Genomic DNA, 59,681 nt, shown 5'->3' on the forward strand with positions numbered 1-59,681 from the left:
AGTTTCGACGGTACTCGTTGTTGATGATGATGGGCTGAGTTGACCTTTACAATGATCAGGTATGTGAACAACTCACAGTCTGAGCCACTGTTCCTGAAAAAAAACACAACAACAATGGGAGGTGGGTGGGTGGGTGAGTGTTTGGGGGGGGGGGAAGAGACGACCAAATACTGTATATATAAAACTGAATTCACAGACTGAATGGGGGAAGAAAAGAAAATAAATAACACGGCAAATTGTGTCGTCCAGATCGCTGAGTGTCATCTCTCGCCCCGCTCATCGCCGAGTCGGAGTGCGTGTGCCTCCTCCTCCTCCTGCTGCTGCTGCGTCTGCACCGCTCGCCTCGGCCCCCCTAATGAGCATCCAGCCCGAGACATCGCGCCCCGAGAAGCAACTTCTAATGAGCGAGACGTCGCAGCTGTGTCGTCACCTGGCTATCACGCACACGCGCGCACGTGCACACACACAAAGACAAAGATCCCCCGTGTGGCCTTAACAGACCGTCGGGGCAAGTGCTGTTTGCGAGCACTTCATGAAGGCTGGCACGGCACACGAGTGGGTGGGTGGCCAGCACCAGACCCCGAACGCCTTTGTCTCCCCAGCGGCGATGATTACGAAACGCACCAGGTACTCAGTTGAGGCCGAGGCGACCTAGGGGAGGCCCAGGACCGGCTGAGACAATCGTCACCGGTGTTGGTGGCCGTGAGCGGGAATCGAACTCGGGTCGCCGGGATTGTAGCGCCTAACCGCTGCACCACCGCTCCCCGCGTGCACGCACGCACGCGCACGGCCGTCACGGGATGTTTAAAGCAGCGGTAGGTGAATGTTTGGGGTTGGCGGCTGTAGTTGTGAGTGTGATTCATTACTAGGGGCTATGTTGTAGGCAGCAGCGGTAACAACGATACGTTTGGAGCTTTGCCCGCAACATCACAAACGTCTCGGAGTTGAGATGTACAGAGTCGGGCTGAACGATTAATCGCTTTCAAATCGAAATCGCAATTTGAAACAACCAACGTGATTAGCAAATCGCAAAGGCTGTGATTTTTAGCGATTTGAAAAGTCCTATAGCTTTCTTATTGGAATTGTTTTATTTTTTATAATTATAACTTTATTTATTTAACTTAACAATTGTTCTATGTTTGATTGTATTATTTCAATTAAAACATTTTAATAAATGCATGTTGAAAGCAATTCATATCTTTTAAGTTCTCATCCTTGCATTAGAGTATATAGAGCAGTTCATATTTTGATGGTATCACGTGGTAATGCTCCATCACAAATGTTTTGAATCTATTACACAGTGAATATTCAACTGAAGCTTAACTTAAAAAAATATATAATCGCAAATGAAATCTCAATATCTGTCAGAAAAATCGCAATTAGATATTTTCCCCAAATCCTTCAGCCCTAGTACAGAGGGGGAATCGCCTCGGGGAAGAGCAGGGAAGGAGAAAGAGAGAGCCACTCATCCACTCACTCATCCACCCTTCTATTCACTTACACACCCACTCACCAATCCACTTACACACCCACTCACCCACTCACTCACTCACCCACCCTTCTATTCACTTACACACCCACTCACCAATCCACTTACACACCCACTCACCCACTCACTCACTCACCCACCCTTCTATTCACTTACACACCCACTCACCAATCCACTTACACACCCACTCACGTGCTCATTCACACACTCATTCTCCTACCCACCTACTCAACCACATACTTACTCGCTCACCCACTCGCTTAATCGCTCACTCACCCACCCACCTACTCACCCACCCCTCTCCTTCATGCACCCACTCAACCACTCACTCACCCACCTACTCACCGACCCTCTCCTTCATGCACCCACTCAACCACTCACTCACCCACCCATTTATTCACCTACACACCCACTCACCCACACACTTACACACCCACTCACCTGCTCACTCACACACTCACTCCCCCAACCACCGACTCACCTACATACTTACTCGCTTAACTGCTCACACACCCACCTACTCACCGACCCTCTCCATGCACCCACTCAACCACTCACTCACCCACCCATCTATTCACCTACACACCCACTCACCCACACACTTACACACCCACTCACCTGCTCAATCACACACTCACTCCCCCAACCACTTACATACTCGCTTAACTGCTCACTCACCCACCTACTCACCGACCCCCCCGCCCCCCCTCGTTCATTCACCCACTCAACCACTCACTCACCCGCTCACTCGCAGACTCGCACCCGGGTGTCAACACGGCCGAAGGCTGCTCGCCTCCTGAGAAGTGGCAAGGTCGGGCAACGGGCATTGACGCTCCATCGATCTTTTGCGGTGGAATTTGGAACAAGATCGAGGATGATGAATGTGCCGTTTGATATCGTCTGGGGGAGGTTGCGTTCACCTGGGCCACTAATAAGGCTGTCATCGCTACCCTTAAGCCCCCCCCCCACCCTCGCCGTCCACCCAATGTTATTCCAATTGCATGATCGGCGTGATGGCATGAGACGAATAGAACCTTGTAACCCGTGGGCTGCACCGGCGCGCGGAAGAGAGCACAGAGGCACGGATATATTGCGCGGGGAAAGAGAAGGGAACGGAAGAGGGAGAGAAACATAATAAGAAGAAGGGGAAGTAATGGAGGAACGGGAGCACGGGGTCAGGGGAGACGAGGAGAGGGAGGAGGTAGAGGCTGCGTCAGGGCCTCGACGCTGCTGCTGCTGCTGCACGGAGCGGCGTCTGTTCTCACAGAGGGCGGGGCGAGGGGCTCGGAGTGGGGGTGGCCAATCACAGAAGTCACGTGGTTCGCGGGAGGCTGGAGCTGGTTTAGATAAAGAGACGTTTTTATTGAGAGCAATCGCCGACGAGTGAGTCACTGCTGTGTTAGAGGATGGCGCGCAGAAGCGGAAATCACAGAGCTAGCACCGAGAACCCTTCTTCAAATGGCCCCTGTAAAGGCATGGGATAGCTATATATATAAAAGGGAAATGTGTGAATGTGTGTGTCTGTTTGAAATGTTTAGCATACTTCCCAACATGCAACAAACTTGAAATTTGGCATGTGGGTAGCTTCCAGACTGCACACAATGCAAAACGTATAAAAATCGACTTTTTTATTTGGGGGGGGGGGGGCGCAATAATGGATATATTTTGCACGGCAACTGAGCGGTGACGTCACATCTGTGATGTCACCCGCATGCGGCAGCGTCACGCAGTCTGCCTGCCGACGTCACTCATCCCCCCCCCCACCCTCCGCGTAGGCCGTGTATTAATCCAAGACAAGAATCTAAGTGATATTTGTTTTTTTACCCTTTTATCTGGCAACAAAACTGACACCTTTTTTTACAAGGAGTCATGTTTGCATAGACCACAATACCTGCAGTCATAATGCAAACAAAAAACATAATTCTGATAACGTATGCACTGTCCTTGAAGTTGATTGGTCCACACCCGAGACAGCTTTCCTTAGAGCCTAGTCTCACATGGTGTTGGACCAGATGACGCCAAAAGGCGCACAACTCAAAGACAATGCACCATCAGAGTATGAGAGCTCGGGGTAAGAATTTACACCATTGGAACCTCAGTTTCCAGTAAAAAAGAATCCAAGTCTCGGGCGAAGCCGGGTAGTAAAGCTCGTTATATATAAAACGGCCACACACACACACGCGCAAAACCCCACGAAGAGCTGTTAAGCATTCAACCAATTCGCACCGTCAGCCTCGTGTGCTATTGTGTAACGGCATCTTAAACAGTTTCGGGGCGAAGTAAAAATAACAACCCTCGATAAATACAATAATTTCGGATCACTTAGCGAGTTTTTATGCCGTCTCCAGAATCCATCGGAAGCTGCCAAAGCAATCCCGACGCTCCATTACTGCGGAGTGCGATTTGTGCGTTTTGTTGGCAGGCGTTGTTGGCGATGCAATTTTCGAGATACGGGGTGGACAAATGTGCAGTGCTTTGTGGCCTTAAGTTCGTGCCGGGGGAGACGAAACACACGCGGGCCGGTGGGTTGCCCTTGGCAATCTGAAGTCGATATCGAAGAGCAACATTAGCCATCGTGTTATATTACTGTTGTATTGCTATTCTTAGGGGCCGTCCATAAATGACGTCACGCACCTAGGGGGGGGGGGGTGTGGGGTCAGACATTTGTGACGATGTGTGACAAGTGGGGGGGGGGGGTCAAAAATCGTCCAAAATCGCGTGACGTCATTTATGGACGGCCCCTTATAGGTTTGCTCAGCCCTGAGCCATCGCAGCAACAGCCGCCGCGCGCCGCCAAGTGGCAGCGACGTCATCGCGGGGGCTGTGTGCCAGGCTCGGTGCACCTTGAGGCCATCGCTTACAGCGGGGAAGGCTCGCTGGCAGGGAGGTCGTGGGGGCAGAGCCACGGGCCATGCGTCGATTGAGATGACTGGCAGAGGCACCAACAGTGCCAACTTGCTGCGTTTTTTTCGGTAAAGTCACGTAGGTTAAAAAAGAAAACAAATTAATTAAATCACGACGTTTTGGAGGAAACAACACAAGCTTCCGCCTCCAAAACGTCGTGATCTAATTTATTTGTTTTCTTTTTTTTACCTACGTGACTTTACCGAAAAGAACCGATGAGTATGAACCCTTGCAGTCACGAAAGCTTCCAATCTAGAATTGCTGCGTTTTACATGCCCGGCGCCGTGCCATTTGCATGAACTCAAGGTGCCGTACCCTGGCTCGCCAGGAGATGGCAGTACAGCAAGTGGCCTAATCGCCATCGGCTTCCATCTGTACGGGGATAGAGCGTTGCCCCCTCGCGCAATGCGTGGGTTTTCTCTGGGTGCTCCGGTCTCCTCCTCACACGTGGTGTAATAAACACGACGAGTTGATATTCAGAACGCCACTGGAACTATGCACTTTTACGTCTAGATTGAAAACTAATTTCTCTAGAACTGCTTTTTTTGCGTGTGTTTAGTTTGTTATTCTTCCCCGGCAGCTCAGATTAGCGCGGTTGGCTACGTACCGCGCGAAAGAAGTTCAATATACATGCATGCGTTAATCGGCTGAAAAGACACCTTGAAATAAAAACGCAATGCAGAAGCAGCAGAGCCCTGCTGGAAATAGGAATTCTAGAACGGAGCCTGGCTGGCTCTCTCGCGTGTCGCAACAAACGTGATCAATGACTTGATGTGAAATTTCGATTTAAAGCTTCCGTGACTGCAGGGATTCATCTTCTTGGTTCTTTCGGTAAAGTCACGTAGAATGGAAATAATAAAATAATAAAAATAAAACATTATAAAATAATTCTCACGAGTAACTGTTTGTCACTCATTTCGGGTAGGGTACGGGTATGGAACGAGTACCCGTACCCGGCCGAGTACGGGTACGGCCGGGTACGGGTACGGGTACCCGTTTGCGACCCTGGTGCGGCCGGTTACGGGTACGGGTAAGGAATCAAAACCCGTTTGCGACCTCTGGCACGCGAGCAGCCACGTGGACGCGAGCCACCTCCTCCCGGGGCTCGTGAAGTGAGTGAGGATTGCACACGTGGAGTGGACGGCTCGGAGGGGCGACAGGATAGCGGCGTATCCACGCTCGGAATCGTGGGCACGGGACGGAAACGAAATATGAAAAACATAAAAAATATATATTTTTAGCAGGTTAAGGCCAACTGAGGTGGAAAGCTAATTTGTCTTGTTTTAACAAGTAAGGCCCACCGAGCTAAATCGCTATTTTATATTTTGCCAACTCAGGCCCACTGGGCTATATGTCTATTTTTAATTTTACCAGGTAAAGCCCACTGAACTGTCGTAATTTTTTCATTATTAATACCAGATAAGGCCCACCGAGCGATATCGCTCTTTTTCAGGAGCGACCAAACCATAGCCACCACGGCATAGCAAGCGGCAGGCCGGCCCTGCAGCCGGTTCACGCGAAAGATAAACACGTCCGCGCTGGGTCTGTGTGATTGCGTGCGCACTCCAGACACTCGCCCTCGGGCGAGAGCGTGAGACTGGGGTGTCCAGGAGCATGAGAGGAGATCACGGCAAAGGGCGTCTCAAGCCGTAACCCTCTCCTGGCAATCACAACCACGCGTCGCGCGCCTCCTCCTGGAGCAGCAGCAAAGACATTATCAGCTCGTGGGTGCAGCTCCTGGATTCAGCTCGTGGGTTTGACTGGTGGGGTTAGCTAGTGGCTTGAGCTGCCGGATTTTCTCCGGGTTTTCTGGGTCTTTTGCCGCACATAAAAGCCATTATCGATGATTAAATTAATTGGCGATCCACCGAATCTTTATTTGCTGTGGCTGCTTTGGCAGTGGTGCACAAGCACAGTCAACAACAACAACCCTCAACGGTTCGTCAATTGCAACACTCTGTGTGGCCTTAAACAGGCGATGTTTGGGGTATTTTAAGACGCGTGTCACGAGAACACTTTCATCTAGAATCTGATTATAACAAAGGGCTGTGACAAAAAAAAATCTCTCTTTGTTCTAATCATCAAGCTCATCACCGCCAACTGCGACTTTTTTGTCCTAAAGCTTCATGAATATTGATGCTCATTGGTGATCGGGGCCGCGGAGACAGTTGCGGTGTGTGGGGGGGGGGCTCTTGAAGCCACAAGACTCCTGGGTTTGGGAGAAGGATTTGATGATTTTATTTCTGTGTCCACGATCTCGACCCTCTCTCATCCTCCTCATCTTCCTACTTCTACCACCCTCGCTCACATCTCGTCCTTTCGTCGTTCTCGAGAGCAAACAAAAAAAACGAACGCGAGCCGTGTGCGTGGGAGGGGAGGAAGGGAGAGAGGAGCGGTGGCGCAGCGGTTGACGCTGCCGTCTTGTCTCCCACTCAGCGTGCGTTCTCTCATCCACGTGTTCCTCTACGCACGCATATAAAGGCAAAGGTCCCCCGTATAGCCTCAACAGACTGTCGGGGCAAGTGCTGTTAGCGAGGAGCAGCACCTATGAAGGCCGGCACGGCACACGACGGGGTGGCTGGACAACACCACGCCCGACCGCCTTTGTCTCCCCAGTGGCGATGTTTACTACGCGCGGCGCCAGGTGCACAGTTGAGTCTGCGTGGACCTAGGGGAGGCCCAAAACCGGTTCGGATAATCGTCACCGGTGTTGGCCGTGTGCGGGGATCGAACTCGGGTCGCCGGGTTCGTAGCGCAGCGCACTAATCACTACGCTACCGCTCCCCACACACAAACAACTTCGCACAACAACAACAACAACAACCGCCACTCGCCACCCAGTGGCGGTGACGTCACCACGACGCTTGTGCCAGGCTAAGTGCACTTTAAGACCACGTGACGTGTCTATGTACACCTATTTACACACACACATTGCATATAAACCCTGCCTCGACGGATATTGTAAACACATTCCTGCGGAGGGAGCTGGTAGGAACGTTGGGTTGCTCGGTGAATGGCCAGTGTCAACGGCGGCGTGGTGTATTCCGCAAATATGCCCGACTGTGAGGGCGGGCACAAGCCGGCGTGAGTAGGTGAAACGTTGAGTTTAATAAGGGCACCACGGGGTGACCAGCCCCTCCCCACCCAGCCCCACCCCACCAAGCCCCTCCCACTCCCCACCCTCCCCACCCAGCCCCACCCTCCCCTCCCCACCCAGCCCCTCCCCACCCAGCCCCTCCCCACCCAGCCCCTCCCTCCCCACCCAGCCCCTCCCTGCACGACGGACGGACGGACACAATAATCCCCTGTGGGCTGGTGTAACCAGGAGGTTCCAACCAGTAACACACTCAATGTAAGACATTGAGGTATTATTAAGGCGAGGTGACGAAATCTGAACTCCGTATCGATTTACTCAATTACGCGGAACAGAGCTTGCAGGGTGGGGGGAATCAGCAACGTATCTCCAAGGATAAATATAAATTTGTTGTTGTATTGGAAATGCATTTTCTCATTCCGTTATGAAATGAAATGTAAAGAGGGAGACGGGAACGGGTTGGAAGTTGCTGCTGGAAAGCTTTCCATCGTCATCGTTCCGAAATTGTTTACTGCTGCTGCTGCAGTGTGATGCTTGGACCATGACTCCCACTGTTGATGATGATGGTGGTGATGATGGTGATTAAGAGGTGTCAGAGGAGGAAATCGGGCAGCCAGGAGACGAGAAACCTCGCCGTGTCTACGAGTGGCGTAACACTCACAATTCCGCACAGATGGATTGACTAATTACAGTCCTGACAAGTTGTTGTTGGGGGGGGGGGGGGGTTGCAACAAGAAGGCAATGATTGTTTTGGTATTTTAAATTTTCGGGTATACATTTTTTTTGGGAGAGTTGATTTATTTACTTGAAGAAAATCGGTGTAAGCCAATCCGTTTCAAAGCCAATGCATACGTTCAACATATGTAATGACAGGGTGACTCCTGTCGGCCTGGGGTGGTAATTGCGGCTATGGTTGAATTACGTAATGCCAGGGGGGGCGTGTCTGGGGTGAAGGTGAAAGGCGGAGTCAGTCGAGAAGCTCCGTGAACCGACTCGAAGGTTCTGGAAGGGGGCGTGGCCAGAGGTGGAGCTTGGCCTCACCGGAGCAGATATCAGGGCACAGTAGGGGGCACAGGTGGTACATCAGCCAGTCATCTCGGTCATCTCAGTCAGCCGACCCGTGGCACCTGGGTCTGCCCCGTAACCTCCTGCCAGCGGGCGTTCGACACTTCACGTGGCCTCAAGGTGCACATGGCCTGGCACAAGCGTCGATGTGACGTCACCGCCACTTAGTGGCGAATGGCGGTGGTTGTTGTTGTTTTGTGTGCACGACATGGACTGATGCGGTACGGGAGGATGTGGAGCAGAGTGCGGGGAGTAGTGACGCAACGGTTAGCGCACTGTGCTGCGAACCCGGCGACCCCAGTTCGATTCCTGCCAATTTTATTTTTGGGCATGGGAGGGGGAAGCGACGATTGCAGTGTTTTAGTGCCTGGCTTGAACACATCACGCAAATCAATCTTACACTCGCCAAGAATCAATATTGTACCGCCGATTGCTACGCGGCCGTTACGGCCCTCATTAATATCAATTATAATTAATTACACTTCTCACCCCAAGACCCCCCCACCGCCCCGCCCCACTCTCGCCAAATTAATACCACCACCCCCACCACCATCATCACCCACATCTCCCCCCCACCACCCCCCCACCACCCCCCCACTCCCACCACCCAATCACCACCACCCCCCCACCACCACCCCCCCCACCACCACCTCCGCACCCCCCCCCCCACCCACCACCCCCCCCCACCACCACCCCCACAACCCCCCTACCACCCCCCACCCCCCCACACCCCCACCACCCAATCATCGCCATCCCCCCACCACCACCCCCCACCACCATCTCCACCCCACCACCACCCCCCCCCCCCACCATCCCCCCACCACCACCCCCCCCCCCCCCCCCCCCACCCCCCCACACCCAACACCATCACCCCCCACCACCACTCCCCGCCCCCCCACAATCACCATCCTCCCACCACTATCCCCCCACCACACCTGCCCCCACCACCCCCCCCCCCCCACCTCAATTTCTCCTATTGTTGCTCTTCGGGAACGGCGGCTCATCCGTCGAGCGAGCCGCTGCCAATCAGATCCAATGAGCTGCTCATGTGGAGATCGGAATAGCCTCATCATCACATCCCTCTGGGGGCCGCTAAAATAGTTATCGCTATGTGGGGAAGTCATATGGTTTGACTCGCCCCCCACCCCCCGGCATAGGAATGTGGAATTGCCACCACCGGCTCCGGGTTGTTAAACGCGAGATGGGCACCAATAATCGTTGTGTGTGGAGGTGATGTGTGGACAGATGAAGGTCAAGACAGAGATGGTTTGTTTTAAGATTTAGCACTCGCTGATTAAATTCAGTCTCTTTTCAACGGCGGTCATTCGCCACCGTGTAGCTCTTAAATCGCTGCTGCGACTAGTTACTGCTCACTCATATACTCACCCACACAGTCACTCACACACACACTCACCCACACACTCACTCGCACACTCACTCACATACTTACACGCTCACTCACACACTTACACGCTCACTCACACACTCACACACTCACCCACCCACTCACTCACACACTTACACACTCACCCACATACTCACACACTCACCCACACACTCACCCACACTCACACACTTACATGCACACTCACTCACACACTCACCCACTCACTCACACACTCACGCAGACACTCACACACATACTGACACACTCACCCACACACTCACCCACTCGCCCACCCACCCACTCGCTCACACACTCACACACTCACCCACACACTCACCCATACACTCACCCACACACTCATTCACCCACACACTCACTCACTTACACACTCACCCACACACTCACTCACCCACACACTCACTCACTTACACACTCACCCACACACTCACACACTCACCCACACACTCACCCATACACTCACCCATACACTCACTCACACACTCACTCACCCACACACTCACTCACTTACACACTCACCCACACACTCACTCACTCACACACTCACACACTCACCCACACACTCACTCACCCACACACTTCCACACTCACTTACACACTTACCCACACACTCACTCACTCACACACTCACTCTCACTCACACACTCACTCACTCGCCCACCCACTCGCTCACACACTCACACACTCTTACACTCACTCACTGACACACTCACACACCCACACACTCACTCACCCACTCACTCACACACTGACCCACACACTCACCCACACACCCAGTCACTCTCACACTCACTCACTCTCACTCACTCACTCACTCGCCCACCCACTCGCTCACACACTCACACACTCACACACTCACCCACCCACTCACTCACTCACACACCCACTCACTCACACACTCACACACTCACCCACACATTCATACACTCACTCACACACTCCCTCCCTGACTCACCCACTACATGAGATCCAACCAAATATAGCACAATCACATAAATTCTAACCAAATTATATTCATATTTCCGCGCGATAAAAAAAAACTCAACAGTCGTTTTAAAGTCAAATAAAACAAATGTTTTAATCTTCCACGCATTGCAGTAGACGCATGACCCATCGCTAACGCCCAGAATCCCGGGCCCGGGTCGTCATTCGCACGGAGATCGCCGAGACAAATTCACGTTTTGATGGAAACCCTCGCAAGGCAAAGCGCGGAGCGGCGGCAGTGAATGAGATGTGGGAGGAGTTGTGGGTTTTTTTTACTTTCTCTGGCGTTCACCCCCCTCCCTTCCCCTCCCCCCAGAGAGGGAGGAGAGAAGGGGGGGGGGCACTCATTAATTGGCGAGATATCTCCCCCAACCACCCACCCACCCCTCCACTCATCCGCGCCGTTGCAAGCTGGGATGATTTATCGCAGGCGGTGGGCAAACGAGCAGCCCGGCAATTCCTCGGTGGCAAAGATTTGCGGGCGGTGGCTGAACCCCCACACCCCCCCCAACCCCCCAGACGAGGCCACCTCAACACGAACTTCGCTTCGTATCAACGGCGATCGTGGGGGGGGAGGGGTGGCCCCAATGGGTGACCCCTGGGGTCACCGCCGGGCACATTCTCCCGTTCGCGGGCAGCCGCCGCCGCCGCCTTGGGACCCCTCCAGGGCCCACGTGGGAAGCGTTGCGCAGTTGCACCGCCGGCGCAACTTTCGAGATCAGAATCCGAATATTTTATTTTGGTACTTGCGGGAGGAATCCGATTGAGCTACGAGAGGTCTTCGTTTCACCGATGTCAAGTAAGGGGGTGGGTGGGTGGTTGGGTGGCGGTAAGAACGTAACAACAACAAGCAGTGCAACAACGCGCGGATTTTAAGGGATGTGGAGAGTCGAGTTGGTGGGGAGGGTGGTGGTGGGGGGGGGCATTGGGGGGGGGGGCGTGGGGGGCGGTGTCGAGGACGAGTTCAAGTCGAGGTGGCGATCGTTCGGCGTCAATCGATGAGATTTTATTGTTTAGAAGTTTTGGAGAAGGCGTAAGGTCAAGGGCAGAGCACCGCGTGGCCTCCACGTGGGAAGGAGCCTCTCTCTCTCTCGCGCGCCCGGATGCCTGCGGGAGTGAGCGTCTGATTGATTGCGTCTGTGAGTGTATGTGGGAGCGGTGGTGCAGCGGTTAGCGTGCTGCGCTACGATTCCCGCTCACGGCCAACACCGGTGACGATTATTTGAACCGGTGCTGGGCCTCCCCTAGGTCGACTCGGCCTCAAATGAGTACCTGGTGTGGCGTGTAAACATCGCCACTGGGGAGACAAAGGCGGACGGGCGTGGTGCTGGCCACCCACCCCCTCGTGTGATGTACCGGCCTTCATAGGTGCTCGCTAACATTACTTGCCCCAACAGTCTGTGAAGGCTATACGGGGGATCTTTGTTTTTTTGTGTTTTAGGTGTCGGCAATCATAGGTGCTCACTAACAGCACTTGCCCCAACAGTCTGTGAAGGCTATACGGGGGATCCTTGTTTTTGTGTGTCTTAGGTGTCGACCTTCATAGGTGCTCACTAACAGCACTTGCCCCAACAGTCTGTTAAGGCTATACGGGGGGAAATTTGTCTTTGTTGAGGAGCGGTGGTGCAGCGGTTAGCGCGCCGCGCTACGACCAGAAGTAAAATTTTCCGCTCACGGCCACCAACACTGCTGGCGAATTATCTGAACCGATTCTCCCAAACGTCGACGCAGCCTCAAACGAGTACCTGGTGCGATCTGAAAACATCGCCACTGGGGAGACAAAGGCGGCCGGGCGTGGTGTTGACAACCCACCCCGTCGCGTGCCGTGCCGGCCTTCATAGGTGCTACTCGCTAACAGCACTTGCCCCAACAGTCTGTGACAGGCTATCCGGGAGATCTTTGTCTTTTTGTCTTTGTGCAACCCGCTAACAGCACTTGCCCCAACAGCCCGTGTCAGGCTGTGATGGGTGCTGAGGGTCACCTTTGTCTGTGTGCGTGCGTCCAGGCTGTGACGCGTCGGCTCGTGCCTGGCGACGTATTCCGCGGGGCAATTGCCATCGCACCCAATACCGCAGCGCGCTGATTGCAAAGTGCCTTGGAAAGGTTTTGTCTTTTTTTGTGTTTGTGGGTGGGGTGGTGTGGGTGGGGGGGATTTCATCAGAAGGTGAAGCGGACACGTCAATTAACATCGGCAACGAGCAGCGGACGAGACCTGCTGAGATTCGCGCTCGCAGACCGCGGCGACCTCGTGGCGCGACATTTTTTAATTAAAGCGGAGGTGCTGCTCGACCCAGAGAGCCTGCGTTCGACTCCAGGCTCCCGGCAGCTGTCCCGACAATCACCAACGATCGTACAGACGACGCCGACGACAACAATAACAACAATCGCTGCACTCAATTTATTTTTGAGAATCTAAAATATCGGTGCGGCTTGTCACGTGACGATCATTCCTCCCCGCGGCGGACTGAAGCTAGCTCTGTGACATCCTCTTCCGCGGGGCAGGTTCTCTGACACGAGTCGGGGTCTCGCTGCTCACACGGCGAGAGCTCCGAATGGATTCCCTCGTCTCGTGGTGAAAATCGGGAGAGGGGGGGGAAGAATGTAACTTAAACACAAACCTGAAAATAGTTGATAGTGCCTTTTGGCGTCCTCTGGTCGAGCACCAATTGGGTCGAGGCTCAAAAGAAAGCCGTCCCTTGGTGTGGACCAATGAGTTTCAAGAACAATGCATATATTATGATAGTGTGGTTTTTTTTCGATTTAAAGCTTTCGTGACTGCAGGGATTCATCTTCTTGGTTCTTTCGGTAAAGTCACGTAGAAATAAAACATAAAACATAATAATCAGGTGATAACGGCTGCTTGCGTTGTAGCCGAAACGTCATGAAGACGGCTGCTTGCGTTGTAGCCGAAACGTCGTGAGAATTATTTTATTATGTTTTATTTTTATTATTTTATTACTTCCCTTCTACGTGACTTTACCGAAAGAACCAAGAAGAAGAAAAAAGTGTGTTTTTTGCTTGCATTTTGACTGCAAGTATTGTGGTTAATGAAGACATGAATCCTTGCAAAAAGGTTTACGTTTTGTTGCCAGAAAAAAGGGGAAAAATCCTATTATTATATTTTGGTACTGGCAAAGGAGGTCTAGTGATGCTCTAGAGGAGTTGTACACCCCTAGCTACCACTGCTATTCAGTGGCCTGAAATCAAATGTTTCGCTCGGGATGACCGCTGAAAAGTATGGTCTAGAGTTTTGATTATAGTGTGCTGATCTTAAAGGTGCATTGAAAATTTTTGATACTCCGACTGATGCTCCTGCTGTTATGGAGTGACTCATGCAGCCAGCTATGGCTGCAAAGTTTGGTCGTACATGTTATGTATATCGTTTATTGTTAAATTTAAATCACAGTTCCTATGATCACTGTTAAATTGTTTTTATAGCTTCATTTTTGTGATTTCGAAAAGTTTTTGGTTTAGCCATATTTGTTTGTTTGTTGTAGTACAGAATTAGACTGATAACTTTTATCTAAATTGTCTTGTGGTTAATATTGTTTGACTTGCATCCCACTGGGTTTTTGCACACAGCGTTGATATACGGTGCTTTTTCTGGAAGACTTTGCTGTTTTTAACTGGATTTTTCTGTTTGCGCTTAGTCACTTTAAGATGTTTTCTTGATCATGTTTTTCTTTGTCGCGGTTGCACCCGATTCAAGAGCCGAATGGCTCACAGGGCTATATACCAAATGAATGAAAACTGAAACTGAAAACTGTCGTCTCGCTCGACATCGCGCTGCGTGATCTCCTCTGTTAGCTGTTTCGGTCAGCGCCTCCGCTGCTAGAAGGCTCTAGTGGTGTGCCATAGGCTAGCCAGTACGGAGTGTGTGTGCAGGAGAGATCGTGTGCGTTCATAAAAGAAGGCGCCTCCGCAATTATCGTCGTCCAAGGGCGTGCACTACATATACATACAGTATATATACGCTGGCATTAAATAATTCGGGCGATTGAGACTTACATTCATCTTAGCTTAGAGTTTTGAAAGATAATTGATCCTTTTGTTCCTGAGAGTCGATATCCTATTGGGACCCCAATGAGAGTCGAAATCTTACTGGGACCCCAATGAGAGTCAAAATCCTATTGGGACCCCCATGAGAGTCGAGATCCCATTAGGACCCCAATGAGAGTCGAAATCCTATTGGGACCCCAATGAGAGTCGAAATCATATTGGGACCCCCATGAGAGTCGAGATCCCATTAGGACCCCCTCTCCCCACGTGTGTATTCTGGAGGGATGCTCATTAAAGGAATGCAGTCACAGGAATTTCAAAGTCGACTTTCGCACCTTCTCAGCAATATTCTTCACACACGAACGTTTCAATTCACTAATTGCCAACACTCGAACCGGTAATTTGCAAACACAGCGGGAGCGGCGGCGCGAGTGGTTAGCGCACTCTGCCACGGGCCCCGGCGACACGGGTTTGATCCCCGCCCCACCTGCAGTGCGGTGAGCGTGTGAGTGTGTGAGTGTGTGTATGCGTGTTGAACTTCTTTTGCACCGTACATATCCAACAGTGCTAATCGGAGGTGCGGGGTGAGCGAGTGAGCGTGTTGTTGTGACCTGCAGTGTGGTGAGTGAGTGGATGAGTGAGTGGTGGGTGAGTGAGTGAGTGAGTGTGTTGTTGTGACCTGCAGTGTGGTGAGTGAGTGAGTGGGTGAGTGAGTGGGTGAGTTAGTGTGTGAGTGTGTGAGTGAGTGAGTGAGTGGGTGAGTGAGTGAGTGAATGTGTGAGTGGGTGGGTGAGTGTGTGAGTGAGTGTGTTGTTGTGACCTGCAGTGTGGTGAGTGAGTGAGTGGGTGAGTGAGTGTGTTGCTGTGACCTGCAGTGTGGTAAGTGAGTGGGTGAGTGTGTGAGTGAGTGTGTTGTTGTGACCTGCAGTGTGGTGAGTGTGTGAGTGAGTGAGTGGATGGGTTAGTGGGTGAGTGAGTGAGTGAGTGGGTGAGTGAGTGTGTTGTTGTGACCTGCAGTGTGGTGAGTGAGTGGCTGAATGAGTGGGTGGGTGAGCGGGTGAGTGAGTGTGTTGTTGTGACCTGCAGTGTGGTGAGTGTGTGAGTGAGTGAGTGGATGGGTTAGTGGGTGAGTGAGTGAGTGAGTGGGTGAGTGAGTGTGTTGTTGTGACCTGCAGTGTGGTGAGTGAGTGGCTGAATGAGTGGGTGGGTGAGCGGGTGAGTGAGTGTGTTGTTGTGACCTGCAGTGTGGTGAGTGAGTGGGTGAGTGAGTAGGTGGGTGAGCGGGTGAGTGAGTGTGTTGTTGTAACCTGCAGTGTGGTGAGCGAGTGGGTGAGTGAGCGGGTGAGTGAGTGTGTTGTTGTGACCTGCAGTGTGATGAGTGTGTGAGTGAGTGAGTGAGTGGATGGGTTAGTGGGTGAGTGAGTGAGTGGGTGAGTGAGTGTGTTGTTGTGACCTGCAGTGTGATGAGTGTGTGAGTGAGTGAGTGGATGGGTTAGTGGGTGAGTGAGTGAGTGGGTGAGTGAGTGTGTTGTTGTGACCTGCAGTTTGGTGAGCAAGCGGATGAGTGAGTGAGTGTGTTGTTATAACCTGCAGTGTCGTGAGTGTGTGAGTGAGTGAGTGGATGGGTTAGTGGGTGAGTGAGTGAGTGGGTGAGTGTGTTGTTATGACCTGCAGTGTCGTGAGTGTGTGAGTGGATGAATGAGAATATCAGTGAGTGGGTGAGCAAGCGGGTGAGTGGGTGAGTGAGTGTGTTGTTGTGACCTGCAGTGTGAGTGAGTGTGTGAGTGAGTGTGTGAGTGTGTGAGTGAGTGAGTGGGTGAGTGAGTGAGTAAGTGAGTGTGTGAGTGGGTGGGTGAGTGTGTGAGTGTGTGAGTGAGTGAGTGAGTGAGTGGGTGAGTGAGTGAGTGAGTGTGTGAGTGGGTGGGTGAGTGTGTGAGTGAGTGTGTTGTTGTGACCTGCAGTGTGGTAAGTGAGTGGGTGAGTGTGTGAGTGAGTGTGTTGTTGTGACCTGCAGTGTGGTGAGTGAGTGGCTGAATGAGTGGGTGGGTGAGCGGGTGAGTGAGTGTGTTGTTGTGACCTGCAGTGTGGTGAGTGAGTGGGTGAGTGAGTGGTGGGTGAGCGGGTGAGTGAGTGTGTTGTTGTGACCTGCAGTGTGGTGAGTGAGTGGGTGAGTGAGTAGGTGGGTGAGCGGGTGAGTGAGTGTGTTGTTGTAACCTGCAGTGTGGTGAGCGAGTGGGTGAGTGAGCGGGTGAGTGAGTGAGTGTGTTGTTGTGACCTGCAGTGTGATGAGTGTGTGAGTGAGTGAGTGGATGGGTTAGTGGGTGAGTGAGTGAGTGGGTGAGTGAGTGTGTTGTTGTGACCTGCAGTTTGGTGAGCAAGCGGATGAGTGAGTGAGTGTGTTGTTATGACCTGCAGTGTCGTGAGTGTGTGAGTGGATGAATGAGAATATCAGTGAGTGGGTGAGCAAGCGGGTGAGTGGGTGAGTGAGTGTGTTGTTGTGACCTGCAGTGTGAGTGAGTGTGTGAGTGAGTGTGTGAGTGTGTGAGTGAGTGAGTGAGTGGGTGAGTGAGTGAGTGAGTAAGTGAGTGTGTGAGTGGGTGGGTGAGTGTGTGAGTGTGTGAGTGAGTGAGTGAGTGGGTGAGTGAGTGAGTGAGTGTGTGAGTGGGTGGGTGAGTGTGTGAGTGAGTGTGTTGTTGTGACCTGCAGTGTGGTGAGTGAGTGAGTGGGTGAGTGAGTGGGTGTGTGAGTGTGTGAGTGTGTGTGTGAGTGAGTGAGTGGGTGAGTGTGTGAGTGAGTGAGTGGGTGAGTGTGAGTGAGTGAATGGGTGAGTGAGTGGGTTAGTGAGTGAGTGTGTGAGTGTGTGAGTGTGTGTGTGACTGAGTGAGTGAGTGGGTGAGTGTGTGAGTGGGTGAGTGAGTGGGTTAGTGTGTGAGTGTGTGTGTGAGTGAGTGTGTGAGTGTGTGAGTGAGTGAATGGGTGAGTGAGTGGGTTAGTGAGTGAGTGTGTGAGTGAGTGTGTGAGTGAGTGGGTTAGTGTGTGAGTGTGTGTGTGAGTGAGTGTGTGAGTGGGTGAGTGTGAGTGAGTGAGTGTGTGTGAGTGAGTGGGTGAGTGAGCCTTTTGTTGTGATCTCCGGTGTTGCGGTTGAAACGAAAGAGTCGCAGTGTCTAGTTGACCGAGTTGACACACGTCCTGAGATGGCTGCGCAAACCCCTCCTAGATCACGGCACGCATCTGCCGTGGAGACATCGCTCGCCAGCGCGAGCGGCGTGACTGGGTCGCTAGCGCCGATAGGGACAAATGAGGACTCGCTGCGCATGGGAAATTACGAGTTGAATTTCATTCACTTCGCGTCACCTTCAAACATTCTCGCAAAGAGTGCAGCTTAATCTAGAACCCACCAGCCCCGCACCCCCCACTCCTTCCCACTCCCACAGGTGCAATTAGAGACGCGCCGTGAATTTGTAGCGGATTTAATTGGAAATGAATCTCAAGGCGTCGATGAAACGGTGTGAATTAAAGCTGGAGGTGAAACATTGCTTCGTGCGGAGGAGCGATTCACGGCAACGCTCGGCATCAGCCGCCAAGGCTGAATATAACGAACAACATGTCTTCTATGTATGTGAGAGAGATACGTGCGTGTGTGTGTATGTGAGATGCGTACGTGTGTGTGAGAGATACGTACGTGTGTTTATGTGAAAGATAGTTCATGTGTGTACGCGAGAGATACGTACTGGTGTGTATGTGAGATATACGCACACGTGTGTATGTGAGAAAGATACGTACGTGTGTGTATGTGAGAGATACTTGCACGTGTGTGTATGCGAGAGATACGTCCGTGGGTGTACGTGGGAGATACGTTCATGTGTGTATGTGAAAGATACGCACACGTGTGTGTATGTGAGAGATACGTACGTTTGTGTGTATGTGGGAGATACGTAAGTGTGTGTATGTGAGAGATACGTCCATGTGTGTATGTGAGAGATACGTTAATGTGTGTATGTGAGAGATACGTACGTTTGTGTGTATGTAAAAGATACGTAAGTGTGTGTATGTGAGAGATACGTCCATGTGTGTATGTGAGAGATACGTTCATGTGTGTATGTAAAAGATACGCACACGTGTGTATGTGAGAGATAGTACACGTGTGTGTATGCGAGAGATACGTGCATGTGTGTGTATGTGAGAGATTCATACATGTGTGTGTGTGTGAGAGATAGGCACTGTTGTTAATGTGAGAGACTTTCTATTGACCGATGAACGAGACTGGTGACCGCTGTGGAGACGGGGCGAGTCGGTGAGTTGCTGCTGCAGCACTGGACCGTGAGGGATGGCGATGGCACGGGAAAAGGTCTTCATCCAGCTGTGGATAGACAATGGCTGCTGCTGCTGATGATGATGATAGATGCGTCAAGTTAGAGGCACAGCCCTGCAACTGCCCGAATTCGGGATTTCGAGCGGCAGGAAATTGAGCGATGAAATCCACAGTTCGTATGACAAGAGCTGGGAAGATTGCTGCTGTTGTTGTTGTTGTTGCGACGGTTCGGGTGGGGGGCCTTCATCCAGCAGTGGTGATTTCATGGCAAGTCTCAAGCTGGTTTTGTTTAACCAGGTGAAAATTTCAGTAGATCAGGACGAGTTCCCATTTGCAAGAGTTACTTCATTTAGTGGGCGAGTGAGTGGGTGAGTGAGTGAATGAGTGGAACAGTAGGTGAGTGAGTGGGTGAGTGAATGAGTGGGTGGGTGAGTGGATGAGTGGATGGGTGGGTGAGTGAGTGAGTGAGTGGATGGGTGGGTGAGTGAGTGAGTGGCTGGGTGGGTGAGTGGGTGAGTGGGTGGGTGACTGGGTGAGTGTGTGAGTGGATGCGTGGATGAGTGAGTCGGTGGGTGAGTGAGTGAGTGGGTGAGTGGGTGGGTGACTGGGTGAGTGAGTGAGTGAGTTTGTGAGTGAGTGGGTGAGTTGCTAAAACACAGCAAGTTAGCATAGTAGGGGGCACAGGTGGTGCATCGGCCAGTCATCTCAGTCAGTCAACCCATGGCACCTGGGTCTGTCCCGTGACCTCCTGCCAGCGGGCGCTCGACACTTCACGTGGCCTTAAAGTGCACTTAGCCTGGCACAGAGGCGCCGTGGTGACGTCACCGCCACTTGGCGAATGGCGGTCGATGACTCCAGTCAAGTGAAGTTTTTTAGATTTTTTTTTTTAAGCTTCATTTGAAGCTTACGTGACTTTACCGAAAGAACCAAAGAGTATGAAGTGTATTTCCTTTCAGAAAGATGAGAACTGCGGGAGACCTGGATGAAGTCAGTCTTGTGTGCAAGAGCCGACTCGCCTGGCTCACCGACACGAGCAAAGCAAAGCACAATGAAGCGAGAGAGAATAATGGCTGCTACTGCTGCTGCTGCTACTACTGCTGCTGCTGCTGCTGCTACTGCTGCTACTGCTGCTACTGCTGCTGCTGCTGCTACTGCTGCTGCTGCTGCTACTACTGCTGCTACTGCTGCTACTGCTGCTACTGCTGCTACTGCTGCTGCTGCTGCTGCTGCTGCTACTACTGCTGCTACTGCTGCTACTGCTGCTGCTGCTACTGCTGCTGCTACTACTGCTGCTACTGCTGCTACTGCTGCTACTGCTGCTACTGCTGCTACTGCTGCTGCTGCTACTGCTGCTGCTGCTACTGCTGCTACTGCTGCTGCTGCTACTGCTGCTACTGCTACTACTGCTGCTACTGCTGCTACTGCTGCTACTGCTGCTACTGCTGCTACTGCTGCTGCTGCTACTGCTGCTGCTACTGCTGCTGCTGCTACTGCTGCTGCTGCTACTGCTGCTACTGCTACTGCTGCTACTGCTGCTGCTGCTACTGCTGCTGCTACTGCTGCTGCTGCTACTGCTGCTTCTGCTGCTGCTGCTGATACTGCTGCTGCTACTGCTGCTTCTGCTGCTGCTGCTGCTGCTGCTACTGCTGCTTCTGCTGCTGCTGCTGCTGCTGCTGCTACTGCTGCTTCTGCTGCTGCTGCTGCTGCTACTGCTGCTACTGCTGCTGCTGCTGCTGCTACTGCTGCTACTGCTGCTGCTACTGCTGACGACAACGGAGGCGGCGGTAAGTAGCTCGTGGTGGCGAACCCGGGACAATGTCACGCGGAGGTGGTTGAAGTTGCCTCGACAGGGGACGCCGTGTACCCGGAGTGGTTCCTAGCGCGAGGGTTACCGCAGTGCAGAGGAGTGAGTCTGCGCGCTGCCGGAGGAGCTGTCCATGGTAGGCGCCTCACTCCCTCCCTGACACTGCCCGCCGATCTGCTCACTCGTTCGTCAAAAAAACCCGTCTCGCGCGCGTGTTGAGCGGACGGCATTGCAGTGCGTGTGTGTGTGTGTCCGTCTGTCGACAGCCGCTGTTGTTGTTGTTGTTATTCTCCTCACTACGCCTTGAGGGAAAGCTCTTGACTCGTTGTCAAGAAAGGGATTTCGAACACACGACGTTTACAATTGTGCGATTGTACATTTGCAATTGACAATTGTAAATTTACAATTGTACATTTACAAATGTACAATTACAAATGTACAATTGTCAATTGTAAATGCACAATTGTACAATTGTAAATGTACAATTGTAAAATGTGGGTTTGAAAACATGTACAATTGTAAATGCCGTGGGTTGACTCTCCAACACACCGGTGTGCTGTACTAGCAACGAATTGGCACGTTCTGTTTACGTGACAAATCTCACTAATAATTGGCTGTGGCGGGTTTAATGACCCAATTATATTTACGCGATCTAACCCAAAAACCTTTCATTATGGATAATATTGGTCGCGAAAGCCTACTACAACGTGTTAAACAGGGCAGGCAGTGCTGCCAGTAATTCACTGCAAGGGGGGGTGGTGGGGTGACAATGCTGCGATGTGTAATCCTAATTGACTAATTTGCTGCTGCTGCTACAGAGTCAACATCACTAGCAACATCGAACAATAGCAACAGATAGCAGGGGCAGCAGCGGTGATTGCAGCGGCAAGAGCAGAATTAGCAACAGCAATTTCAGCAGACAGCAGCAGCAACAACAGCAGAGTAGACGCAGCAGCAGCTATAGCAGCAGCAGTTACAGCAGCAACAACAGCAACAGCAGAGTAGACGCAGCAGCAGCAGTGGCAGCAGCAGCTACAGCAGCAGTTACAGCAGCAGTAGCAACAACAATATGAGCAGACATCAGCAACAACAGCAGCAGCAGCAGTGGCGGCAGCAGCAGCAGCTACAGCAGCAGCAGCAATAGCAGCAGCAATAGCAGCAGAGTAGACGCAGCAGCAGTAGCTGCAGCAGCAACAGCAAGAGCAGCAGTAGCAGAAGCAGCATCAGTGACAGCAGCAGCATTAGCAGCAGCAGCAACAGCAAGAGCAGCAGTAGCAGAAGCAGCATCAGTGACAGCAGCAGCATTAGCAGCAGCAGCAAAAGCAGAGTAGACGCAGCAGCAATAGCAGCAGCAGCAACAGCAAGAGCAGTAGTAGCAGTAGCAGCAGCAGTGACAGCAGCAGCATTAGCAGCAGCAGCAACAGCAGAGTAGACGCAGCAGCAATAGCAGCAGCAGCAACAGCAAGAGTAGCAGTAGCAGCAGCAGCAGTGACAGCAGCAGCAGTTACAGCAGCAGCAGTAGCAACGGCAATATCAGCAACAGCAGCAGAGTAGACGTAGCAGCAGTGGCGGCAGCAGCGGCAGCAGCAGCAGCTACAAATAAAAGCAAGGTCATTTCAGACGTTGCGATGTACCTCCCTGACGCACCGCACCTGGCACGAGGAGCGTGGGTAGACCCACCTCTATGAATACGCTGCGTGTGTGCGACCCAGCAAGAGGTTGGAGACAAACAGCAGCAGGGGGTTAAACCCACTGCAACCGTTGTCAACGCGCGGTGGCTACACGCCGTAGCAAACACGAGTCGAGGTGGTGTCGTGTTAGAATAATCGTGACTTTTCTTCTTGTTGTTGATGTCTTGTAATCCCGGAGAGTCCAAGTGAGTCGCTTGAGTCGTTTTCAGGAGGGTCTTGCTGCTTGTTGCTTGCTGCTGATGCTGTATTCGGTTCTGATTTTGTGCGTTTCGGCTAATTCACGAGGGCTGTTTCATTGTACGCGTGGGATGACACGGGAGCACCCGGGGAATATCCCACGAGGGGGGTAACAGCACTCGACTCCCCCGTACAGATGGAAACAGATGGCGATTTAGTCAACTTGCTCTACCGCTTCCTCCTGGCGGCGAGCCACGGAACGGCACCTCGAGTTAAACGGCAATAAAAACTAGTTTCGATCAAATAGAAATTGAAAGTCAATACATTTGTAAATCAACCCGACTCAAAATAGGAAAAAAATATAAACACCTTACCAGCATCTTCTTGGTTCTTTCGGAAAAGTCACGTAGAAGGGTGGACGGCTGCTTGCGTTGTGGCCGAAACGTCGTGAGAATTAAATTTTGATTTAAAGCTTTCGTGACTGCAGGGATTCATCTTCTTGGTTATTTCGGTAAAGTCACATAGAAGGGAAATAATAAAATAAATAAAAATAAAAAAACACATAATTAAACAATATAACAATATAATAAAATAATATTATATTTATGTTTGGTTTATTTTATTTTATTATTTCCCTTCTACGTGACTTTACCGAAAGAACCAAGAAGTCGTGAGAATAATTTTATTATGTTGTATTTTTTTTATTTTATTATTTCCCTTCTACGTGACTTTACCGAAAGAACCAAGAAGATGAATCCCTGCAGTCACGAAAGCTTTAAATTGAAACCTTACCAGCAATAGGCGACGGTTCGGGCAATGACCCTTCAGAATAGCAGGAGGGCCAATTCCCCCCAAACTCAACTCCCATCGCCGTGGCTTCTGGGAACACGTGTGCAGTTGACCCCGGCGAGAGGGAGAGAGCCCCCCATGTGGTATCGATTGTCCAATTTCAATGTGCAATGTTATTGAGGGACTGTGTGGAGTCCATCCCCGCACCTCCAATTGGTTACGTACGGTGCAAAAGAAGTTCGAAATGCAATCAATCGTCGATTTTCCGGCAGCGGGGGGGGGGGGGGGCTGTCGGGTAATTAATCGCTAATGATCATTATTTAAAATAGCAACGTTATGTTTTTAGGTGCTGTGTGTCCAAACGTTTTTGTCTGTGTTTAAATATGTTCGCTACCGTGAAATTTCCGTAAATAAACGAACAGATGCCGCGTTTCGCTATAGCGAAGTTACCACTCCCAATTCTCGACGACTCCGCATGGGGCGGTGATCGGGAGCTGTGTCGAATTGGACTTTGAAATAAAGCGGAGCTACTTTGTGTTGGCATGCACACGTTGACAGCCTATGGATCGGCCCGGGACCATCCGGATAATCGATTATCGATTGTACACACCGTACATTTTCGTCTACAGCCTTTATTGGCAAGTTTTCGGGGTGCGTCTGATAATCCGGTGAATTCGGTAAAAGTTCTCATTTAGTTTTTGATGTTGTAAATCCGACTGGCTGGCCTACTCTTAATCAAAGACGCCCTGGGATAGAACCCAGCTGTCTGGAGGCCTCTCTCGATCGCCGCTTGAAGGTAAGGGGCCGTCCATAAATGACGTCACGCGATTTTGGACGATTTCTGCCCCCCCCCCACTTCATCACACGGCGTCACAAAAAGTCAGACCCCCCCTCAAATATGACGTCACAAAGCTCTGCCCCTCCCCCCCCCAAAAAAATAAAACATGCTTCAAATCGCTTTAAACTATTGTCATTGTAGTGCGTATTTAATGTGCCGCTGCACTCTGATGTTGCAGAAGAAAACATTTATTAAAAAGTCTATTTAATTAGGCAGAACGTGTTGTCTATATTTATTTAAAGTTGCGCATTTTGATGTGACGTCACATTTCTCAACCCCCCCCCCCCTCGTGACACATCGTCACAAATGTCTGACACCCCCCCCCCCAGGTGCGTGACGTCATTTACGGACAGCCCCTAAGGTAATGAAATGAACGGGACGATTCCCGTCGCCTGTGTGAGATGTCACGGAGGTCGGAGGAGGCCGAGCTGGTACCGAGGTGACGTGACGCCACCTCGCGGCAGCAGAGGGAACCTCCAACCCACGGTGTCAAAATAAAAACATTTACAAAGGTCTCCCCCCTCTCCCTCCGTGTAGTCTTAACAGACTGTTGGGGCAAGTGCTGTTAGCGAGGAGCAAGCACCTACGAAGGCCGGCACTGTGGCACACGTACACACACGTACACACACACGCGTACACACACACGTGCACACACACGCGTACACACACAAACGTACACACACACACGTACACACACGTACACACACACACACGTACACACACGTACACACACACACGTACACACACACACCTACACACACACGTACACACACGTACACACACACACCTACACACACACTTACAACAACCGCCATTCGCCACTAAGTGGCGGTGACGTCACCACGACGCTTGTACCAGGCCATGTGCACCTTGAAGTGTCGAACGCCCGCTGGCAGGAGGTCACGGGGCAGACCCAGGTGCCACGGGTCGACTGACTGAGATGACCGAGATGACTGGCTGATGCACCACCTGTTCCCCTTACTGTACCAACTTGCTGTGCTTTAGCCACCCGGCGCTCCGCTAGTTGTTGTGAGCGTCGCTCCTCCGCCCTCCGTTGTTGTTGGAGGGCGACTGCCTCCAACTGCCCAGTAGCGTCCTTCACGAGCCTCCTCCACAGAGGCCGATCTTGACACCGCTGGTACCAGTCATCGGCAAGTCAACTCAGCTCCACGTCCTCCTGTACCACATCACTCCATCTCTTCTCTAGCCCGTGCCGCGTCCGTCTAGCCCCCTCGATCCGGCCGAACAAAAGGTGTTTAGGCATGCGGTACACACACACACGTACAAAAACACACGTACACACACACGCACGTACACACACACATGTACACACACACGTACAAAGACAAACATCCCCCACATAGCCCGAACAGACTGTTGGGGCACGTGCTGTTAGCGAGCACCTATGAAGGCGAGAACAACACACGAGAGGGGGGGGGGGTGCCCAGCACCACGCCGGGCCGCCTTTGTCTCCTGAGCAGCGATGTTTACCACACACTGCACCCCGTACTCATTTGAGGCCGAGTCTACCTAAGGGAGGCCCAGAACCGGTTCAGATAACCGTCCCTGGTATTGGTCGCTAAATTGTCACCAAAACCACCATCCATCTAAACTGGTCTTCTGCACATTTCCTCGAATGACTGTTTTATAAAAAACTTTTTTGGCTTTTAACATTGTAAAAATCCACGTGGCAGCCCAAGTCACCACAACCATCATCGCTTCCTTGTACGTGTGTTGAACTTCTTTCGCACCGTACGTAGCCAACCGTGCTAATCGGAGGTGCGGGGGAAGGACAACACACTAAACACGAAAATCCGTTTTAAAGAAATTAGTTTATCAGATGATGATTTGAAAGTGCACAGCTCCAGTGGCTTCCTAATATCGAAAGCAAGAGCGTTCCAGACGGCCCGCAGAAGCGCATCCGAAAGCGCGCGATGCGGTGACCGGCTTTGTTCGATTCATCGCCTATTGCACAGCTGAAAACCCAACCCCCAACAACAACCAAAGAGACAAAAATTTAATTTTGTTTAAATTGCTGGACGCACTTTTATTTTACTGTGCAAGTTTATTTTCGCCCTTCTATCTGGCAACAAAACTGACACCTTTTTACAAGGAGTCATGTTTGCATAGACCGCAATACCGCAATACCTGCAGTCTCATATGGGTTGGACCAGATGCGCCTTTTGGCGTCATCTGGTCCAACCCATATGAGACTAGGCTCTAAGGAAAGCTGTCTCGGGTGTGGACCAATCAACTTTAAGGACAGTGCATACATTATCAGAGTTATGTTCTTTTGTTTGTATTATGACTGCAGGTATTGCGGTCTATGCAAACATGACTCCTTGTAAAAAGGTGTTAGTTTTGTTGCCAGATAGAAGGGTAAAGAACCAATTATCATATTTTTACTGGCAAATGAGGTTCCCATAGTTTATTTTCGCCGTTGCACTGTATGGCTCTCCGCCGCGATGTCTTCAGTTCCTGAAGAAGCTCCCAGCGCGTGGCGGCGAAACGTCGAACACACCACGGTACAAGCCGAAATCACGTGGGACGTATTATTTTATTTTGTTTGCAACACACAAGACACCGGGCATCGCTATCACCGTTGTTAGAATACATTCAGATGCGACACAATTACGATGGACGACAAAGAGCAATTCGATTCCAGTGCATTAATGATGCGGAGCATATCGTGACCCGCTGTTGTCTGCGCTCATTGAAATTGGAGGAATAATCAAGGCGGCAACGGCCTCTCTCTCTCTCTCTCCTGAAGCCCTCTCGTCGCAGATGGAAGAACTCGACATTGGCATTCGATTCCTGAACACATTGCTGCTGCTGCTGCTTCTGCGACTGCCATCATGCACGCGAAGAGAGCGGTGCTCCGCTGTTACCTGTCGGGATCGTTTCAATCGGCGGAAATAAAAGAAGTGGGGTGGGTGACACTTGACGACTTGGCAAACAAGTTTCTAAAACGACAACATTTCAGGTTTCCCACGAATTTAAAATCCGAGTGTGCACGCAGGAGTGCAACCCTAGGGCGTTATTCGAGAACGGCCCTGCAGAAGTGGAGATCACAGAGCTACCTCCGAGATGCCTTATCTTCTTCTCTTTCTTAAAGTCTCCTCTGTTCCACAGGCACAGTCGCGGGCAGCACTATCCCCCCGCTCCCCGTCCACTTGCGAGAGAGATTTTTGTCGCGTGACGGTTAAACTGATGTAATTTTTTTTTTCTCAGAGCTGACATTTCACCAAATGCAGTTGCGCAAGCGAATGTTACATTCTGGGATTTTCAGCGGCTCGTGGTGACCGAGCTGCCACCATAATCTCGCGACACCAGGCAGGCAGCCAGCAACAAACAGCACTACTGGAAGCGGAAACAGCACGTGGCTTCATTTTTCTTTTTTAAACACACATTTCCACGTCTTAAACATTGGTACGTAACAGTTGAACAGCAAACAGGGCAGGCTGAGCACTCACTCCCAGGCCCCAAAGGCCCCAACATAACCAAGCTATTTAAAAAATAGATATTTAATTTTGCCAGATTTAAGCCCACTGAGCGATATAGCTTCTGGCTATCACAAAGATAGCTCAACAAAGTGGCTCATCATCGTGTGGACATTTATAGCAACCAAATACTCTATAAACGCATGTTGATTTTAAACGTGGAGGGGCAAACCGGAGGACCCGGAGAAAAATCCACGCGACCACGGTGAGAGAGAGACACGCAAACTCCAAATAATTCAGGCGTCAGGGTCGGGATCGAACCCACGACCTCCTGTATACCAGGCGAGATAGTTAACATCTCCTAGCCACCGTGGCGCCCACTGTTATTTGCACCGCACCACCAGACGGCGACACAACCAATCGATTCGGTTTACCAGCAAAACCGGAGCGTTGTTGAAAGGCGAACAACATTTCGACAATTTTTATTTACACATATAAACTAAGACGCTTCGCTGGAGATGACAGCCAGCATCACCGGTGCTAGCGGAAGCTGCCTGAGCTTCTGCTAGGCTTAACCTCCAACCAAATCGTTAATGATAATTTGATTTTTACCCTTTTATCTGGCAACAAAACTGACACCTTTTTTTATAAGGAGTCATGTTTGCATTGACCACAATACCTGCGGTCGGAATGCAAACAAAAAACACAACTCTCATCATTTATGCACGGTCCTTGAAATTGATTGGTCCACACCCGAGACAGCTTTCCTTAGAGCCTAGTCTCACATGGTGTTGGACCAGATGACGCCAAAAGGCGCACAACTCAAAGAAAATGCACCATCAGAGAATGAGAGCTCGGGGTAAGCATTTACACAATTGGAACCTCATTTGCCAGTAGCAAAATATGATAATTGTTTTTTTACCCTTTTATCTGGCAACAAAACTGACACCTTTTTTACAAGGAGTCATGTTTGCATTGACCACAATACCTGCGGTCGGAATGCAAACAAAAAACACAACTCTGATAATGTATGCACTGTCCTTGAAATTGATTGCGCCTTTTGGCGTCATCTGGTCCAACACCATGTGAGACTAGGCTCTAAGGAAAGCTGTCTCAGGGGTGGACCAATCAACTTCAAGGACAGTGCATACAATATCAGAGTTAAATTTCGATTTAAAGCTTTCGTGACTGCAGGGATTCATCTTCTTGGTTCTTTCGGTAAAGTCACGTAGAAGGGAAATAAGAAAATAATAAACATAAAACATAATAAAATAATATAATATTATGTTTTTTTATTTCCCTTCTACGTGACTTTACCGAAAGAACCAAGAAGATTATCAGAGTTGTGTTTTTTGTTTGCATTCCGACCGTGGGTATTGTGGTCAATGCAAACATAACTCCTTGTAAAAAAAGGTGTCAGTTTTGTTGCCAGATAAAAGGGTAAAAAAGCAATTATCATATTTTGCTACTGGCAAAGGAGGTTACCAATGGTGCAAATCGTTAATGTTTTAGCTTTTGGCCTTCATCCAACACCCGCCCGACTCGCCGATGAACCGCACCAAGCGACGCTCTTCGTCCCACGTGGCAACTTGATCCGGCTGGCTCTGCCGCGAGGTGGTGGAGGGTTATCGTGAAACACGGAGACACTGCGACCCGATAAGAAACTCATTACGAATTGCAGGATTGGTGGCGAATCTCTCAGTTACACAGCAGCTTGTATTATTTATCTCGTAACAATGCATAGTTATCTGACGCATGCTTTTTTTTTTTACAACTATTCTCATTGCTATATACGTGTGCATGTAAATATCTGCATTTTTTTTCTACAATTGCCTGTGCATCGGTGCAAGTGTGCGCGCGTGCATGTGTGACACAGTATCTTCGTGTGCTGAGGAGCGGTGGCGCAGCGATTAGCGCGCTGCGCTACGAACCCGGCCAACGTCGGTGATGAATATCTGAAACGGTCCCGGGCCTCCGCTAGGGCGACTCAGCCTCAAATGAGCAAGCACCATAAATGGGAAGACAAAGGCGGTGGGGCGTGATTGTCGCCAAACCAGCCGCTCGATCGCCGTGCTGGCATTAATAGGTGCTCGCTAACAACACTTAACCCCCAATACTCTATAAGGCTACGGGGGCTCTATTTTTAATGCATCTACGCACACACATATACACACACACACATTGTTTAAGACCTGGCTGGTATTCATTTCATTGCATCGGTCATCATCCCTCCAGGGCGGTTAAAATCGGTACCGCTTTGCGGGTAAGCTAACCGTGGTTGTATTTTCGGTGGACTGGCCCCAGTCATAGGAATGTGGAATTTTCACAAGAGCCACCAATGGGGATGAAAGCCACCCCCCCCCCACCTTCCAGCCAGGTCCATAATTGCTGGCGAGGACGCCCCAAAGCGGAGATGATCAGCTCGAGATGGATTGCGGCGTCGCGAAAACATGACGGATGCAGACGGCGTGGATAGGCCTTCATCCAGCAGTGGACTGACCATGGCCGATGATGACGATGATATGTAAATGACGAGTGGTACGTGTGTGTACGTATTTGCAGGACGGTAATGCCCTGCGCTTTGACAAACACAACCTTCTAAGAAGACGCGTCCCTTATACATTCTTGTTCTGTCAGCAACCTGCAGTTCACGTTCCTCAATGCTATCCGTGTCCCTGTGCCTCCGATGGGACGCACAGGGACACGGACAGAAAAAAAGACCAAGCGGCAGCTGAAAAGTGTGCAAAGCAGTGAGGCGCACGCTCTGGATTCACAGCGAGAGACGGAGAGAAGCGGGGGGGTGGCTTTCATCCCCATTGGTGGCCGTTGTGAATGCGCACAGTGTACGTGTGCTCAACTTCTTTCGCAACTTCGATTTAAAGCTTTCGTGACAGCAGGGATTCATCTTCTTGGTTCTTTCGGTAAAGTCACGTAGAATGGAAATAATAAAATAATAAAAATAAAACATAATAAAATAATTCTCACGACGTTTCGGCCACAACGCAAGCAGCCGTCCTCAGGTGAAGAACAGGTCTGTCGGAAAGACAGTGTCTGAGACATTATTTCCCTTCTACGTGACTTTACCGAAAGAACCAAGAAGAATCTTTCGCACCGTACGTGACCAACCGGGTTAATCGGACGCGTGGGGCTAAGGACAACAAACATCGCATGGGCCGGTGGAAAAAGTAAGCGGGCTTGGGCAGGACGCGTCAACTGCGATGGGATGGCGGCGGACGTGCGAGACGGGAGGAAAAACAGCGCCACTCGGTCGGAGGGCGACCGCAGCGGAGGGTCGGACGATGAAACCGGCGCGCACACGCGAGGGAGAAAAACGGGTGGCGGAAATATCGACACCACGGGAGATTGTGTGACGACGGCACGGGGAGGAGAGCCTTCATCTCTAGCGGCGGATAGACCACGGCTGATGACGACGACGATGATGATGATGATGTCGGGAAGACTATATGCACTAAGTAGGCGAAGAACGGCCGGTGTCTGTTTCCGCTTCCGCTTCTTCCATCTCCCGCTGGGACGTCCTGCAGGAAAGATCAAGCCCGTGTGAGAACACACAAAAGCACTCCCGCGTTTCCCGCTCGTCGTTCGGCGCGACGTCCGACGTTTCGCTCCACGCGATGGGGACCTTCTTCAGGAACAGAATATTAAATTCAAGGAGAAGTTCCCGGCTTGGGGCAGCGGGGGGGGGGGGGATCTACCCCCCTTCGTTCCGTCTCTTTCATGTGGTCCAGTTGCGCCGGAATGGATGTTGTCTCTTGATTTGAAGTTTTCGTGACTGCAGGAATCCATACTCTTTGGTTCTTTCGGTAAAGTCACGTAGGTGGAAAAATAAATACTAAATCACGCCGTTTCGATCTGAACTGAACACTTCTACTGCTGTATCTTTCTGCCTAATGACGATTGCTTGCGATCGAAACGTCGTGATTTATTCTTTATTGCTCTACCTACGTGACTTTACCGAAAGAACCCAAGAGTATGGATTCCTGCAGCCACGAAAACTTCAAATCAGGAGACATCGCCCATTACGGCGCAGCTGGACCACATGAAAGAGAACCAGAGAGTACGTTGCATCCTGTTGTCAGAATCTCCCGGTGTGATTTGCCTGGACCGCATGTTGCAGTAACAAAAACAGAGAAGAAGCAGAAATGTTTTCGTGCTCGAGGAATCCGATGAGCTGTAAAGCTCTTCTTCACAGATGCCCAGTAAGGGGCGGGTAAGAACGTTACAACAAACATTGGGAGTCAAGTCTTAAGGTCAATGAGCAGCAGCAGCAGGAGGAGGAGGAGGAATGGGGAATGTGAGAAAGAGGATGGCGAAAGAGCGGAGGAACGGGAGCACAGGGCCAGGAGAGACGAGGAGAGAGAGGAAAGGCTGCGTCAGGGACTCGCTGCTGCTGCACGGAGCGGCGTCTGTTCTCACAGAGGGCGGGGCGAGGAAGAGGGGCTCGGAGTGGGGGTGGCCACTCACAGAAGTCACGTGGTTCGCGGGAGGCTGGAGCTGGTTTAGATAGACGTTTTTATTGAGAGCAATCACCGACGAGTGAGTCACTGCTGTGTTAGAGGATGGCGCGCAGAAGCGGAAATCACAGAGCTAGCACCGAGAACCCTTCTTCAAATGGCCCCTGTAATGGCATGGGATAGCTATATATATAAAAGGGAAATTTGTGAATGTGTGTGTCTGTTTGAAATGTTTAGCATACTTCCCAACATGCAACAAACTTGAAATTTGGCATGTGGGTAGCTTCCAGTCTGCACACAATGCAAAACGTATAAAATCGACTTTTGTATTTTGGGGGGGGGGGGGGGGGGCGCAATAATGGATATATTTTGCACGGCAAGTGAGCGGTGACGTGAGGGGCTCAGAGTGGGGGTGGCCACTCACTGAAGTCACGCGAGTTACGGGAGGCCTCAGCTGGTTTCACATGGAGATACAGAAATGTGTCCATGAGAGCGGCGGAGGGATTCGGGGTGGCCACACAGGGAGTCACACGATGCACGGGAAGGCTTGAGCTGGCAGGTGGCGGAGAAAACATCGGGGACATCGTGCGGAACAACGCGCGGAACAACGCGCGCTCGCACAGCCAGAGACCGCGCCTGCAGCACCACGCGGCGCAGGAAACCGACGGCGCGCTTGCGGATCTTGGCCCCGGCGTGGGAACACGAGGGTGGATCGTGCGTCAGCTGCCGCCAATGTTGTTTGTTGACGGGCGTAGCGGCACGGTCGAGGGTGAAGGAGCAGGCCCTGCGGCTGCCTGCGTGTGCCACTGCCGGCGGAAGCGGCCGCCGCTAGAGGGAGCTCTCGAGAGCCTCTCTCTAATTCTAGATTTGAAGCTTTCAGCCGCATCACCTCTACATAACAAAAGGTTCAGTCCCATTTACACGCACCTTTACATCATCCGCATCTAGTTTACACAACAAAGGCTCATTCCTAACAGCGTGCTTCACCCGCACCGAACCTCACAAAAATAATATTCAGGGCCTACCTTGGCTCCTCCCACCCTCAACCAGTATATATACAAGGACTGTTTTCTTGGAATTTCTCTCACATGATACAGCTATCGTGCTGTGACGGTTCCACCTGAAGACGGAAGCTTGTGTTGCCTCCGAAACGTCGTGATTTTTATTTTATTTAACTTTTATTAATTTTAATTTTTTACCTACGTGACTTTACCGAAAAAACCTAAGAATATGAAGCCTCTCTCTACACAGGGTATTTGGCCTACTCTTCCACGCTGGCCAGACGACTCGGAAGAGTTGGCAACACCCACGCTTTAACCCCGCCGCACGCGGCCTGCCGCTTGGCTCGCTGTCGCAGACCCATTCACACCGCCGGGTGGACAGAGGCGGAGGAAAGGTGGAGGGGGGGTGGATTTAAAGATAAGCCTCGTCGCTTCAACCGCCGCCCCGGGAGATGGAATCGAACCGGCGACCTCTGGATTGCAAGTCCAGTGGTGCTGACCGGTACACCTTGGGCAAAGTCTGCATTTAAAGGCCCCGAGTGAAACTCTGCAGCGGCAGCAGCAGCAGCAGCAGCGGCGTCGGGGGTCAGAGTGCGCGCGGCTGCTGTTACCATTGTTATTAGATCTTTTAAACAAATCCCCGTCTCTCTGGGGCGCCGCGCCGTTAAATTCTTTCCCCAACTCGAAAAACAAATCTGCCGTCTCCGTCTCCGCTGGGCGTCGCCGCCGCCGCCGTCGCCCCCATCGCGCCAGCTCCACATGGGGTTCCATCGCAGGAAGAACGGGGCGGAGCGGCGGCGCAGCGGTTAGCGCAGCGCGATACAAGCACGGCGGCTCGAAAAGAATTCGAGTTCCGAACCACGGCCAACATCGGGGGGGAGGCGAGCGATGTTGTGAACCGAGCCCTGGCGCGCCCCCAACCATTCACCGAGCCGTGCTGGCCAGCGTGGTGAAGTATGGTCTATCGACCCTGTTGAAGTCGTAAAATAAATAAGCGTACAGCACGCCTCCCTGCTCACATCTGGGCCCTGCGTGTTACAAAAAATATATAAAAGTAGTTTTTTAGACATCCCATCGGCCACGCGGCCTTCTGGCGGTGATTTCTGTTTTTTGGGTTTAACAGAAGCAAACTCTCGACCGGCGTCAACATCCAGCATCTCAGCAGCAGCAGCAGAGTGAGGCTCGCTTGAACTAATGCTGGTGACCTGCCAGATGTTTACTAGGCAAGGGACTCGCTCTCTGTTAGATATGGGTCCTGGTTCAGCGCAAAACTCTACAATGCACGACACTAATAGCCACGATCGTCGCTGTGGAGAGGATAAGTAACAAAATTAATGGGATGCAGACAATGTAATATACATAGCAGCCTTCACATCAATCGGGGTTCTGAGTGCTTTACAAATAAGTAATATTTTTAAAACTGTTTTTAAAACACGCTTTTATGAAATGTACTAGTAATGGAAAAACTCCACGACTCCAGGAAGTGGCCCCGAAGCTTGCCATAACGTAAGGGACCGTGGCCAATTACAGCCAACGTCAGTTGACCGTGGACAATTAGACCCAAGCCGAAACATAACATAAAAAAAAGAATGTTTGAAAATATATATTTTTTTATGATGGAATATAGTCTTGTCATCAGTATGACATAAATATACCAAGTTTGCAGTCGGGAAGGGGGTTAAAATTGAGTTACAAGATTTGGTGGATACAATGACATCAACAACGACAACAACAACAGACAGAGTGAGTTAAATAAAAGTGTGTAAAAATAAAATTCAACGCCAACGCCCAACACGTGGGATACGCGACACGCAAGGCGGTCTGCGTAAAATTCATCAGCAAAGCCACGTGCCCCCTTGGGCCTGACCACCTCTGAGCCACACCAAACTGAACCTCAAATTCTGCTTCGTGGTAAGCCATCGCACATCACCGGCAAGCGAGTCACTGCACGCCTCGCACTCCACTCCCCCACTTACCTCCAGTCGTGCGGAGTGTGGTCAGGCACGGCGGTCTACTTGCTGTTCCTCTGCCTGACGGCCTCCGTGCCGGCATGGCTATTCTCTGCTGCGCCCTTCCTGTTACCGTGACAGACAAAACGAGCGGCACGGTGACACATCCGATACTTGGCCCGGGTGGCGGCGGTGGTGGTTGTGCCTGGGCACGTGGCCTGCAAACCCAGCACTACGGAGGTAGCGAGGGTTGGCGGATCACGCGGGTGTCGAGTAGGACCCGTACTCTGGCTCGGCGGGAGAAGGCATTACCAGCAGAGTGTGGATGCCATCGATCTCCCTCGCCTGGTGTGCAGGAGGTCGTGGGTTCGATCCAAACCCTGACGCCTGCTGCTGTATATTTGGAGTTTGCGTGTCTCTCTCTCTCCCCGTGGTCGCGTGGATTTTATCTCCGGGTCCTCCGGGTTTTCCCTCCACATTTAGAAACACGCGTTTAGTTATTTAGATTATTTTGGTGCTATAACTGTCCAAATGATGGGGCCACTTCGTTGAGCTATCATTTGTGACCAGGTCGCTTCTGAAAAACAAGTTGATACCTCGGTGGGCTTTGCCTGGTAGGACGGGGATGGTTTAATGTTTGTGTGTGTTTGGGTGATTTGTTTACCTTTCTAGTACTTCGCATTCCTATCGTGTTTTTGTACCGTTTGTTTTCGTAACGCTCTTACCCCGTGCCCCTGCTGGACATCCGTGAACAAGAGCTTCACAGCTCATCGGATTCCTCCAGTAGTCTTTCCCAGGGTGCTCCGCTTCTCATCTCGGCCCCTGCGTTCACAATCTCTATTGTTCCTCACTATGCCCCCCCACTCCCTCTCTGTACTCAGTCACGTTTCCGCTCCCCTCCGTTGGAATAAACTCCCGACTCCACGTCAACACAGCCAACTTCAATCGTCCGTTTTTGTTCCTCCCTTGAGACTCATCTTTTTTCAATAGCGTGTCCCTTCTACCACTTCCTGCCCGCATCCTTCAAACCTTAACCAACCCCCTCCCCACCCCTTCCTAACCTCGCCAGCCCTCCCTCTCCCTACTATCACCCTTCAACACATTCCTGCAGAGGGAGCTGGTAGGAACGTTGGGTTGGCTCGGTCAATGGCCAGGGTCAACGGCGGCGTGGTGTATTCCGCAAATATGCCCGACTGTGAGGGCGGGCACAAGCCGGCGTGAGGTTAAACGTTGAGTTTTATAAGGGCACCACGGGGTGACCAGCCCCTCCCCACCCAGCCCCACCCCTCCCACCCCCCATCCAGCCCCACCCTCCCCACCCAGCCCCTCCCCACCCTCCCCTCTCCACCCAGCCCCACCCCTCCCATTTTTGGATGCACGACGGACGGACACAATAATCCCCTGTGGGCTGGTGGAACCAGGAGATTCCTACCAATATCATCCTTCCTCTTCCTAACTTCACCCCCTCTCTCTTTCCCTACCACCACCCTCCCTTGCCATCCCTTCCCCGCCCCAACACTCAAACCCCCATCCCTTTTCCCCATCGGCCAATAACGAGCGGGCAATTTGCAATTCTTGTAAAGCGCCTTCGACAAAAAAACGCTACGTAAAATCCTGGGCAAGATAAAAACCCTCGTCATTGATTTGGCCGAAAAACATCGCCATATGTCGGGAACCACAGAGCTTGGGCAACGGTTGGCGCCGGCTCACCGCCCCGCTGCTACCGCTGCCTTACCACTCATCTCCGTCACCCCCTCGCACCCCTCAGCCGTCTCTCTCTCGCTCTTCGAGGGCAATTGAGCGGACGCCGTGCGGTGGCGGCGCAGTGCTACGAGTTGACGTTTGCTTGTTTGTTTGTTGTTGTTGTTGTTACGTGAACACAGCATAGGTGTACGAGGTACGCGACATTATCAGCACTGGGGGGGGGGGGGGGGGAGACAAAGGCGGCCGGGCGTGGTGCTATGACCACACCACCCTCTTCGTGCGTCGTGCCAGCCTTCATAGCTGCTCGCCGACAGCACTTGCTCTGATGGTTATGTGTAGGCTACACGGGGCACCTTTGGTTTCTTTGTGTGTGTGAGTGTGTGTGTGCGCACGCACGCGGACTTACAGTGCCATCGTTCCGTCATCCTCTGCAAGAACCGGAGAAACGAGAAACACGCGTTCCGTTTAGTAGACAAATACGTCGAGTACAGCATCAAATACAAACAACAAGTCATATTAAGCAGGTAACAATGCATGTACAGCTCTCCATTGCTCTACTCCTGAATGGATGCCTCTCTCCCCAAGGCCGTATGGGGGAGGAGGCTCGTGAAGGACGCTGCTGGGCAGCTGGAGGCAGAGGAGCGACGCTCACAACGACGAGCGGAGCACCAGGCAGCTAAAGCACAGCAAGTTGGCACAGTAGGGGCACAGGTGGTGCATCAGCCAATCATCTCGGTCAGTGGACCCGTGGCACCTGGGTCTGTCCCGTGACCTCCTGCCAGCGGGCGCTGGACACTTCACGTGGCCTCAAAGTGCACTTAGCCTGGCACAGGCGCCGTGGTGAAGAACAAAACATAAATTAATAATATGAATGGGTAGACCAGAACGGTGAAGTATGGTCAAACTAAATTACCGATGTACAAACACGTGTCGCGGGCAGCACGGCAAAAACATCCCTCGCTGTACTCTACTTCTACGGTTCCCGCTTTCGGCAAACCCACCGCCCCGACCAACACGGGGGGGGGAGGGGGGGGGGGAAAGCTGCGGTCATCCAGCAGCGGAGTAGCAGAGGCGGGCCGCGCCGGCGTACCGACAGGGGTGGCCGTCGCTTTCTTGCGCCCCATCTTCTCGCAGGCGAAGATGATGACGATGAGAACGACCACCTCGGCGGCGATGCCCAGGAAGGGCCACACCGCGTCACGCAGGTCGTGGACCTGGGGGGGGGGGGGGGGGGGGTCGAACCCGGGCACGGCGAGGCGAGCGGCCGTTGAGGAGTCCTCGTCATCGACGCCGCCGTCGTGAGCGCGCGTGGTGCAGAGAACGCCGGTTTCATTCAAAGATAGCAATCCCGCGCTTGTGTGTGTGTGTGGGCCTCTCCAAGGTCGGCTCAGCCTCAAATGAGTGCCTGCTGCGGTGAGCAAAAAACATCGCCACTGGGGAGACAAAGGCGGCTGGGCGTGGTACTGGCCGCCCACCCCCTCGTGTGCCGTTCCGGCCTTCGTAGGTGCTCGCCAACAGCACGTGCCCCAACAGTCTGTTAAGGCTGCACGGGGGATGTTTGTCTTTGTTGTCTTTGTACGTGTGTGTGTGTGTACGTGTGTGTGTACGTGTGTGTGTGTGTACGTGTGTGTGTACGTGTGCATTTGTGGAGAGTTGTGCGGAGCGGTAGTTGCAGTGGTCTGCGCGCTGCGCTACAAACCCGGCGAGCCCAGTGACGATTGTCCGAACCGGTCTTGGGCCACCCCTAGGTCGACTGCTTTTTGTGTTTAGTTTGTTGTCCTTCCCCCACACCTCCAATTAGCACAGTTGGCTATGTACGGTGCGAAAGAAGTTCAACATACGCACCTACGACTCGACCTCAAATGAATACCTGGTGCGGCGTGTAAACATCGCCACTGGGGAGACAAAGGCGGCTGGGCATGCTGCTGGCCGCCCACCCCTTCGCGTGCCGTGCCGGGCTTCATTAGGTGCTCGCTAACAGCGCTTGCCCCAACATTCTGTTAATGCTATAAGGGGGAGTTCGTTGTCTTTCTGCGTGTCACGTTTGCCAATCATCCGGCTGGTCAAGCGTGGGGAGAGCCTTGGTTTGTTGGGCCCCACCGACCCGTCTGCTACGTTCAAGGGCGTCGGCGTCTGCGGCATTGAGAGCCGCGCACGGCTCCCCCCACGTCGTACCTTGAAGGTGACGGTGTCGTTGCTGGAGCCGGCGTCGTTGCTGGCGACGCACAGGTATTCGCCCTCGTCCTCGCGCGAGACCGCGGCGATCACGTGCTGTGTCCTCGCGCCGATCTTGCTCTCCGTGTCTTCCAGCAGCTGCGCGCGCCGCGAAGGTCACCGGGCAAAATGTGTCGTCAGCATCGTCGTCGTCGTTACAGTCATCGGCAACATCACCATGGGCAATCTTAATTTGGAGCTTTCGTGACTGCAGGAATTACTCTTTGGTTCTTTCGGTAAAGTCACGTATAAAGAAAAAATAATTAATTAAATAATCGCATACTACGACGTTTCGATTGCAACACAAGCAATCGTCATCAGGTATAAAAGAAATAGCAACAAAAATCTAACCAGAAAACTATAGACGGACATATAAGCAGGCAGATATCACAAAGATACATAGAGAGAGAACACACATCGGCACACAGAGAGAGAACGTCTCTGTGACGAGGCCTTAAATAGAGAGAGGGGGCGGGGCGGAGAGAGGGAGAGGGCAGAGAAAAATTAGCATGTCAATGAGTAGGACGACGCGTGGTAAGGTACGCAAGCTTGAAAATTAGGTGAACGGGAGAGAGACATACTGAATTAAATAACCTAGCAAAATATCGAAATGTAATGTAATGCAACACAGAGAGTCGGTCAACACACAATTAACGCATAGCTTGGTTGATTACGTATTTAAAAGATTGCTAAGTTAGAATTTAAGTGTGAAAATTCCAAAGAGAGGCGAAACACAAACACGAGGAATGGAGACACGCAGACAGAGCAGAACATAAGAACGACAAAAAACGAGTGGAGACAGAAAAAATACACTAGATCAGCAGCAACGTTGATCGTCAGCAGCAGCAGCAGCATCAGCATTATCATGAGCATCATCATTATCAGCATCATCATGATCGTCATCACCAGGATCACGGTAAACGTCATGATCACCTTCATGATGATGTCAAAGACCTCCGGCACCCACCCACTGAAAACGCACCCACCCACTGACACACCCACCTACCTACCGCCCACCGAAATCTCACCCACCCACCCCCACTGACCCACCTACCACTCATCCAAAACCCATCCACCGACCTACCCACCCATCCCACCCACCCATAACCCACCCACCTTATACGTATCTCGGTGTTAAAGACCTCACCCACGCACCCTGTGCGTAGGGTTACTGCCTCCGAGGTTCAAACCCCTGGGACACATCATTGAAAGAAGATGAATATCTCACAGTGCCAGAGAAGGGGAGACCCACATGCAAATCCACTGAGTAGGATATATTATAATTATCACTATCATCATAGAAATATTATAACACAACCGACAGATTTGCCGGGCGGGCAACTGGAGCAGCAAGCTGCCTCACTCACCAAGAGTTCGAGGGGGGGGGGTAGGGAGGGGATTCTGGGAAAGGCAGGCCAGGCAGAGGTCGCAAACGGGTTTTGATTCCTTACCCGTACCCGTATCCGGCCGCACCAGGGTCGAAAACGGGTACCCGTACCCGTACCCTACCCGATACCCGACTACCCGTACCCGGCTGGGTATCGGGTAGGGTACGAGTACCCGATTGCGACCTCTGGGATGAAGCCATGTTGCAGGCGCGGGTGGGTTGATTCTAGGAACTTGAATTGTGAGAAGAGACAAGACGTTGGGAAATGAGTGACAAACGGTTACTCACCAGTGACTCACGGCCTACCCGTACCCGGCCGCACCAGGGTCGCAAACGGGTACCCGTACCCGGCCGGGTACGGGTAGCCGGGTATCGGGTAGGGTACGGGTATCGGGTACCCGGTTGCGACCTCTGAAGCCAGGTGCCCGACCTCGTCCTCGCTCGCTCGCACGTCCACTCACCGTGAGCGTCTTCTTGTCCGCAGACAGCTTGAACCAGGTCCAGGACGGGGCCGGGAAGCCTTGGAAGGCCAGGTGGCAGCTGATCACGGCCTTGTGGCCGATGTACGCCGACAGCTTCCGCTCCTTCTTGTGGTCCTTCTTGTGCTCCTTCTTGTGCTCCTTCTTGCCCCCCGACACCGCGTCGAACTGGGGGGCGGCTGCGAGCAGAGCGACGCGGGGACGGGGGCAGTCAGCGCCGCGGCAGGGCGAGCGACTTGCCCCCGACGGCCTACGCCGGGGGGGGGGGGTACCTTTGGCTTTGTGGCAAAAGTTAACGCGGCCACTGGAAAGGCCTCGACGAGAGGGAGCTCTGGAGAGCGAGAGCCGCCTCTAGCGGAGGGTAATTTGGCCTACTCTTCCACGCTGGCATGTTGGAGTGGGTGAGATACCCACATTTTACCCCACCGCACGCGACTTGCCGATCGACTTTGGCGTCCCCATTTAAGCCGCTCGGAGCACAGAGGTGGTGCGGATGGGGGCGGGGGTGGGGGCTTAAACAACTCTGCCCCATCGTGTTTCAAGTGCCACCCCGCCAGTGCTCGCATTGGTGGACGATGGTGAGCGCTGCGCTTGCAACGCAGGGGTCGTCAGTTTGATGTCTATGCGAAGATCGCCCGTGTAGACTTAACAGACTGTTGGGGCATGTTCTGTCGGTGAGCAAGCTTATGAAGGCCGGCACAGCACACGAAAGGGGGTGGCCGATTACGCACGTAATGCAGGAGATCACCGATTATCCGGCGGCATCGGGAGAGATTTTCAAAAACGGTGGATAATCACCGATCATCATTATTTAAAGTAGCTTATTTTTTTACACATTCTTGTATGACGTTATGTTTTTAGGTGCTGTTGTATTTTTGTGCGTTTTAAATGAGTTTACTAGATGACATTGGCATGAATAAACAAATAGACAAAAATACATATCCTACTTTAAAAAGTTACTGTATTTACTGTACCATACTTACCACTATAATCTCGAAGATTCTGCATGGGGCGATGTATAAAGGTGCAGTATTTTCATTGTTTAAGTTGTATGTAGTGTATAATGCACTGTATGTATTATTTAACACTGAAATCAAGCAGAACTACTTTTTTTGTTGTAACGCTACACACAGTGGTGCCAATCGCCGGACTGTTTACCGCCTTTCGAGCGGTTTGCCGGTGTCACCGGATCGGCCTGGGACCACCGGATAAATGTTGGAAGCAGCCGGACAATCGGTGCGCCGGATAATTCTATGACCGACCGTATCTGAATCTCGTGACCGCTCACCTTTGACCAGAACGGTTGCGTTCCAGGAGTTGTGTTTGCTGCTGAAGAGGCAGGTGTAAGCGCCGGCCTCGAGCAAGCTACGAACGCTGAAAGCACAAGAACGGCCGCATCAACGGCCATTGTGGAGGCCCAACTGTGGCAAGTTACTGGCCGACGACGATGACGACGACGAGACGCAGCCACAAAGTTCGAGGGTATTCGTTGAGCCGGAGTTCCTTCTACCCTTTGGACGACGGGAACTTTAAATGCACGGCGGGCTGCGGAGATTACAACAATGAGTGTAATTGTAGCTCAGTGAAAACCCTTTCATTCCACGAGAGGCAATTGGCGCGGGCCTGTGATTGGTTACTCATGCCACGGCTTGCGTCCATGCGGTGTCGTACCCGCAGACTAGGCCTCGGCAAGGTAAAAGGTAAAAACGACGAGCCTACCTTTACCCTACCTTTTACCTTACCACAATACAATCACTCTACCCTTACTTTTTACCCTTTAGCAAGGTAAGGTAAAAGGTCAAAAGCAACGAGCCTACCTTTGCCCTACCTTGTACCCTTACCCCATACAAATTACCGGATTACAGGGTAATTACTGGGGTACTACTACACATGAACAAGGTTTGTAACAGGTAAATGCTAGGTAGAGCGCTTTATTCATATAGAATACTCTCGATGATTCCAATTTTAAATGGAGGCCACGGACTGCGCCACGGAGCTTTTAGCGAGCGGCAAACACAAGGTGTTTACGGTAAACAAGGTGTTTACCGCGAAATTATTCCACGCTACCTTTAGCCGACCCTTTACCTTACCCCTTGGCATGTCGACACCTTTACCTTTACTCTTTTACCCGGTAAAAAGGGTAAATTACCTTACCCTGCCGAGGCCTACCGCAGACTTTGCAATGCGGTCTTCTGCCAAAGGTCGTGTTGTTTGGCAGGGGGGTAGGGGGGTAGGGGGGGGGGTTGGGGAGAGAACTCCTCGTCTCTTGTAGGACATTGGGTGAAAATTAAAAAATGTAAGCAATGTGAAAAACCGGATGAGTTAGTTTTGGCTTGGCAGCAATTAACGGCGGTTGCCAAAATATGGGCAAACTGTGTTGACAAAACGGTGCCAAGTCCAGCAGACCGGCGTCGTGGCGCGACAAGGAGGGCTCAGCCAAGGGCAACGTCGCGGGTCAACACACGTGCTTGTCATCGTCGGCGTCATCGCCAGCGCGCGCCGCGGTCTCTCCACTGCTGGATGAAGGCCTTCACAAGCCCTCGCGCTCGATCAAGCGAGACCGTTCCGGAGATGGCCGCGTCGGCATGGTTGTCGGGAACTTCTGGGGCGTGTTCCGCCCCTTTGGCTGCGACTCCATCACCAGTCTCGTGCACTCTCGCTGCGTGCAAACCGTGGCTTCTTAAAACCCGGGTGCGTCCGAGCTGAACTCATTGCTCCAGCGGCCAGTCGCCTCTTCAACACTCTTCTGTCGCTACTACCCTGCTACCGCTCGCCGATTCGTCAATCCATGCGGAGGCATCGGTTTTGCAGACCGACTGTTGCGTCTCATCCACGCTAGAGGCTGACCGAAATTCGGTTTCGGTTTCGGCGCCGAAAGTTGGCAAATGGCCTCTTCCGGCATACTTTCGGTTTCGGCCGAAAGTAAATTTTTAACTTTCGGTTTACTTTCGGTTTCGGCCGAAACTGATATTGACTTTCGGTCGTCATTCGTCAACCGAAGATCTATTTGTAGAATATAACGCTCGTGCTACGTCTATCACTCTGCCTATCGGCCGGTCAGTCGGCGCTAGGCAATCCTATGCGATAAGCTGTAAACACACAGACACGTCAGCAGCAGCAGCTCGGGAGCGAGGTTACAGCCGCAACCATGGTCTGCTAATGTTTATACGACCGGTTAACAGCCTGTCTGGCTGAATGCGGAAAAACTGTTGTTTCTTAACTACAACATTTGTTTGGATATAATTACTAAGTAAGTAACACCTAAAGATTTGATATTTACCGACTCTTTCTAAATTTCTTTTTAATTAAAGTAGCATTGCATCATGACATATTTCATGAATCTTGTGTTCGGTAACTTCGGTTATATACCTTTCTGTTTCGGTCTCGGTCGAAAGTGTAGTTAAACTTTCGGTTTCGGCCGAAAGTCAATTTTTAACTTTCGGCCGAAACCAGAAATTTAGTTTCGGTCGGCCTCTAATCCACACTGTGTTCAACCACCGCACAAATCCACACTGTGTTCAACCACCGCACAACACACTCGCTCACTTAACCAATTGCTCTCAATCACCCACTCAGCAACCGCCATTCGCCACGAAGTGGCGGTGACTTTTACCACGGCGCTTGTGCCAGGCTATGTGCACTTTACCACACCCACTCACCCACTCATTCACCCACACACACACACAATCACCACACTACAGGTCACCTCACTAATTTTTCAGATTCTTCACTCTCACTCCTCCACTTTGTAATTCCATCCTCCTCCTCCCATCATCATCATCGTCTCTTACAACAAAAATAACCTTGCTCAATGCAAGAAACGTATTAACACGTATCGACTACCAGAAACGTCATTGGAACCTCATTTGCCAGTAAAAAATATAATTGGTTTTTTACCCTTCTTTTACTGGCAAATGAGGTTCCATTGGTGTAAATGCTTACCCCGAGCTCTCATACTCTGATGGTGAATTGTCTTTGAGTTGTGCGCCTTTTGGCGTCATCTGGTCCAACCCATGTGAGACTAGGCTCTAAGAAAAGCTGTCTCGAGTGTGGACCAATCAACTTCAAGGACAGCACATATATTATCAGAGTTATGTTTTTTTTTGCATTATGGCTGCAGGTATTGTGGTCTATGTAAACATGACTCCTTGTAAAAAAAGGTGTCAGTTTTGTTGCCAGATAGAAGGGTAAAAAAACAATTATCATACCAGAAACGTATTCACACCTTCAATAGTGCTGCTCTTTGATGCGATCTCTCCCGTGTGTTTTTGGGTTGCACCGCACACGCGCTGTTCCGCACGCTCCGCTGCAGAAGCTCCCAGCACGGGCAGTGCAACGTCGGACATCGCGCGGTACGACTAGGGCTCCCCGATTATCAATTTCCATGACTGGGAGGTGTGGAGGGTGAATCGACGCACCCCTTAGCAGAGGTGGGACAAAGTCATTGTTATGCAAGTCCAAGTCGAGTCGCAAGTCATCAAATTCATGACTCGAGTCTGACTCGAGTCCAAGTCACATGACTCGAGTCCACACCTCTGCCCCTTAGCAACGGCTTCTCACGAGCAGCGAGACGTCACCGCCGAGCTTCTGGGATCGAACCCACGTGTCGGCCGTCCTCCGGTGGGGCATCCCGCTGGGCAGACGCACAGCGGCACAACCCCGACGGCACAACCGGACGGACGGCACGTCAGCGCGGCGAGCTAAAGAACAACCTCGATCGTGCGGCCGTGACTCACGTGTGGTTCATGTAGTTGCTCGGCACCAAGTCACCGTGGATCTCCGAGCCATTGTGGTGCCACGAGCGAGCCACCACCTCGTTGCCCGACGGCACGAGGCGGCACTCGAGCAGCGCGAGCGACGAGTTCTTCCCCAGGATGAGGTCGGAGGTCGCGACGACGGCGGCGGTGGACGGCGCTGCGGAGCGAAAAGGGGGGGGATAAAAACGTGTCGGCAGAGACGTGGCGGCTGGCAGGAGCGAGGCGTGGTGACCGGGGGGAACAAGGTGGCTCTATCAAGTCGGTTTCCCCAAGAAGGTCCCAGGGCGAAACGTCGGGCGTCGTGCCGATGAACAGCGCGCAGTACGACCCGAGAGAGCACGGCGTGGCCGCGAAATCACCAAGAGGCCGGGACAAAGAGAGCCGGTTAACGGCAGCTGTTCCACTGCTGGATGAGACCGTGCGTGAGTAAGAACCTCCCGCAACCAAGGTTTGAACTCACGACCTCCCGATTGCAAGCCGCTCGCTCTACCGCTGGGCCGCCTCGGCTAACCAACTCTACTGGCACACCAACTCCACTTGCACACCAACTCCACTGGCACACCACGGTCACTTGAGTATACCATCCTATAATATGTACAGGTGTCTTGCCACAAGGGACTCGCCCCCACGGAAAAAATCTGGACGCTTTGGGCAAATCGGTTACGCTGTGAATGTGCTTATGGCTCTTACACCATGGCAACGAATTGCTAGAGGCCGTTCAGACAGGGGGGGCGATCTTTTAATTGCCACTCACATTTGCCAAACCTTCGACCCCGAAAAGTCACGGTTTGAGTCTCAAGAATATATCTGGAAAGGGTCCTGCTACATGGGGATGTTTGGCCGATTTACAAACGAGCGTGCGAGAAAACCTCGCCACACAAAATGGGGGGGGGGAGGGCAGAGGTGAGGTGGGGAGGGATACTACTCAAGGCTCCACACAGATCGACAACCCATTGCCATCTCCTGACCCAAGGCCGTAGCCATGGAGTCAACATTGGGGGGGACCAAATATTCTAGGGTGTCTGGGGGTCCCAACCCAGAAAAATATCTAAATTTGAAAACTAATTTCCTGCACATGCGATGGACTTTTTATTATTATTTTACAATAACGTCGCATAGTGTATTGTATTACATTGCTCTGTTTTTACTTTTTTACCATTTCTTGTTTCATTGTATGTAATGGCAGAGATTAAGGATTAATAAAGTACAACCATAACCACAATCATATGAACAGAAATCTATGCATTGATTTATGTGAAGACATGTCCAGATATTGTGGCCAAGGTTTAGCAAATTGTTCTTTTTATTTACAAAGCAAAGCAATATTTTTTATAGCAATATATTGGGGGGGACATTTTGAGCATATTTGAATATTGGGGGGGGATGTGTCCCCCCCAAAATATATTATAATTACGGCCTTGCCATGACCCGCCTCGCAACCCCGGCCTGTAAACAACCACACGAGCAATTATCCAAGCGCAAAGTCTACCGTGTCCCAGGGGTTTTATTCGGCAGGCCAGGCTGCCTCTCACCTGGGCTGGGAGTCAAACTGGCATCCTGGGAGACGGAGGCTCCGGCGAAGAGTGCGAGGGTGATGACGACGCACAGGGCTTGCAGCATGGCTCCCATCTCCCTTGGGGGGGGGGGCAGGGGCAGGTGAGGATTGGCAAAGACATTGTGACCGTAGCCAGCGTGAATATTACACCACAAGGCAGCATTGGGGGAAGTGTACTTTCCCGGTCCTGGGCACCCACCCCCACCCCACCCTCTAGGTCGACTCAGCCTCAAACGAGGACCGTACCTCGGCGCGGTGTGTAGTAAACAACAGCACTGGGGAGACAAAGGCAGTCGCGCGTTTGTTATTGATCGTCCGATGCCCTTGTAGGTAACGCTATCTCTGTGTCTGTGTGTGTTTTGTGTATTAACGTGGGCAGCGGTGGTGTAGCGGTTAGCCGATATGTGGTATAATGGAGGGCTAAAGGAACGAAGCTCACAACAACGAGCGGAGCGACCGGGGCGGTTAAAACGCGACAAATTTGGCACAGTGTGGAGCACAGGTGGGGCATCTGGCGGTCATCTCAGGTGAAGGTCAATCCGAAATACCTGGCTGGGTCTGTATCGCGTGACCTCCTGCCGAAGAGCCTTCCACGCCGCACGTGACCTCAAGGTGCACCTAGCCTGGCACAAGCTGCTGTGATGACGTCGCCGTCAATTAATAGCGGAAAGGCGGTTGTTGTTGTGTGTACGGGCGGCATAGGAGTGCATATCTTTGGATGTACGTCTGCGTATGGATGTACATACTGCATTTTTTTTACACGTGGGGAGCGGTGGTGCAGCGGTTAGCGCACTGCGCTCCGAACCCAACCACCCGAGTTCGATTCCCGTTCAAGGCCACCACCGGTGACGATTATCTAAACCGGTCCTGGGCCTCCCCTAGGTCGACTCGGCCTCAAACGAGTACCTGGTGCGATGTGCAAACATCGCCACTGGGGAGACAAAGGCGGCCGGGCGTGGTCCTGGCCTCTCTCCTCGTGTGCCACAGTGCACGGCCTTCATAGCTGCTCGCAAACAGCACTTGCCCCTACAGTCTGTTTGAAGCTACACGGGGGATCTTTGTCTTTGTACGTGTGTGTGTGTCGCTACGTGTACAGTACACAAGTGTGCGTACAGTGCTGTATTAAGTGCGGAATAAATGCGCGTGAAGTGTGTACACTGTATGGTACTAAATTAAGGCCGAGTAGACCTAGGCGCTGCAATAGCTTCTCGCTAACAACACGAGGCAATCTCCGTCTAATTGTACCGTATTTAGACTACCCTTAGTTACTATTGAGACTACCCTTAGTTTCTAACACACATGTCAACCCCGTATAAGTGCCCTACCTAATTATTACAGACCAATTCAGACCTTGCTGGTCACCCCGTGCCCCTTTATAAATCTCAACGTTCATCCTACAAAGTGCCATCACAAGGGAGAAACACAAACAAATAGACACATTTTTTGTTGTTTTGCCCGCATTGAAACGGCTGTATGGACCTGAAAACTCAATTTCCGTGGATAAGAATAACGGGTGAACCGTATGGGTTGACAGCTATGACACCCACACACTCACTCACCCACACACTCAGCCACTCACTCAGCCACTCACCCACACACTCACTCACCCACTCACTCAGCCACTCACTCACCCACACACTCACCCACACACACACTCACTCACACACTCACCCACACACTCACCCACACACACACTCACTCACACACTCACCCACCCACACACTCACTCACACTCACCCACACACTCACTCACTCACACAGCCACTCACCCACACATTCACCCACACACTCACTCACCCACACACTCACTCACCCACACACTCACCCACCCACTCGCTCACCCACACACTCACCCACACACTCACTCACCCACACGCTCACCCACACACTCACTCACACAGGCACCCACACACTCACTCACCCACACACTCACTCACCCACACAGGCACCCACACACTCACCCACCCACACACTCACTCACTCACACACTCACCCACACACTCACAGTCACCCACACACCCACCCACACACTCACCCACACACTCAGCCACACACTCACCCACCCACTCGCTCACCCACACACTCACCCACACACTCACTCACCCACACACTCACTCACACAGGCACCCACACACTCACCCACCCACACACTCACTCACACACTCACCCACACACTCACAGTCACCCACACACAAACTCACCCACACACTCAACCACACACTCACCCACTCGCTCACCCACACTCACTCAGCCACGAAATAACCCACCCACACAGTCACCCACACACTCACCCACACAGTCACCCACACACTCACCCACCTACACTCTCACTCACCCACACACTTACCCACTAACCCACACACACTGACCCACTCACACATGCCTCCCTTATTACAGACCAATTCAGACCTCACTGGTCACCCCGTGCCCTTATAAATCTCAACTTCATCCTACAAAGTGCCATCACAAGGAGAGAAACACAAATAGACATTTTTTTTGCCCGCATTGAAACGGCTGTACGCAGTATGGACCTGAAAAATCAATTTCCCTGTACAAAATACGGGGTTAACCCGTATGATTTGACACGGTAAGTTACTATAATCTACCATGCGAACAACAACAACACCATTATTATTATTTATTTGGCACGATTACAAAGTCCACTGCTGAATGAATGACCCCACCCCTCCGATCGTGGCGTTCGTTTGACCATACTTCACCACTCAGGTGTGCAGCGCGAATGACGATACCGGATTCGGAGTTTATCAGCTCGAACGTGGTGGTCCTGGAGTCGAACTCAGACGTAGCGGGTGACAGGTGGAGGCTGAAGCGACGCGTTGCGGCCGCCGGTTAAGAAGTGTCGCAGTTTAAATGCCGGGGCGGTGAGCGGTGGCGCAGCGGTTAGCGCGCTGCCGCTATAGCCCCACCACCACCACAACACCAACACCACAACACCAAGACAACACCACCACCACAACACAACCACAACCTCACCACCACAACACCATAACACCACCACAACCTTACTACCACACCACCACCACAACACCACCACACCACCACAACCTCACTACAACACCACCACCACAACCCCACCACCACAACCTCACTACCACCCCACCACCACAACACCACCACTACCACCCCACCACCACCACCCTCCCCCCCAACCCAAGTTCAATTCGCCGGCCGCTGATAGCAATCGGCGAGCGAGCGTTGAATCAGATTCGCTCCTCGTCCAACTTAGCACCGACCTACGGGGTGAAGTATGGTCAAACGACCCTTCCAAGACCCTCAACCCAACCATCAGTTTCGGAAGGACCTCTAAACCTCTCGATGTCTATAAACACAAGACCCGCCCGGGCACAGCCGACGACGCAGCGTCCCTTGCACAGACACTGAAACACACGTGGGATGATGGTTTTGTTTGACACGCGGCGAGAGAGATGGAGAGAGGGCATTGAGGGGTGATGCTGACCTGGGCTGCTGCAGGGATTGAGTCAGCACCTCCTCCTCCTGCTGCTGCTGCACACTCGCTCACTCTTCTCGCTTCTGTTTCTTCTCCGCTAAATCTTCTCTTCTCTTCTGCCCGTCCACTCCGTCTGACGCTCTCCTCTCTCGCTCTCTCTGTGATGCTCTCTCTCTCTCTCTCCACTCTCTCTATCTGACGCTCTCTCTCTCTCTCACGCTCTCTTTGCAATCTCTCTCACGCTCTCTGTGACGCTCGCTCTCTCTGATGTTCTCTCTCTCACTCTCCTCTCTCTCTCTCTCTTTGACGCACACTCTCCACTCCCTCTCTATCTGACGCTCTCTCTCTCTCACGCTCTCTTTGCAATCTCTCTGATGCTCTCTCTGATGCTCACTCTCCTCTCTCCCTCTGACGTTCACTCTGCACTCTCTCTCTCTATTTGACGCTCTCTCTCTCACACAGCCCCCCCCCCTCTCTCTCTGACGCTCTCCACCCTCTCTCTGATGCTCTCTCTCTCTCCACTCTCACGCTCTCTCTTCTTCCCGTGCGCTCTCTCTCTCTCTGACGCTCTCCACGCTCTCTCTCCACTCTCTCTGACGCTCACTCTGCACTCTCCTCTCTCTCTCTCACACAGCTCTCCCCCCCCCTCTCTCTCTGACGCTCTCTCTCCACTCTCTCTGACGCTCACTCTGCACTCTCCTCTCTCTCCTCTCTCTCTCACACAGCTCCCCCCCCTCTCTCTCTGACGCTCTCCACGCTCTCTCTCCACTCTCTCTGACGCTCTCTCTCCACTCTCTCTCCACTCTCTCTGACGCTCACTCTGCACTCTCCTCTCTCTCTCTCACACAGCTCCCTGTGCCGTCATTCAGCCGGGATCTCGGCTGAATCACGGGGACCGCACCCGGCAACTCCCCCGTAGAGAGACACACAGCCAAAGATCCCCCGTGTAGCCTCAATAGACTGCTGGGGCAAGTGCTGCTGGCGGACACTTACGAAGGCCGGCACGGCACACGAGGGGAGTGGCGTGGGCTGTTGACCAGCACACCACGCCCCGGGGCCGCCTTTGTCTTCATTTAAGGCTGAGTCGACCTAGGCGTGGCCCAGGACCGGCTAATATATTCACCAGTTGTATCGGTCGTCAGCTGGAATACAACTACTGTACAAATAATATTTTTGTTGCTACGATTTGTGCGACATACGGAGTCTTTGGTGGGAACGTCGCCTGTTAAATATGATTAATTTTAAGGCGGTGTTACAACACCCGGAGGCAGCCACAGACATGCAACATCCTTGCATTTCCCTAAATACAAAAAGACAAAGATCCCCCATATAGCCTTAACAGACTGTAGGGGGCAAGTGCTGTGAGCGAGCACCTATGAAGGCCGGAACGGTACACGAGGTGGCGGGTGGCCAGCATCACGCCCGGACGTCTTTGTCTCCCTTGCGGAAATGCTTACATATCGCACCAGGTACTCATTTGAGGCCGAGTCGACCTAGGGGAGGTCCAGGACAGATAATCGTCACCGGTGTTGGCCGTAAACGGGATTCGAACTCGGGTCACCGGGTTCGGAGCGCAGCGCGCTAACCGCTGCACCACCGCTCCCCACGTGTACAAAAATAATGCAGTACAGTATATCCATACGCAGACATACATCCATAGACATGCACTCCTATGCCGCCCGTACACACAACAACAACAACCGCCTTTCCGCTATTGACGACGACGTCATCACGGCGCTTGTGCCAGGCTAGGTGCACCTTGAGGCCACGTGCGGTGTGAAAGGCTCTCCGGCACGAGGTCACGCGATACAGACCCAGCCAGGTATTTCTGGTTGACCTTCACTTGAGATGACCGCCAGATGCCCCACCTGTGCTCCAGACTGTGCCAAATTTGTCGCGTTTTAACCGCCCCGGTCGCTCCGCTCGTTGTTGTGAGCTTCGTTCCTTTAGCCCTCTATTATACCCCATTACCACACACCACACCCTCTGAATAATCCATGCACGGCCCCCACTCACTCACTGAACGTTGCACGCACACACACACACTGGTTAAGCCGGTGTCATATTACCCTGTTCAATTATTGAAGGCGCCAGCCATCTCGCTCCCCGCCACAGAAAATGAAGACCACGACGCTCACTGTATCATCTCCGAAAATAATTTATATCGTCGTGGAAAATATACACGATAAGCATGATTCCCATAGCTATAGCCCTCCAACACATTTTTTTTAATGTATAGTTTTTTTTTTAAAACAGCACGTCCCATTAACCTTCTGGAAGTGCGTAATTTCAGCAAGAAAGCCAAACTCTGGACCGGGTTTGAACATTCAGGTATCTTCTCATCGCTGCGTGAGACGGGCGGTGGTGATGTGGCCCTCGTCGTTTTGCAGAGACTCCACGGTTCGAATTACAGCGGCGGCCCCCTGGTTAATACCTGCGGTCGTATTAACCGTGAGCACGCCGCCGCCATATACGCAAACAATGCTGAAAATGTAATCGTAAATGACTCAATTATTCAACATGGCAAACCTCGCCCACACGACTGCAAAAACGTTGCAGGACCCTCCTGACAACATGAATGAACCTCTCTGTGGGGTGCACGTGATAGTCATTCAGAACCAAGTACAGGGGCTCCTCTAGTTACGAACGAGTTAGGTTCCAGAGGTCTGTTCGTAAGTCGATTTGTTCGAAAGTCCAACTGTACTCCTGTTGATTCCAAACAGGTTGTACGCCGTGTACACTAAACACGGTGAATGGTATTAACACGTTCCTTCGGAGTGGGCAGGTAGGAACTTGGTTGGACAGCGCATTCGTGCACGACAGACAGACAAATAATCCCTGGTGGGCAGTGTGGAACCTGTTGTTCCTCCTACCTGTGTACAAGAGAACTTGACTTGAGGTAGCCAGGCAGACAGCCAGGTAGCCAGCCCCCTCAACTATCGGCCCCTCCCCCTTGCTTAAGCACCTCCCCTTACCCCCCCCTCCCTTAGGCCCCTCCCCTGACCCCACTTCCCTTAGGCCCCTCCCCTGACCACCCCCCATATCCTTAGGCCCCTCCCCTGACCCCCCCTCCCTTAGGCCCCTCCTCTGATCCCCCCCTCAGGCCCCTCTCCCGACTCCCCCCTTCCTTAGGCCCCTCCCCTGACCCTCCTCCCTTAGGCACCTCCCCTCTCCGTACCCGGCAGTAGGTCTCCACCAATCAAAAATCTGTTTGTAAGGTCTCCACCAATCAAAGAGCTGTGTGTATTATATATTTATTTATGCACGACAGACAGACAGTCAGACAGACAGACAGCTAAATAATCCCTGGTGGGCAGTGTGGAACATTGTTCCTCCCTGTAAAATTTGGTATAATCTGCTGTGGACGTATATGTCACGGGTTATTCGTGTTCTGTAGATGTAGATACCACTGCTTCTTCATGTTCTGCAGATGCCACTGCTTCTTCACGTTTTGCAGATGTAGATGCCACTGGTTCTTCATGTACTGCAGATGTAGATGCCACTGGTTCTTCATGTACTGCAGATGTCGATGCCACTGGTTCTTCATGTACTGCAGATGTCGATGCCACTGGTTCTTCATATTCTGCAGATGTAGATGCCACTGGTTCTTCATATTCTGCAGATGTACCACCACCACCACCATCTATTGCGCGGTGGTTGAACTTACGACTCTCGGTCCGAACAGGCAATTGGACATACGGACCAGGTTTGTTCGTATCTTTGAAAGTTCGTAAGTCGAATGTTTGTAAGTCGGGGAGTCCCTGTAGAGCTGGGATATCCGATTATGTACTGGATTTCATTACTAAATCGATTATCAATTAAATTGATCCACCAATCGGATGGCGCGAAAATAAGTTACAAAAATACAAGTCCCACCTCTATTCCCATATGTGCTGCTGTATATACACACAGATTCCATAGGCCCGCAGACCCATATAGCCTTAGACACATAGACGTACTGTACATACAGATGCATAGACTTACATAAAGACCGTAGGCTTACATAAACAACCATCATCACATACTACCCATACACTGTACCGACATAACCTGATAAATAAACTGACTTGCATAACTTTACGTAGGAACTCGTAGGCTTATGTAAAATCACGTTTAAACACAGACTTATATAACCAGTGTTATTAACGAATGTGTTGAGCGTTTGTCCTTTTGCGCCGCTGCCAACACAGCAGCGTCGCCAAATCATGTTTTGATTGGATACGCTTGCATACACACCCACAGCCTCACGAAGAGACTCATAGACTTACACACGGACCCATAGACTCGCATCGAGACCCATTGATTTACACAGGGACCCATAGACTCACACAGAGCCATTGATACTCTTAGATTTGTTCGGTAAAGTCACGTAGGTAAAAATAAAAATAAATAATAAAAATATCATAGAATCATATTTCTCTTTTTTATTTTTACCTACATGACTTTACCGAAAAAAATCTAAGAGTATGAATCCTTGCAGTCACGAAAGCTTCAAATCTAGAAAGAGCCATTGATTTAAAACAGGGATCCATAAACTCGTAAAAAGATCCATTGATTTACACAGGGACCCATAGACTCGAATAGAGACCCATATATTCGCATAGAGACCCATTGATTTACACAGGGACCGATAGACTCGCATTGACCATAGACCTGCACAGTGCTGCGGAATGGAGGATCGCATGAGAATCTGAAAGTCACCAACATTTTTTTTCAACGAGCCCCTCACTGCGCAGAAAACCACGGCTCTAATATACGATCTACTCATCCTTGGCTATAAATGTGCATCATCTTTGTACTAAATTTCGATTAAAAGCTTTCGTGTCTGCAGGGATTCATCTTCTTGGTTCTTTCGGTAAAGTCACGTAGAATGGAAAGGATAAAATAATAAAATAAAACATAATAAAATAATTCTCACGATGTTTCGGCCACAACGCAAGCAGCCGTCCTCAGGTGAAGACCAGGTCTGTCGGGGAGACAGCGTCTGAGGACGGCTGCTTGCGTTGTGGCCGAAACGTCGTGAGAATAATTTTATAATGTTTTATTTTTTTATTTCCATTCTACGTGACTTTACCGAAAGAACCAAGAAGGCGTCTTTGTACTGTCCGCCTTTCGGCGTTGCTCTCCGGTCTCATCCTGGTGAGACTGGGCCATAAAGAAGGCCGTCTCTAGCTAGGGCCAATCGGTTTCAAAGATAATGCCATATATCACCAGAGCGTGTGTGCGTGTTCACCACAAGTGCGTGTGGCTAATGCAGACAGGATGCATACTCTTTGGTTCTTTCGGTAAAATCACGTAGATGAAAAAAAAGAACTATTTATTTTCATTTAAAAAAATATTTCTTTTATTTTTCATCTACGTGACTTTACCGAAAGAACCAAAGAGTATGGATCCTTGCAGTGACGAAAACTTCAAATCCAGACAGGATTCCTTGGAAAAAAGGATTCCGTTTGCCGTTTTAACATCTTAACACCTCACGGTTTATTGGCAGAAAGGGTAAAACCTGTTGTTAAACCGCGGCTCAAGTTCAAGTTCATTTATTAGGTATAGCCCTGTGAGCCATTCGGCTCTTGAATCGGGTGCAACCGCAACAAACAAAACACAAAAACATAAACAAGAAAACATCTTAAAGTGAATATGTGACTAAGTGCAAACACAGAAAATCCAATTAAAGACAGCAAAATATTGCAGAAAAACCACCGTACACCAACGCTGTGTGCAAAAATCCCAGTGGGATGCAAGTCAAACAACCAACAACAACCACAAGACAACTTAGATTAAGGCCATCAGTCTTACTCCGTACTACAACAAACATGGCTAAACGAATCAACTTTTCGAAATCACGGCCCTGCAGTTGTCCGACCCCGGACACAAATACAAACGTCGTTGTCGCGTCCACGCGTTCACCCAGGAAAGCCTCGAGTAGCTCCGGGTGGTTCCTGCCAAGCTTCTGCTGCGTCAGGAGCCGCCGACGTCGCCGCTTCTCTGTGCGATCCAGAGGTCGCAAACGGGTTTTGATTCCTTACCCGTACCCGTACCCGGCCGCACCAGGGTCGCAAATGGGTACCCGTACCCGGCCGTTCCCTACCCCTACCATACCCGAAATGAGTGACAAACGGTTACTCACCAGTGACTCACGGCCTACCCGTATCCGGCTGTACCAGGGTCGCAAACGGCTACCCGTACCCGGCTGGGTACGGGTAGCCGGGTATCGGGTAGGGTACGGGTATCGGGTACCCGGTTGCGACCTCTGGTGTGACCCCAGTAGAGTCCTGTGCAGGGCACTTTAGAGCATTGGGATTGGGGTCTGTTACCTCGTGGTACACGCAAGGAGGTCATTGGCTTCGAGTCAGACCCTGACGCCTGTATATTTGGAGTTCGTGTGTTCTGCCCGTGGTCGCGACGACTTTTATTCGGGTCCTCCTCCGGTTGTTTTCCTCCTCCACATTTCAAAACACGCTTTTGGAGTATTTGGGTGATATCAAGGCCGTAATTATAATATATATTTCGGACACATCCCCACCCCCCCCAATATTAAAATATGCTCAAAATGTCCCCCCCCCCAATATATTGCTATAGAATAGATTTTCTGTTTATATGATTGTGGTTATGGTTGTACTTTATTAATCCCTAATCTCTGCCATTGCATACAATGAAACAAGAAAAGGTAAAAAAAGAAAAACAGAGCAATGTAACACTTAGACATTGTAAAAAAAAAAGTCCATCCTATGTTAGTGACTTTTTTAATATTTTAGGCAGGAAATTCGTTTTCAAATGTACATTATTTTTCTGGGGGGGGGGGCCCCAGACCCTCTTGAAGATTTAGCCCCCCCCCCAATCTTGACCCCATGGCGACGGCGTTGGGTGCTGTACATTTCCACGTGGTGACTTCGTTGAGCTATCATTTGTGGCCATATCGCTTCTGAAAAGCTATACATAGCTCAATGGGCCTTGCCTGGCAAAATAAAAGTGGTTTAGTTTACATTGCGTGTGTGGTTTTTTTTGTTCGCTATCAAAGGAACCAGAGGAGAACGCAGAAAAAATTAACCCGTAAAAACAAAGTTTTTCTCTATAAATCCTTAATATGCGTGGCATCGGTTTTATTTTATTATTCATTTATGTTTTTCTTGAGTAAGAGTTTCATTTTTATCACATTGGTATTTTAAATTAAATATGAAAAAAAAAATCCTAAAAAGTGGAATTTTTTTGAAAAACATTTTCACGAAAATAAAATGTCACGCACAACGAGTCTGTGTGCAAAATGTCAGCTCGATTGGATCACGGGAAGTGGGTTAAAAAACGACCGAAAGATTTGCACGGTCGTAAGCGCGCAAGCAAGCAAGTGAACTTAATATAAAGGATTTAAAAAGACGAGCAAAACATACAAACTCCACGCGGAAAGGCACCCCCACTCGGGCATCGAACCCAGGATAATCAATCCCAGGCAGAATTGCTACCACTTCGCCACCCTGTCAACAAGAAGCCACCACACCAGCCATGTTCTAGACTCCGCTGGATCAAGCTCCACCCAAACCATCGTCACCTCCCGAGTCGGCGCCGCGATGCGACAATTCCGTGTTGCGTCGTGTAGGCGACGATGCCATCTCACAACAAGGCATCCGCGCACCGTTGGGAAGAAGACTTCTCACCGCAGTGAATAACCGCATCGGTTTCACCAGCGGATGCGCTCTTTGAGTCCGTTGTAGCGTGGTGGTTGGTAGCGCTGTTGCGCATCAGTCTACATGCTTGGCGATACTGGTAGGAACCCACTGGTTCCACCAGCCCACCAGAGGATTATTGTGTCCGTCCATCGTGCAGGGAGGGGCTGGGTGGGGCTGGTCACCCCGTGGTGCCCTTATAAAACTCAACGTTTAACCTACTCACGCCGGCTTGTGCCCGCCCTCACAGTCGGCCATATTTGCGGAATACACCACGCCGCCGTTGACCCTGGCCATTGACCGAGCAACCCAACGTTCCTACCAGCTCCCTCCGCAGGAATGAGTTCTTTGGCTTTGGTTCTTATCAACGTGCCTTCCATCTCAAACAGAATAGAATATACCACCGCCTTCATCCAATCTGGCCGTATCCATGGTGATGGGTAACAGCGCCGATAGCGCCAAGCGGAGGATCATTTGTTTGCCGTTTTGTTCCGCACTGCGGGAAACTCTGCGGTGGCTTCACGGCACACTCGCTCCATCCAGTCTTCCATTCAGATTTAAAGTTAGCAGAAATTGCTCTTTTGAGAGGTTGAGATTAACAGTTCAAGGACGAGGGTTTAACCTTTTACTTCTTTAGCACTTTCATGAATGTACCTATTTAACTTCTTTCGCACCGTACGGAGCCAACCGTGCTGCGTCGGAGGTGCGGTGGAAGGACAACAAACTAAACACACACAAAGCAGCTCTAAAGAAACAAAGTTTTCAATCTCGAAAATGGTTCGTGTCTTTGCCCTACACCAACCAGATCGTTCATCCAGTGCCAGTTATGCCCCCCGCCCCCCCCCCCCCATCTGTACACCATCCGCACGACTCAAGCCCCGTCATCTTTGGCTCGGCTCTCTCCAAGCTGGCTCATCCGTGTTGATTCATGTGCGGCTACCCAACTATTGCGGGGCTTACGAGTTAGCACGAGGGACACTAAATTAGAACCGCACACCGAGTACAAATACATTAGCTGGCACGGAGCCCACACAACCCCACACAC

General features: G+C 51.4%; 1 protein-coding gene across 1 annotated transcript; it reads right to left on the reverse strand.

The window, feature by feature from the left end:
* Positions 1-27,089: 27,089 nt before the first annotated feature.
* On the reverse strand, positions 27,090-50,359 carry LOC144734808 (basigin-like; the record flags this gene model as incomplete). The annotated part of the gene is made up of 10 exons (XM_078617191.1): positions 27,090-31,527; positions 35,441-35,539; positions 37,524-37,545; positions 38,208-38,331; positions 39,293-39,430; positions 41,180-41,376; positions 42,486-42,571; positions 45,934-46,111; positions 47,487-47,583; positions 50,255-50,359. Coding segments are annotated over 9 exons (1,011 nt in total), but the record flags the coding sequence as incomplete, so codon positions are not given.
* Between the last annotated feature and the right edge of the window lie 9,322 nt (positions 50,360-59,681).

The sequence above is a fragment of the Lampetra planeri genome, chromosome 53 (genome assembly GCF_965212315.1).
Source record: "Lampetra planeri chromosome 53, kcLamPlan1.2.h2, whole genome shotgun sequence".
Lineage (NCBI taxonomy): Eukaryota > Metazoa > Chordata > Hyperoartia > Petromyzontiformes > Petromyzontidae > Lampetra > Lampetra planeri.